The sequence below is a fragment of the Lactuca sativa genome, chromosome 4 (assembly GCF_002870075.4).
Source record: "Lactuca sativa cultivar Salinas chromosome 4, Lsat_Salinas_v11, whole genome shotgun sequence".
Classification (NCBI taxonomy): Eukaryota; Viridiplantae; Streptophyta; class Magnoliopsida; order Asterales; family Asteraceae; genus Lactuca; species Lactuca sativa.
The window spans coordinates 86,744,349-86,816,437 of NC_056626.2; the positions used below are offsets into that span (position 1 = coordinate 86,744,349).

A 72,089-nucleotide genomic window follows, 5' to 3' on the forward strand; every position below is an offset into this window, starting at 1 on the left:
CTGTTTCAGCTATCAACTTTATTCTTGAATTTAAAACAATAGTTGTCCCATGCTCCAAGCATGTACACTATGTTTTCTTAAACACTAGTCATGCCATACACCAAGTATGCATACTATGTTTGTCTATGATCTTTACTTTGTGAATTAGATCAATTGAACGTAACTTCAATGATTCTCTTTTCACACTCCCAAATCCTTACTGCAAATGCAAGAATTTCAAATTCATGCCATTTACTGAAATCTGTTAGATTCTAAACTTATATGCATTTATCCTCTTGTAACGATTATGCACAAACTCACAAAAGACTTGGCAACAATCATTACAACATATTCCAAAGGAGATCAGCTCCTTGGAAACATCCTTCTTGCATTAAGTTTCCTAATCTTAAACAGATTGAAAATTCTAACTTTGAAACATTTCTAGATTCCATTTTGACTATCACTTCTGAACAAGAGTTGCCTCCTTACAGATTATGTCAATATGGTCCTTCCAGAATTATACTTCCAACTGTCCTTGAGCAACCAATCTTTGGTAAACCTTAGATTGTCCTCGACAATTGTTTAATCCTTTTAGTCATATCCAGTTCTAAACCTTTTCCCTTCTTAATGCCCCAGGCATTTGGAAAATTTTAGAACGGATGATTATAGCACATGTAATCGATCCTATATCTGAAGCATATGGGACACGATTCATGATGTCTCACATAAAGACTAAACCAGTCTTTTGCTATAATATGTCCATTTCAATTTGCCAAGTTCTCATAATTCAGATTATGAAAAGGGATGCCGTAATCATAATCGAATTTTAGAACGCAAATAATGGACCCATATACAGAATTTCCTTATGTTGAGCCATTCCAACATGAAATTCATATATATATCCTTGACTAAGTGATTAAAACCTCACGATCTAAGCTTATAGATTTGAGATGAAGTATAATTTCCTCTCCCTTAATTATAGCAAAACAACTTTTCCCAATTGAAACCTTTGTTTTCTATAATTAACATTGCTAACTTGCAATACTTATCATAATTATCATGCTCCCACTAACATGATGATTATTAGCATAACACTTATGCTCCCACTAGCTTTGCCATGTACTCAAAAATCAACTGACTTCCTTACCAAAGTTCATATTTCTGATACTAGATTGTTTTGATAAAACTTTATCAAAATCATACACCTTCCCTTAGATGGCACACTTGTGTGTCTAAACAATTATGAAGAGGTATGCCGTAATCATAATGGTTAGACCTTTTTTCCACTTCTCACAAGTCCAGGTTAGTGTGCCGGTAAACCACACACGCTCCACTAACGACTTTGAGAATGCAAATGTCACAGTTGCTATCTAGCTAAAATCTACTTAGTGAAAGCGTTTCCTCACCATCATTTTCATGAATCGAAGAGAAACCTTATGACACTTAGATTTATATGGTGTATGAGTTCCTACCCATATGAATTTGTCAAAACCAGAATCACAAGACAAAGATAATGACAAATCCAAAACCATATGGATTGAACTCAATCTTAACTTCTTGCCACCTGGCAGCTCAAGGGCCTGCCACTGCTTCCAAGTTGTTGTGCAACAAATTGAGAACTCTAAGAACTCATATGCAAAGCCAACTCTAACTGGAATGGGCACAGAATATGTCAACACGATAGGTTATAAACCTCAAGTCGTGTGCTAGTGAAGAACTTCAGGTTTTATTCTTGATTAGTTCTTGAGACTTTCAAGACCTTTAAGACTCCCACTGTCCTCTTGACATATAAGACTTTCTTGTCTGATATTCAAGAGATAGTGTGGGTTCTAATCAAGACAAACACTTCACACATTTGGCCTAAGTTGATCTTTGTTTTATCCAAAACATCACAACTTACCAATTTCAAATGTACAAGAGTAGAAAACTTTTACTCTTACATTTGACAAGTGTTTTAAACCTTCTTTAAGACATGTCACTCAAATGACAATCTTGGAGTATGACTCTAAGACTTGTATTGGAACGAAGTATGACTCATCTTCTTGATTTAACCATTTCGACAATTCAAGATCCCTCTTCTTAGTCATAAGAATGCACTAAGACTTCCTTAGAGAACTAATTTTGCTATGGTTTCTTAATCATTAAGATGATCACAAAACTGATACTAAAGTACTCTCCCATCTTTTCAGATTTGAGAAACTTTTATCCTTCTGCCTAATTTGATTCTTCTTATTCGCTCTGCCATACATTGGAACCTTTTCCAATGTCTCAGAGTTACACTTAAGCTTGTAAGTATAATCATATTTACCGAGCTTTAGTAAACTATGACGAATAGTCTTATCAAACTTTTGTGGTGGACTTAATCAGTGCACAAGAACGTGTACTCGATCCCTTAGTCCTTTACTTGACTCACACATCCATGTGAACAAGTAATTAGTCTTAATTTTTCCAATACTTGAAAGTTCTCATTCATCATGCTATACAACTTGCATGATTCCAAGTTCCGGTCCAATTGAAACTTGGGTGATGAGAATCTTTCCTTGTTTGGTAAATCTAGACATTACCACAAATGAAAGAATCAATTTCATATTTCCACTCTTGCTCTTAATGGAATCATATAAGCAACAATTTTTCCTCAAATGCCATTGTAAGGATATTTTAAAATAAATAAAATCAAAAAATTTTCTTTTATTTTAAAACTTTGCGGAAAAACTTATCCTTACAATCCATATGAAAACTTGTTGTTACCTATTCCTCAGCAATATCTCATAACTCCTAAGAAGTAGCTCAAGAATCCGATCTTCAAACTATGCGATAGAAATCCATCTACGCCATCAGATTCAGCATATTCTTTCTTTAAGTTTCTTCACTTTTCTTTGATTATTAAAACATCACCATGTGACCCAGTCACATCATGTATCAAGAATCTCAGAATAGAAACTTAACAGAGTTAGATAGTGGACTTTACCTAAAGTAGAGTCAAACTTATTGACTTTAACATCCTTAGGTAAATTTTGGCAGCTTCGCAACCAATGCCCCTTTCTTTGGCAATACAAACATATGGACCCTTTGATAATGGTACACAAGACTATCACAGACTTAGCTTTTCTCTTTACCATTTGGTCAACCGAGTTGACTATGGCCGATCCCTTTCCATCGGGAAGAGAGAGCTTCACTAGATATCCAATGTCATCATTGTCAATGTCCATAAGGTTTTAGGAAGTTGATCTTAGCAAATAGATAAGATCATTAAGGGTCTTGTCATAGTCTGTTTCATAGGTGTCCCAAAGGAACTCACTATGTGACTTAGAAAGTGATTGAACCACCAACTTTCTCAAGACTTTGACACCCAACTCTCCCGGCTTGTCAATATGTGACTACATCTCCAAGATGTGATCACACCTAGACCTTGCCTTGCCAATAGGGCTTGAGTGACCTTCAACTTTTCAAGAACTTGTGGGTTAGGGAGAATGGATGGAGGAGGAGAAAGAAGTATGATATCCATGGGACATCATCTTCATTAGGAAACCTTGTTTCAAGAGATTTGGGAAGATCATAGGTGTCTAAACTAGACATCTTTTGGGAGATATTCAACATAGTTGATTTTAAAGTCCTTAATATGACACCCAATATGAAATATTAAGGCTAGGACCCAACAAACTATTTTATAACTTAGAAGAGGTATGCCGTAATCCAAGCTATAAAGTATTTGAAGGTAGGCGAATGACGATTCACCAATTTCCACCAAGATAAACGAAATATATTATTAGGTTTTAATTGGTTTCGAAACTCCTAGATCTTTGAGATTCATTGAACTGTTCAAAGGCATGTTTCAATCTCGAGTGTGCCCTTCAGGTTTTGTGACTGGGATGCCGAGGATCACAAAACAAGGTGTGAAGTAACCATGCAAATCACTTGGTACCCTTAAGTGTTTACCCCTCAATCGATGTGCCGGTTAACCACACACGCTCCATCGATACTATAATAAACATTAAGTTACCCTTTACCTACCTTGTTAAATACGAGTTAGTGTGCCGGTTAACCACACACGCTCCACTAACGACTTTGACAAAGTGTAAAGTGTAATTTCATGGATTAGCACCTTATTCACATTTTCCTAAGTAACTAAGATTGGGTATTATTAAGAGTTTAGTTACTTAGTATTATCATTAATACTTTTAATGAAGGGAGAATTCTAGTCCTGTCAAACCCGTTCGGCTAACGACCCTCCACCAGTCAAGCAAGCGGTGGGTGAGAGTGGACACCCATTAAGTTGCCATTTTATAGGCAACAACCTTATACCCACCTTATAGACCGGCTTCGTGAATGAGGCGTACTAGCGGTAAGACTGACTTTACTCTTATACATATATATATTATTAACTTATAATATTATAAAGTATAAGGATTGAATTTTAACTTTTAAAATTCTAAGGGCTAACTTGGAATTAAAGTATTCATAAGTGAAAACTTTTTCAAATTCCAAAACTTGAGGGCAAGTTTTGAAACTATTCAAAACTAATTAATTCCATAACTTATGTGTTTAAAGTAGTTTTAATCCAAAAACTCTTCAAGTTCCATAACTTGAGGACAAGTTATGGAAGACTTTAAACTAATAAAAGAAGTAACTTTTCTTTATTTTATAACTTACGGATTTAATTATGGTTACATATTTTTCTTTAATGAAGTGACTCTTGAACTTCCATAACTTGAGGACAAGTTATGGAGTCATAAAAAATTATTCAATGACACAAGACTCTTCATTTTGTAACCATTGCCAACTATTATGAGTTTTATGAGTCTTTAATGTGACTCTTCATGTAACTTGAGGACAAGTTACACAAACACATTTTATACTCAACTCTTAGATTAAAATGGATTGAAAACAACTATTTCACTCAACATTTCTATTAATCTAAGCAACTCATAAGAACAAGATAATTCAAATCAAACTTTTTCATGTAATTAGTCTAAACCTTAAACTAATACAAAACATGAATCTATTGACAATTATCTTTGAAAATGGATTAGCATGAACATTACCACATCAAAACAAGTTTATAAGTTCAAAAACAACTTAGGGTAATGTTCCTAGTCCATTTCTAGCCAAAAACGTCGAATATATGCTGTCTGGGGCTCCTACTCGGCGAGTGCATGAACCTACTCGGCGAGTAGGATGATTTTACTCATGGACTCGGCGAGTTCACTCAGTGGACTCGGCGAGTCCAGTGCCCAGAAAGCCAGAAAATCGAGTTTTTCAGCATTTTTCAGCAATTTGCATCAAGTATAAGAGAAAGTAAGCCTAGGCTCTGATACCACTGTTGGGTTTTGAGCATTCTAACACTCCTAAGTGTACATGCAACCCTAAATACCTTGGATCTATGTTTTCTCTATTATACATGCAAATAAGAACTTCCAAGGTATTATCCTAATCTAGCATACAAATCAATGAATGTAATCAAGATAGAATACATACCTCTTTGGTGTAGAAAGTCTTCATGAAGCTTGAGTGCCTAGTGCCCCAAGTGTGACACCTCAAATGGAATCACAATCATCAAAACACTTAGAATAACTTGAGAGAATTCTACAACTCATGAAATTGGCTAGCCCTCTCTAGAATGATACTAGTCGCCAATTTTGTCAAGAATAAGATCTTTATATAGTGTTACAATTAGGGTAAACCCTAATTGTCATGACTTTCCATTTCCTTGGATCCATGGGTACAAATACACCATGGAGCATCCATGGACCATCCTATGGGTTTTTAGCCCAACTTGATTATCCATGGAGCTTAGCCCACTATACAAGTATGGATGATTTACACAATCAACCCATATATTTCATTAGTCTTCTTTTGATCACTTAATTAATCCTAGATTAATTCTTGATCAATACTAATTAAATAATCTTATTATTCTTATTATTAATATACTAGAACTTATAATATATTAATAACCGTAAGTGTCTTATTTCTCTCATTATAGTCTATCCAAGTGCATGATGGTATGCAACCCAAATGGACCATGCCGGGTCGGGTCAAGTCTTACCAATTATAGTTATGGACTTAGACATTAATGCAACACTAATTGTGTTGCGTCATTGGGCTCGTTCCTTAGCCCAGTTTTGTTATCCGGTTTGGGCCTGTCCAACCGTGATTGTTTTATTAGGGTTTAGTATTTAAGGTGCATGCATGCATCCTTAGTAGACACCGCTTTAATTATTATTCTGATCATTGTACTACAAACCCTAGCCTGCCTCTACAGTGGAAGTTCTTCATCGAGCTCTGCTGAGGCGTGACTACTTTGAATCATTAAGCATTACTTGATTCTATATCGTGTTGATTGTGTTTGTTTGCTTTTGCTGTTTAACCTGTTGAAGATCAAATCGATCTAAGAGTTTTTCAACTCATCAGGGATAAAATCTAAGTAGAGTAATGTTTGTTGTATTTGTTTGATATGTTATAAATTATAATTGAAAAATAGCCAGTGGTATCAAAAAGCATCAGTAAATAGTCATGTCAAGATTGAAAATGAAAGAGAAAATCAATGTTCACGCTACACTTCTCTCTCTCTCTCTCTCTCACATTAACATGGCTAATGCTTGCAAATCTCTAAAAAAGCAACAGTAAAAAGGAAAAGACTTCTAAGTAGGACTCACACAAGTTTCAAACACGTCTAATATCTTCTTTTACATTGACACTTCAATGGCTAGGTTATCAAGAAATGAATTTTGGGATGAAGTTTTTTACTCTCGTTGACACAAGTTCAAGCTACAACTATTCCCATCAACTTCATGAATTTCTCAGCATCTCACCAACAACAATACAAATTTCATCATCGCCATTTCATGTAGTTTCAAGATTTTTTTTACGTTCACATATGTTACTTGCTTCTTCCATCTCTATCCCAGCCACCTGCAACAATCTTGTACACTAGATATTAGTGTCTCCCAGAAATGCATGGATGAACTGTCAAATAAATTCAAAATCGATTCTTTTTGGTGAAAGGTTTCTTCTTAAGAGAATCAAAGGTATAATGATCCGGTTTTCTCTTAAATCATGGAAACAAATGAAGAGACGGTTGTGTTATGTTGGTCCTCTCCTTCATCATCAGCTAAGGAGAAACTTAGTGCAAAGTTCTCATGGTTCAAAAGAATCAGGATCAAGACGAGTCAAAAGAAAGGAGAAAGTCTCATTATCGTCGAAATCATAGAAGGTTGAAGTCCACATTGTGGTTTCCTCTGTCACGTTTCATATTATTCTCGGTACTTCTCTTGATGCACATGGTAGAAACCTTATTTATTCAAGCAATCATATGGGTTCTCAATCCACAACAAAAGGTCATCCATTTAAAGATAAATTAGAGTAACTACATGTAACCTAAAAAAGAAAAAGTTGCAATATAACATAAAAAGCATGGAAGTGGGAATTGTACATGTCTGCAAGAATAAGAAAAGAAAGACAATGTTAAGAAGAGATGTGCACTAGCTAAAAAGTGTTGGATTTTGAGCACTATAACACTCGTATGGTGCACATGCAACCCTAAATGATTTGGATCTATGTTTTCTCTAATTATACATGCATTTTCAATTTTCCAAAGCATACATCCTAACTAGCATACAAATTGACATTTAAGCAATACAAATAGTTAGATGACTTTCCTCTTAGAAGGACTTGTAGTTCTTAACTTTTGAAAGCTTGAGCACCTCAGTGTGTGATGCCTCTAATGGTTCACAAACACCAATATGCAAGAGGAGGCTTGAGAGAATAAGTTATTTAGCACAAAATCAATACACACTCTCCACGAATGTTGTGGCTATGTGTAACCAATTTTGGCCATGAGGGGTTCTTTTTTATAGTGCTAGGGTTACATCTTTGCAAACCCTAATGACCTTTCATATTACTTACGCTCCATGGGTTAAAACCTCCATGGACTATCTCATTGGTTTAGCCCATCCTAAATAACCATGGATCATTAGCCCACACTATAAGAATCATTGGTTTACACAATCAATCCCCATATATTTAATTAGTCTCTTTTTATCATAAAATTAATTCTAAATTAATTCTTGATCAATACTAATTAAATAATATGATTTCATATTAATATATTATGCTTGTAATATGTTATTAAATCATAAATAACCTTATTCTCAAAAGTCCATCCTATCAGATTGCACTGGTGAAGGCAACCCAAAAGGACCATGGTACAATCGGGCCAAGTACATCCCGGTTATAGTTATGGGCTTAGACACCAAATCCAACAGTCTCTCACTTGGATAAGTCTAATAACTATAACTGCCCATACGAATTCAGGATCCGACTTAGCGGTCGTAAGCTCTCAAAAGCCGTTGTCGAACTCTAACCTAGTCAGTGACGCGTCCTTCAGATAAGGGATCATATATTCCTCTGTTCTCAAGATATCTATGCAGACAAATACATGGAACATAGTCATACTTATTGTCCTGCAATTTGTTTCCTGATTTTCGATTTGTCTAACATTGAACATAAATGAACACATCAATGTGGTACTGACCGAGCCCAACACATAGTCAAAACAGAATCATCGAGGGGCCCAAGATATCGCTTTTAATCCTCTTAGGATAAAAGGAATAGATAAACTTCGACATTATATGGTTGTACTAACTACTCATTAAGTCATGCAGAATGATACATTTTATAACATCAAGTTACTGACGCGTTTCCGTATCATCAATGCACAACCAACTCATAGTCAACAACTCATATATCTTAGTTTGAAGATTATATGTTATCATCTCACAATCACTCGTGATAAATTCCATGAAGTGATTCAGGTGAGCGTAGGTTGCATCCAATACTCAAATCTTATTTCAGGAGCACTCATAAATGGCGTAGCAAACTTTTTCTATGTCTAACACCTTAGACAATCTACAAGCCAACTCATGACAGTCTAGCCTCATTACCTACTTCCAAAGTATGATTGACTATGGATGGTTTGAATAATCTTATTATTCTGGAAGTCAAAACAAGAAAAGTGAAACACAAGAATAATACTAATCCTATATGGCCCCAAAACTTTTATGTGTAAATAAAACACCTTTTATTTAATCACCATATTGATTACACATTATTCATTGTATATTGTTTCGATTTATCAACTAATACTTAAATTAAAACAATAGATATCCCATGCTCCAAGCATGCACACTATGTTTACCTACGGTACTTACTTTGTGACATAGATCAATTGTAATCAATTCTAAGGATACTCATTTCACAATTCCAAATCCTTATCGTAAGTGTAAGTATACCAAGTTCTTGCCACTTACTGTAATTTGTTAGATTCTAAACTTATATGCAGTGATCCTTTTGTAATGACTATGTACACAAGTCATGGAGACTTTGTTAATTACAACACTTTCCATTGGAGATTGTTACAAGACAATTCCATAGATCCTAAGTCTCATATACAAAGCACATTCCCTTGAGCATCCTTATTGCATAAAAGTTTCTAACTTTCTCATAGATTATTGATGTCTAACTCCAATTATGGAAACATTTCCATATTTGCCATATGAAAACTCATTGTTAATAGAATCTTGTCTATCCATAATAATGTCAATATGGTCCATCCATTAATATACTTCCAACTATTCATAAACAGCCAATCTTTGGCGAACCTTGGATTGTTATTAGCAGTTGTTTAATAACTTTAGTCATATCCAGTTCTAGTCCTTTTTCCCTCTTAATGTCCTAGGCACTTGGAAAATTTAGAACACGTGAATATTATAGCATACACAATTGATCCTATACCTGAAGTATATGGGATACGGTTCATAATGTCTTACATAAAGACATGATACTTGACCAGTCTTTTGCTAAATATTTCCATATATAGAATTTCCAATGTTGAAGCATTTTAACATGGTATTCATATAAATCATTGACTAAATTTGATTAAAATCTCAATCTAAACTTTTAGAATTGAAATGAAGTACAAGTTCCTCTCCCTTAATTATAGCAAAACAACTTTTCAACCCTGCAACTTTGCAAATTGAAAGCTTTGTTTTCTATAATTAACATTGCTAACTTGCAACACCTACCATAATAATTATGCTCCCACTATCATAGCAATTATTTTGTTGCTTGCATAACTTTTATGCTCCCACTAGCTATGACATAAATCCAGAAATCAGTTGGACTTCTAGAAATAAATACTTTATTGACTTTTTTTACCAAAGTTCAGGTTTCTGACACGAGATGCTTCGATAATCCATTATCTAAGCTCACACACCTTTTATTAGAAAGCTCATATGTGTGTCTAAACAATTTTAGAACTTACAACAACAAGTCTAAAATGTTTAGACCTTTTGTCATTTCTCACAACTCGAACTATGAAGAGGGATGTCGTAGTCATAATCGACTTTTTGAGAATGAAAATATCACAATTGCTAACTCTTTAACATCTACTTAGTGAAAGTGTTTCCTGACAATCATTTTCATGAATTGGAGAGAAACCTTATAACACTTAGATTTTTATGGTGTATGTGTTCCTATCCATGTGAATTTGTCCAAACAAAATCATAAGTCAAGGTTAGTGACAAATCCAAACTCATATGTACTAAACTTGTTCAATCTTAATTCCTTGCCACCTGGCAGCACAAGGGCCTACCATTGCTTCCAGGTTGTAATGCAAGCAATTGAGAACTCATAGAACTCACATGCATAGTCGACCACCTGGAATGGGCACAAAAATAAGAATATGTCAACACGATAGGTTACAAACCTCAAGTCGTGTCTTAGTGATTAACAATAGGTTGGCTCTTGATTAGTTCTTAAAACTTTCAAGATCTTTAAGACTCCCACTGACCTCTTGACATATAAGTTTCTCTCTGTCAAGAAACATTACTTGACAAACAGATATTCAAGAGTTAGTGTGATTTCTTATCAAGACAAACACTTTTGAAAATCGGTCTTAGTTGATCTTTGTTTTACCCAAAACATTACAACTTACCGATTTCAAATGTATAAGAGTAGAAAACATTTTACTCTACATTTGTTGATATGTCACTCAATGTACAATCTTGGAGTATGACTCTAAGATATGATTTTGGAACGAAGTATGGTTCATCTTAATTGATTTAACCATTTCAACAATTCCTGATTCCTCTTCTTAGCCAAGCAAATGCACTAAGTCGTCCTTGGCAGATCAAATTGTGATATGGTTTTCATGATCATTAAGATGATCATAAAACACAATACTCAAGTACTTTCCCACCTTTTCATATTGGGGAAGCTTTTATCTTTCTACCGACTTTGATTCTTCTTATTCGTTCTGCTATACATTGAGACTTTTCAATGACTCAGAATTATACTTATTCTTGTAAGCATAACCATATTTACTAACTTTAGTAAACCATAACAAATAGTCTTATCGTTCTTTGTGGTGGACCTGACCAACGTACAACCAAGTGTACCCGATCCTCTAGTCCTTCACTAAACTCACCTCTGTATGTGAACAAGGAACTAGTCCTAATTTCCCAAAGATGAAGGCTATCATTCATCATACAATACAAGTTGCATGATCCCAAGTTTCTGTCCAATTGAAACCTTGGTGATGAGAATCTTTCCTTATTTGGTAAATTTAGACACTACCATAAACGAAAGAATCAAATCCATATTGCTAAAAATACAAACATCAATTTTCATATATGCCATTGCAAGGAAATAAGATAAAAAAATTTCTATATTTATATAATTGCAGAAAAACTTTTCCTTACAATGCAATTACAAATGAAAACTATGTTATTACAAATTTCTAAGCAATCTATCATAACTCTTAAGCAGCAACTCAAAACTCCGATCATTGAACCATGCGATCGAAATCCATCTCTTCGTGATCCGACTCTGCATGCCTTTCCTTTAAGCTTCCTTTGATACTACAAAACATCAAAATGTAATCTTATCACATCATGTATTAAGAATCTACAAATAGGAACTAAATAGAGTTACATAGTTGACTTACCTGAAGTAGAACCATGCAATTTGATTCTACCATCTCTTACATCTCTCAGGTAGTCAGGGCAGCTTCGCAACCAATGCCCCTTCTCTTGGCAATAGAAACATATGGACTCTTTGGGAATAGTACACGGGACAATCTCAGACTTAGCCTTTCCATTTCCCTTGGAAAGAGAAATCTTTTCTGGACTTACAATGTTTCCATTATCAATGTCCATGGAAGTTTGGGAAGTAGATCTTTTAATCAGATTTTCTTTACCAGTACGCCAAATCATTGCAGACTCAACAACAACAACAAGCAAATAGGTAAGACCAATAAGGGTCACGTCGCGGTCTATCATATAGTAGTCTTTAATAAAATGACTATACGACTCGGGAAGTGACCGAAGTACCAAGTCAACAACCAACTTCCTTGAGACATCAACTCCTAACATTCCCATCCTGTCAATGTGTGACTTCATCTCCAAGACATGTGCTCACACAGATCTTCCATCTTCATGTTTGCTTGCCAATAGGGTCTGAGTGACCTTGAACTTTTCAAGTCTTTGAAGATGTGGGTCAGGGAGAATAATTGGAGGAGGTGGAGGAAGTGAATTATGATATTGTGGAATATCATCTTCATGTGGAAAGCCTTTTCCAACAGATTCGGGAAGACCATAGTTGTCTGGCCTAGAAATCTATAAAGGGAGAAATTCAAGTTAGTTTATTTAAGTCCTTAATATAACACCCAAAACGAAATATTAAGGCTAGGACCCAACACAATATTTTACAATTGCGAAAATGGATGCCGTAATCCAATTGTAAAATATTTGAAGGTAGGTAAATGACGATTTACCAATTTCCACCATGAAAAACGAAATGGGTTATTATGTTTTAATTGGATTGAAATTCCTAGATTCTTTGGGATTCATTAAGCTTTTCAATGGCATGTTTAAATCTCGATTGTGCCCTTCAAGTTTGTGACTGGGATGCCGAGGATCACAAACAAAGTGTGAATAACCATGCAAACTAGGTTGGTACACTCAACGTTACAAATAACCTAATCAATGTGCCGGTTAGCCACACACGCTCCATCGATCTATGATTAACATCAAGCTATCCTTTTCCACACATTTTCAGTCCCAGATTAGTGTGCCGGTTAACCACACACGCTCCACTAACGACTTAACAAGGGTGCAAAGTGTAATTTCATGGATTAGCACCATTTTCACATTTTCCTAAAGTAACTAAGATTGGGAATTTAATAAATGTTTAGTTACTTTATATTTACCATTATACTTTTAATGAGGGAGAATTAATGTCCTATCCTACCCGTTCGGCTAACGACCCTCCACCAGCCAAGGAAGCGATGGGTGAGAGTGGACACACATTAAACCACCATTTAAAGGCAGTAACCTTATACCCCCTATAGATCGACTTCATGAATGAGGTCTACTAACGGTAAGACTGACTTGTCCTATACATACATACACACACACACACACACACACACACACACACATATATATATATATATATATATATATATATATATATATATATATATATATATATATATATATATAGGGAAAAGTGAATATACCCTTAAGGGTATATAAGCTTAGGTACCCAAACTCACCATACTACGTCGTTTTGTATCATATAATACATTCTAATTGTCCAATGTTCTTATAATTTAACTTCTAACTTGATTTACTTCCAAGATTTTTATAAATTACACATTTATCTTCCTCTTATATAATTTTTACTTTCAACTACAATATATATAACCTAGTAGGTGTTCGGCAAAAAGATGTGATGTAAGAGAAATGTAATAGTGAAATTTCGAAAATCTAGAAATTAAATCAAGTTAGGGGTTTGAGTTTAAGAACATTATAATGATTATATCAAACAAAACGACGTATTATGGTATGTTTGGGTACCTAAGCTTATATACCCTTAAGGGTATATTCACTTTTCCCATATATATATATATATATATATATATATATATATATATATATATATATATATATATATATATATATATATATATATATATTAACTTTTAATATAGTAAAAGTATAAGGGTTAAATTTTAACTTTTAAAACTCTAGGGTTCGGAATTAAAGTTTCATTATTGAGACTTTACAAATTCCAAAACTTGAGGGCAAGTTTAAAACTTGTCAAAACTCTTCATTTCTATAACTTATGAGCTTAATGTTGGTTTTATGAAAAGACTCTTGATATTTCATAACTTGAGGACAAGTTATGAAGTTCATTAAAACATTTATGATAAGACTTTTCATGTTGCATAAGTTGAGCACAAGTTATGAAACTCATTAAAGAACATTTAGATCAATTCTAACAAGGAAAATTATCATATAATTTTTAATCATGATCCAAACTAACTCATAAGGCAAAATAGATTCAAGTCAAATGATAAAAGTAATTTTCTTAACATATAAACTAACAACTATCATAAGAATTTTGACGACTATCTTTTGATGACTCTTGGAATTCATAACTTATGAGTTTAATGCAATTTTAAAGATGAGACTTTTCATTTTCCATAACTTGAGGATAAGTTATGGAGGTCATTAAAATCTTTAAGATCAAATTTTCAACAACTAAATATATCATATAATTCAAGACTGATCTAGCTAAACTCATAAACAAGATAATATCAAGTCAACAATATGCAAACAACTTTTTTTTATCGTATGAATCAATAATTATCGTAAAACTTTGACAATTATCTTGCGATTGGATGAGCATAGTCACTACCATAGCATAAAAAATAAATTTAATGATGTAAAATAGCTTGTAGTAGTGATTCCAATCCAATCTAGGCCAAGAAAACTCAAAATTTTGCAACCATATCCATGGACTCGACGGGTGCTTGAACTGACTCATCAAGTTACCCTTGTTACTGAGTGGACTCGCCGAGTCAGCCAGTGGATTCGACGAGTTCATCAATCAGAGGCCAGAAAATCAATTTTTTCAACTTTGAAAATTAGCAAGCATCAAGTATAATAGAAAACAACCCTAGGCTCTGATACCACTGTTGGGTTTTGAGGACTATAACACTCTTATGGTGCACATGCAACCCTAAATGATTTGGATCTATGTTTTCTCTAATTATACATGCATTTTCAATTTTCTAAAGCATACATCCTAACTAGTATACAAATTGACATTTAGGCAATACAACTAGTTAGATGACTTACCTCTTAGAAGGACTTGTAGTTCTTGACCTTTGAAAGCTTGAGCACCTTAAGTGTGATGCCTCCAATGGTTCACAGACACCAATATGCAAGAAGAGGCTTAAGAGAATAAGTTATTTAGCACAAAATCATTACACACTCTCCAAGAATATTGTGGCTATGTGTAACCAATTTTGGCCATGAGGGGTTCCTTTTTATAGTGCTAGGGTTACATCTTTGCAAACCCTAATGACTTTTCATATTACTTAAGCTCCATGGGTTAAAACCTCCATGGACTATCTTATTGGTTTAGCCTATCCTAAATAACCATGGTTCATTAGCCCAAATTATAAAAATCATTGATTTACACAATCAATCCCCATATATTTAATTAGTCTCTTTTGATCACAAAATTAATTCTAAATTAATTCTTGATCAATACTAAATAAATAATATGATTTCATATTAATATATTAATAAATCATAAATAACCTTATTCTCAAAAGTCCATCCTATCAAATTGCACTGGTGAAGGCAACCCAAAAGGACCATGCTACAATCAGGTCAAGTACATCCCGGTTATAGTTATGGGCTTAGACACCAAATCCAACAAAAAGAATTTCTTTACAAGAGCATTTCTATCATTTTTCGATTAAGATGGATGTATATCACGTATCAAAGCATAGTTATATGTGTAGACTTAGCCGAAAAAAGTTGTTGAAAAATGTACAACAACTAATCTGATGTGTTGTCATTATTCAAACATTAAACATAATCTTAAAAGATGTCAATTACCAAGAAATTCAAGCCTATGGTCCATATGGTTGTTGTGTAATCTCATGGGCTTTGTAGCAAGTTTGTTTAAAGCTATAACAAGAAAGGATAGCAATGTAAAGCTAAAATTAAAAGGCACATTGGTGGTCAAATAAAGTAAAAGGTCATGATAGCAAGGCTCTACAATAGCTGCTCAACATGTTCCTTCATGTTGGACAAAAGATTTGGTTAAAAACTGCATTCCTTGTCTTATTGGAAAAAGAAGGAAGTAACATGTGTCTTTTTTTATGGCATGGTTGTTTAAAGAAAGCGAAAAGTCAATTAAGATGGACGTATATCACGTATCAAAGCATAGTTATATGTGTAGACTTAGCTGAAAAAAGTTGTTGAAAAATGTACAGCAGCTAATCTGATGTGTTGTCATTATTCAAACATTCAACATAATCTTAAAAGATGTCAAGTACCAAGAAAGTCAAGCCTATGGTCTGAACGGTTATTGTGTAATCTCATGGGCTTTGCAGCAAGTTTGTTTAAAGCTTTAACAAGAAAGGATGTCAATGTAAAGCTAAACTTAAAATGCACATTGGTGGTCAAATAAAGTAAAAGGTGATGATAGCAAGGCTCTACAACAGCTGATCAACATGTTCCTTCATGTTGGACAAAAGATTTGGTCAAAAACTGCATTCCTTGTCTCATTGGAAAAAGAAGGAAGTAACATGTGTCCTTTTTGATGGCATGGTTGTTTAAAGAAAGAAAAAGGTCAATGAAGAAAGTTGATTTTGTTTCTCTTACGTGAGAAAGGATTTAGGGGCATTTTAGTCTGGTTGCCAAAAGAAAAAGGAGGAATGGTTAGAAGCATTGATTGCATTCGTCGGGTAGCCACAAGTCCTGTTGGTTTTCTCGAGAAAAGTTTAAGTCTATATTTTCTATCTGCTTAATAGAAATATAGGGGGAATGGCACAAATGCGGATCATCATCGAAGGGGGAGCAATAAAGGCTTAACATTATTATCTTTTTATTGATTTCAGGGACATATATGTAGCTCTAATTCTCTAATTCTCATGGTGAATCCTAAGACAAACTGACATTTAGTAATGATTTTTGAAGTTGAAACATATGCTTCACCTAGTATGGTCACTCATTTTAAAATCATTGTACCTTTCATGATTTGATGATGGCATTTTGTAAGCCTAGTATGTAACTTTTGAAAAATATTGTCCCTAGAAGCATGATGTTGTATATGCCCAAATCTCTCTAAGTATCTCATCAACGAGACCACCTTTTGAGATGACATTGATTCACCCACTCATGCTGATTCTCTAGCTTCGTCTAAACTTTCAAAGTGAGATTACCTAGTCCAAATAAGAAAATTATAGAAAGGCTTGTGTGTTTATTTTCTTATTTAATTGTCTCTTACTTGATTCTCATCCCTGGAAACATGATTGACGTATGCATCAAGTCTCATGTTTTGCTGAAACATCGAGCATAACCCAATGGCTTACCTTGATTACATAATCATAAGCGTAAGAGATAATTGTCTGGTCCTTAAATGAAAAAGGTTTATTCATGTCCCTGACCTCCAAGATTGAAGTATGACATGGTAACACTATGAATTGACAATGAATCTTTGATTCTAGTCTGCAATTAACTATATGACGCAAGGATTAAACCACTTCTTGCTGATGGGTTATCACTGTCAATGACTCACGCTAATTTCACCTCGGCGTGATTGAGACATCCTACTTCTTTCCCACAAGTCTTCTTTATAAGAACTTAATGATTCACTGCGTAATACCACATATTGATAAACTTTCAAAAATCTATGCAAATGGGTACATCATGTACTATGATGTATTACACGCACTTACCCATTCTCGCCTTTTTTCTTCTAGTAGAAGTAGTTAATGATTCAATATATAAAACCATGCACTGATGAGACTACACAAAACTATGTAAATGATCTACTATTGCAACAACGTAATAATGTGATACACCAAATCCTCTCCTACCATTTAACTTTATTTGATGTTTATTTTCATTTCAGGTTTCTTGTTGTCTTCTTAAAAAAAAAGAAGGCACTACCTATTGATGTTGTAAAAAAGGGGAGAAATATTTAGTTCTGCTACATTGTTACTTAATCATTCCTTGAATAGAAGACACTCTTGAAAGAAGAAAGTTATAAATATAAGGGGGATCTAAATCTAGGGGGGAAAATGAGCATATCACTTTCATTGTACTTATCTATTATTTAATTCTTAATTATTTTGGTTTTGACATCATCAAATTGGAGATTTTTTTTGCGTCACTCAATTGTATAGATTTGGTGATGCAAAATATATACATCATAGTTATAGTCAGTTAATATGAAGATATGCTGATGGAAGTTCATATGTCAAAGACTAAACAACATCCCCTGATGACTGAAAGACCCTGAAGACTCTATCAACACCAAAGGCATGAAGACACCATCTACCGAAGATAGATCAATGTATCCAGGCACTAATGATTATACACCGATGACACACCGATCAGGTGATACGCTGATAACACTTGATGATGGTACTATCTGTCGAAGCTGATGTTGAGGCTAAAGTTGAAGTTGATCTCCCAGATGTTGACGTTGATGCCCTAATCAGCAAGACTTGCTAAAGCTGATGCTTTAATCATCATCTGATGTGTTGGTGCTGATATCCAAATCTGGAGAAGATCTGATCATATCCATTCCTTATATACCAGATTAGTTAATATGTAGATTATATAAAAACCCTTAATTGAAGGGATTCATTAGAATAGTTTTGTATCTATTAAACGTTAGGGGTGAAACTGTGACATCCCGATTTTCGCGGCCAGAAAAGACCGATTTGTTTATGCTTTGTTTTTATAAAATCAGAGTAATCCTTTGATTAAAAGAGTTGCGGAATTTGTTCCCAAAACAAAATATAATAAGAATTTATCAATGCATTTCTCTAAAGAAATGTATTTTCATTAAATAACAAAATCTCGGGATGTCATGTTTCGATACAGACCAAAAGCATAAACAATATAAAATAGACCTTACAACAGTTAGTTGTAACTGCTGATCTATAATCCAAAATCTCTCGTCAAGTCCACCAATTTATACTCTTCTGTCATTACCTGTAATGCAAAGAAAACTGAGTGGGTCAGGCTTGGGAGCCTGTTGAGCATATAGGGTTTTCAACCCACAATAATATAATTATTATATTCGATCATCAAACAATCAACCCAATTACCCATCCCCATTATCTTCTTTATTTCTTAAGGTTTTACCCTAAGAATCGACTATCCTTCCTTCATTCTTTCCTAAGGATTGACCTAAGGAATTGGCACAAAGTCCATTGCTGCCCGAGGTTCCTATAACAAACACTAAATCCATAGCTGCCAAGGTTCATCTATACAGTACTAAATCCATAACTACCACGGTTCATCTACACTATACTAAATCCATAGCTACCATTGTATTGTTATAAGGAACTAAATCTATAGCCGCCAGGGTCAATACGTGTCCAATAAGGGTTAGGGTATCATCACATGAATACGTAGTTACAACATCGCCTGAGCTCATAATTCATAGTAAGGGGTTAGAGTATCATCGCATGAATACGTAGTTATAACATCGCCTGAACTCGTAATTCATAGTAAGGGGTTAGAGTATCATCACATGAATACGTAGATACAACATCGTCTGAACTCTTAATTCATAGTAAGGGGTTAGAGTATCATTGCATGAATACGTAGTTGCAACATCGCCTGAAATCGTAATGCATCACCTACAGGTTATGAGCCCGCTGGTGTTTCCACATGATTGTCTAGAATAGTCAGTGGTCGCCATCTATACTCTGGTAGATGACTACATCGCCACATCATCGGTTAAAGATATGGTACCTCCTCTCATCTCACATCACCAATTTCTTATCACCTACATATCATCACCTTTCTATCATCACGTATCTCTCATCACCTAACTCATCTTTCATCACACACCGACTATTTCATCTACCCATGTTCTACCCAACATATTTGTAGATATAAATTACATATATATAATTTAAATCATTTAAAAACCTGTATAAAACATTCATTCAAAAACCATCTCAAGTAAACAAACAACGTATAAACACATAGCATGTATTTCATAGCAAATACTTCATATCTATGCGGTAGAAGAAAGTAACTAAAGACTCACTCAAAACATATACTTAATACATTCAAAAATACTTGTATTAAGATCGTGTTTATGAAAGGGAATATGCACTCACTTGATAAGACGACGATCGGACAGCACCTCGTCTATTAAAATAATATTCTTTGCTGAAACCGGGATGTTTTCTCCAAAACCGGGCTTCACGCGGACGGAGTTTCAGCTCGAAAACTATGTTTCTTGGGATCTTCGGGGCTTCGGGACTTGTTTCGGGTGACAGGATTGATACCGGGGCTTCGGGAGTATAAATTGCCAAGAAGAAGAAAGAAAAAGGGGAGAGAAGTGAAAATTTGCAAACAAGATCGGCAGCCCACGTCTTCTATTTATAGGGTGCTGGGCGTAACTTCCATGTACGCGGGGCGTAACGCCTCTTTCACGCGTAGGCTGGGCGAACAAAGATCTACGCGGGGCGTAGTTCGGATGGGGCTGCCAGGTGGCGAAGTCTCGGTGGGGCTACGTGGCCATTTCTCAGACCACACAAGACCGGAGTACGTTGAACGTACTCCTGGTACACTGGGCGTACCAGGTGGATAGGATCGGACGTGTCACGGCTACTGATATTATCCAAATTTATAATTTTTATAAATATATTTTAATTTTTTAAAAACTTCAGAAATTCATATCTTCCTCATATGAGATCCGTTTTTACGTTATTTATATCCACTTATAGGTGAGACTATGCTCTACAACTTTCGTTTAGACTCCGTCGTCTAATTTTGACTTTATTTTTATTATATTATTTTAGTAGGTTAGGACAGGAAAACTCCGTTATAAATTCATAACTTCATCATCTGACGTCCGTTTTCATTTGTCTTTTTATCGTTGCACTACTAATAACGAGATCTTCGATTCCCGTTTAGATTGTTTCGGCTAAAAATCACTCGATCTAAAATTCGAGTTTCGGGCTGCATACAACTAAGATGAAATTTAGAAAAATCATAACTTCCTCATACGAAGTCAGATTTGGACGTTCTTTTTATGCACACTCTCGGTTTAACAAACTATACTACTTTCATTTAGATCACTAAGGCTAAATATCGCTCTAACGTAAATTCACCTTTTACGTCGCGCTGTGTCGTGCCGGTTCTGTCGCGAAACTTCGACATGTCATAACTTCTTTGTTATAACTCGGATTTCAGCGATCTTTATATGTACGGAATCCTTGTAACATATACTACAACTTAGTTAAGATTAATCCTTCTAAATAATCTTCCATCAAAAAGTCATTTTTGAGGCTTATCGTCTCTAAATTGACTAGCCCTGGTCTACGGGCGTTACATTTATCTCCCCCTTAGGATGATTACATCCCGGAATCATCAACGAAATAGGGCTTGGATAATGATTCCTTACGTTATGTCTTCATCCTAAGTACTAATCGTAACTTCTATGTTTCCTCGAAAGAGTATTTAACTCTAGGGCTTCTTGACCGTAGACGATGCTCAATCTTGCATATACTTTTTGTACTATGTTGGAATTTCAATCATAACCCTCATGTTACAAAATAAGTCCTTAATGTGGACTCCTTCTTCTTCTTAGGATAAATACTTTCCTTTATCTATTGTAACAGACTGATGGGTCGTGTCTTAATGACCTCTCATCATATGATGCAACACTTAGACTCAAGTCTCTTAGAGTCAAATTCCAGAATGTAGCATCTCTAGCTACAAACTTCTTTATTAATGAGCGCGATGTTATCGGCCGCATTGATTTCAATCTTCTAACCTAAGTCAGATGCTACATCGAACTTGGTTCTCCGAACCACGTAAAAAACTCATCGTAGTCGGACTCAATTTGATATGACCACTAGGGTCGGAATAACAACCATCTTACTAGTCATTACCTAAACAATGGTAATGACATACTTGAATAAAACGAAATCAATTACTAGCTTCTTGGTAACCTTGTGACTTTCCTTGATCCAAGTGCGAGTCTTGTGCTTCTGGTAGTATAGGCCTCTACTACCATTCACACCTACTCATACTCGTCCCAAGTAGTGTCTCGTAGTCGACCAAGTCACCATACATAAATCATACAACCATTCAACACATCAAATAACAAAACCAGGGTTAATATTATTTCTTGAAATGATTACATAGACATTCAAGTTCACCTTATACTATGCCTCTATCTGGCTACACTACATGACACTATGGCTACTTCTTATCTTGATCTTTAGATATCAAGTCTTCACTCCTCATTCCTTGTGTTGTTATCTGCTTCGTCAAGGACCATCTAGAATGCTCTTGCCTTTGACTTTGGTGGCGCATTTTACCTTGCAGCCTCGTTCTTATTTGGGCAGTTTTCGAAATATGCCCACCATCTCCACATTCGTAACACTTCCTGTTGTCGAATGTACAGTCTCTGGAATAGTGACCGGTTCTACCACACTTATAGCAGGTCACTTTTCCATCGCATCTTTCGGAGTGCTTCTTCTTGCACTTCTCACACCACTTGGTTCCACCACTATTCCCATTCTTTTGGTCGTCCAGGTTGGGCTTCATGAATCTTCCTTTCTTATCAGATTTTGAGGATACCTCAATCTTCCTCTTTTCTCCTGCCTTATATTTCTCTAGACCTTTTTCTCTTATTTGGGTCTCTACATTCGTAGCTACCCAGATGACGGCTTTCAAGGTGGTTGCTTGCTTGACCATCGGACCAAAGTCTGCTAGTAATCCACGATCAAACTTGTTAACCTTGGAGAGTTCAGTTGGAACCAGGTAAGGAACAAGCTTCATTTTCTCCATAAAACTAATAGCATACTCGGTGACGCTCAATCTTCCCTTCTTCAGATTCTGGAACTCATTGTTGATTTCCAGAAGATCCTGCTCAGAGCAGTATTGCATTTTCAGTTGCACTACAAAATCTTCCCAAGGCATCTTGCTAGTTTCTCCCTTGGGCATCGAACCAGCTAGTAGCTTCCACCAGCTCAGCACTCCAGACTTTAACAGAGGAATCGCGAGAGCGGTCTTCTGTCTGTTGCTACACTCGCAACTCTCGAACATCATCTCCATCTCAGATATCCAGTCCATAACTTCCACTGGTGTCAGGCTTCCAGATACACACAGTGGTTTGGATGCCATGAAGTCCATGTACTTGCATCCGTGTCCATCATTTCCTCCATCCTGGTTGTTTTTTTCTAACAATTGGTAGGTTGGCTTGACCAACTATCCCACTGAAGTTTCCTCCTTCCGACTGCCCTTCATTCAATTTGGGCTGTTCATTCGGCATTGAGACTCCTTCACTATTCTGTTGAAGCAGACGTTTAGTTTCCTCCATTTGACAATCCAACATCATTTCAATCATCTCTTGTACCCCAGCCATTGTCATTGGCTCAGGTATTGCTGCTACCACAACTACTTGCTCAAGTATAGGTCGTCGATTCCTGTTTTCGTTCACGTTTCCAGCTCCACTTCTGGTTCATGCCATTATTGATCTATGCACCGAATAAGGTGAATTTAGATCTTTATTTTGATAGACATTCAAATCATCCTTATCACTCCGAAACTTTTACATGCTAGTTCTAATATTGTAGTCGTATGCTTAGAATTCCTAAACACGTAAGGTTTCCAGATCCAGTCGACAACATACCATAGATCCGAACAAACAATTCCATTTATGACAAACATATAGCATTTAGCACATAAAAGCATTTTAGGCATCTTTCCTAAAATATCCTAGTGCTCGTGTCTAAAATATGGTAGACACTCATCTCACAATCATCGCTTAGCATTCTAAGTTTAAGTTTAGAATTTATACAATTTCCTAGTTCGCTTAAACTAATGCTTTGATACCAACTGTGACATCCCAATTTTCACAGCCAGAAAAGACTTATTTGTTTATGCTTTGTTTTTATAAAATCAGAGTAATCCTTTGATTAAAAGAGTTGCGGAATTTGTTCCCAAAACAAAATATGATAAGAATTTATCAAAGCATTTCTTTAAAGAAATGTATTTTCATTAAATAAAAAAATCTCGGGATGTCATGTTCCGATACAGACCAAAAGCATAAACAATATAAAATAGACCTTACAACAGTTATTTATAACTACTGATCTATAATCCAAAATCTCTCGTCAAGTCCACCAACTTATATTCTTGTGTCATCACCTGTAATGCAAAGAAAACTGAGTGGGTCAGGCTTGGGAGCCTAGTGAGCATATAGGGTTTTCAACCCACAATAATATAATTATTATATTCAATCATCAAACAATCAACCCAATTACCCATCCCCATTATCTTCTTTATTTCTTAAGGTTTTACCCTAAGAATCGACTATCCTTCCTTCATTCTTTCCTAAGGATTGACCTAAGGAATTGGCACAAAGTCCATTGCTGCCCGAGGTTCCTATAACAAACACTAAATCCATAGCTGCCAAGGTTCATCTATACAGTACTAAATCCATAGCTACCAAGGTTCATCTACACTGTACTAAATCCATAGCTACCATCGTATTATTATAAGGAACTAAATCTATAGCTTCCAGGGTCAATACGTGTCCAACAAGGGTTAGGGTATCATCGCATGAATACATAGTTACAACATCGCCTGAACTCGTAATTCATAGTAAGGGTTTAGAGTATAATCGCATGAATACGTAGTTACAACATCGCCTGAACTTACAATTCATAGTAAGGGGTTAGAGTATCATCGCATGAATGCATAGTTATAACATCACCTGAACTCATAATTCATAGTAAGGGGTTAGAGTATCATCGCATGAATACGTTGTTACAACATCGCCTGAACTCGTAATTCATAGTAAGGGGTTAGAGTATCATCGCATGAATACGTAGTTACAACATCGCCTGAACTCGTAATTCATCACCTACAGGTTATGAGCCCGCTGGTGTTTCCACATGATTGTCTAGAACAGTCAGAGGTCGCCATCTATACTCTGGTAGATGACTACATCGCCACATTGTCGGTCGGGGATATGGTACCTCCTCTCATCTCACATCACCTATTTCTCATCACCTACATATCATCACCTTTCTATCATCACGTATCTCTCATCACCTAACTCATCTTTCATCACACACCTACTATTTCATCTTCCCATGTTCTACCCAACATATTTGTAGATATAAATTACATATATAGTTTAAATCATTTAAAAACCTGTATAAAACATTCATTCAACAACCATCTTAAGCAAAAAAAACAACGTATAAACACATAGCACGTATTTCATAGCAAATACTTCATATCTATGCGGTAGAAGACAGTAACTACACACTCAATCAAAACATATACTTAATACATTCAAAAATACTTGTATTAAAATCGTGTTTATGAAAGGGACTATGCACTCACTTGATAAGACGATGATCGGACAACACCTCGTCTATTAAAATAATATTCTTTACTGAAACTGGGATGTTTTCTCCAAAACCGGGCTTCATGTGGGCTGAGTTTCAGCTCGAAAACTATGTTTCTTGGGATCTTCGGGGCTTCGGGACTTGCTTCAGGTGTCGGGATTGAAACCGAGGCTTCGGGAGTATAAATTTCGAAGAAGAAGAAAGAAAAAGGGGAGAGAAATGAAAATTTGCAAACAAGATCGGCAACCCTCGTCTTCTATTTATAGGGGGTTGGTCATCGGGTTACAGTGGGCGTAACTTCCATGTACGCGGAGTGTAACGCCTCTTTCATGCGTACGTTGGGCGTATGAAGATCTACGCAGGGCGTAGTCGGATGGGGCTGCCAGGTGGCGAAGTCTCGGTGGGGCTACGTGGCCGTCTCTCGGACCACACAAGACCGGTGTACGCTGGACGTACTCCTGGTATGCTAGGAGTACCGGATGGATAGGATCGGACGTGTCATGGTTTCGGAAATTATCCGAATTTATAATTTTTATAAATATATTTTAATTATTTAAAAACTTCATAATTTCATATCTTCCTCATACAAGCTCTTTTTTTGAAGTTATTTATATCCACGCGTAGGTGAGACTATGCTCTACAACTTTCGTTTAGACTCCGTCGTCTAATTTTGAATTTATTTTTATTATATTATTTTTAGTAGGCCAAGACAGGAAAACTCCGTTATAAATTCATAACTTCTTCATCCGACGTCCGTTTTCATCTGTCTTTTTATTGTTGCACTACTAATAACGAGATCTTCGATTCCCGTTTAGATTGTTTCGGCTAAAAATCACTCGATCTAAAATTCGAGTTTCAGGTTGCATACAGCTAAGCTGAAATTTAGAAAAATCATAACTTCCTCATACGAAGTCAGATTTGGACGTTCTTTTTTATGCACGCTCTCGGTATAACAAGATCTACGACTTTCGTTTAGATCACTAAGGTTAAATATCACTCTAACGTAAATTCACTTTTTACGTCGCGCTGTGTCGTGCTGGTTCTATCGTGAAACTTCGACAGGTCATAACTTCTTCGTTATAACTCGGATTTCGGCGTTCTTTATATGTACAGAATCCTTATAACATATAATACAACTTAGTTAAGATTAATCCTTCTAAATAATCTTCCATCAAAAAGTCATTTTTGATGCTTATCGTCTCTAAATTGACTAACCTGATCTACGGGCGTTACAGAAACCCTAATGTGTGTTTTTGTGATGGATTTGTTCCATTCGTCTTTGTGACCTCATTCTCTTGGTTAGAGCACCCATTTTGTTAGTGGAAGATATATTTGTGATACTTTTGTGTTCTTCGTTGTGCTTTCCTTTTTGTATTTCATCTAAGGAACTACAAAGGGTTTGGGACCAATAGATAATGTATATAATATGTAATGAGATGCAATTTGTTATAATAATCCCTAATTATAGTTACAATGTTGATTTTTGAAACCCTAGTTTTCATATTCTTGTCGATTTGAGCTTCAATGTATATTGAATATTGAGATTAATTCTTTTAAGTTTTTGAGTTTTGAAAATAGTTATGGATGAAGAATTTATCTAAAATCATAAAAGTGAAGCTTAATAGAATGATGCTCACAAGGTGTTTTATCTAATGTCTCAAAATAACCATATGCTAAAAAATTGAATTCTTGAACATTTTCTTGTTGTTTTCATTTATCTATATGTGATAATTACTGATGTAGTTGTTTATAACAATGATCGATGTTTTTTCTTGAAATTAAATTGTTAGACATTTTTAGCCATTGAATATTCTCTCTGTTTTTGTTATTATAAGTTCTTTGTTTTGATGTCATTTGGTTTTAAATGAATGTTTCTATATATTAACTAAATATATGGTATAATGATGTTGGAAAAATGGTGTGTTACATATTGTCTCTTCCAAAACAACAAAAATAACCTTCATAAGGTTGAAACTTTGTTACACTCCCATAAAAAACAATCATGTTGCCTATGGGTTGTTTCATATGAAGTGTATCATGATAATGGAGCCGATAATGTTGAGGTTGATTTAGAACCTGAATCTGGTGACTAAGCTCTATAATTGGAAGAGAAAGGAACAAATATGTTCCAATGATGTTATCTAGTTTTCATATGTGAAAATGTAGCTTTCTGACAACTTAGGAAGATTTTGGTCATTATAAAAGTTACAAGAAGAAGAAAAAGAAGATTTACAACGCATCATATTTCAAAAAGTTCAAGTTACGATTACAGGAATTCGAATTTTATGATTGTTGGTTCGGTTGTATTTCAAGATAGATTGTTCGTTTGGTTGTTGTTAAAGAATCTCATATATGTTTGTTTTTAATTTATATTTGCATTTTCTTAATGGATTTCATGGCAAGTGCTTTACGGAAAAGAATCTCATATATGTTTGTTTTTAATTTATATTTGCATTTTCTTAATGTATTTCATGGCAAGTGCTTTAAGAAAACAATGTTACTTTTGTAACATCCCGTTTAAAATAAGATAATTAAATAATAAACTCGGAACCTTGAGAAGTAATTTTTGTTATTATTTTATATTATTATAATCCAAAACCAAATAATAATTGGCTGGGAGTTGGTTTCGGGAAGCCAAATGACAAGATTTGAATCTCCAGGGGTTAAAGTGTAATTTTAAGACTTAATTTGCAAATATTTTCATAAGTCAAGGGGTGTTTGGTATTATTTGGACTCAATATGTAAGGATTCATGGAAGCAGGGACTAAAGAGTAAATTTTGGACCTATGTTGAAGAGGATTTGTAGAGGGAGGGGTTGTTGTGTAAATTACGGATTGGACTTGAAAGGGATTTTTGAAGCTAGGGTAGAAATGGTAAAATTTGGATCGAAATTGAAAGAAATGGGAGAAAGGGGGGGGGGGGGGGGACCAAAAGCGTTGTTATGGAATGAAGTTTATGGGATCGGGGTATATAAACCTGTCACCCACTAAACCCTAACCCTAAGTTAGGTGTAGTCATCACCTTCAACATGTGGCCTCCCTTTGGACGCAACCACCACCCTTTCACTCCTGTTTCCGATCATTTGGCAAAGACGGCGTCCACCGGACGTCTGTCATTCTTCTCCTTCTCCTTCTTCAGCCGACAATAATGAAAAGTCTCTCGTGGAGGTTGAATCGGTGGGCCACTACCTTACCACTGAACGCCGCCGCCATAATGTTGCTACGAAGACAATGTGTGTAGCGAACGACTGTTGAGACTGATGAGCAAAGTCACAGCAGTAAGAAGTCATAGGGATATACCTCATAGCCTTCATCCGTCGTTGCCGCCTCTGTAATTTTCTACTCCGATCAACATCCGCCACCCCAAAGATGGTTGTTGTGTGAGTGTTTCAACCCGTGTATCACAATCATGGGGGTGTTTTTGGGTTGCAGATTTTGATATGGACGTTTGATGGACAGAAAAAAGCCCAAAGACAAACCGCCATGGTTGCCGGCTATGGTGGCTGTCGCCGCTAACGAAGCTGTTACCGTTGCTGCCGCCTCCTTGTGTCACATTCGCTGTCGTACGCCTCCAGGTGGGTGGCTAGACTCATTTGCAAACAGACAAGCATGTGTGTGTGGTTATCTTGGCCAGATTTCATGAGAAAAGCCACCACCACCATCGTAAGGTGGTGGCTGCCACCATCTACCACCACCTACCGCCACAGTGCGGCTGTGTGTGTGTGTGTTTTTATTAGATTAGTATGTGAGTGTGTTATTTGGATTGGTCTGTAAATTGTAATCGGTATAAGAATAATAATAGAAAAATCCATAACCACCACCGTGAGGTGGTACCAACCGTCGCGTTGGGTGGCGGTGTGCCTCGTTTGCGTGTCGACTCGTTTGGGGATGTTTGGACAAAGTGGACCCAATGAAAACCTAATTGACCTAAAAGCCCAACCATGTGACTAATGGGCTAGTATTGGGTTGGAAAGCCTAATTAGGGTTTGGAAAACCCTAATTTTGGGAAATATCGAGACCCACACTTGAATTAATTAACAAACTTAAAATATTAATTGATAATCATTTGCAAATTAACCTAAGGAAAATTGGACTTAACGGAGTAAGTCCTTAATGGATTAAAAAGGAACACTTATCTCTAATCGTCATTTCATGTGAAAACCCTAATTTCACTTGGGCCTCGAGTTGGGCCTTTCTTTTGGGATTTGGTGATTGGGCTATTGATGGGCTATCCAAGAACAAGTAAATGGACCAAAATAATTATATGGGCTTTAAGATAAGGCGCGTGTGAAGGACTTGGGCCCAATTTGGAAATTTGGGCCATAGATGGGCCATATTTGGGCCTTTATGATTATGAGATATTGGGCCATGAGAATAGCAAGAGTTTGGACTAGAATAATTGGATGGGCCTTAAGGAAAAGACCATGTAGAGGTTTGGGCCCAATTTGGAAAATTGGGCCATATGTTGGGCTTTGGCCCATTACTTGACTTTTGGGCCTTTGGAGGGTGAGTTGTACCTTGGGCTTGGAACCCAATTATTAATTAGGTGTTGTTTTGATGTTGACAGTTTGGGAATCTGTCAACCAACAGCTGGAGTTTTATTTGTCGGACTTCAGCAGTGCCAGGTGAGCTATCCTCACTATATCAGTTGGGTCTAAGGCACAACCCTTATCGAATTTGTATACGGGTTTATTGCATGATATGCTTATTGATTTACATCCTAGCAGTTAGGATGGTGATATGCTTAATGACCTGGTTAGGTCGATGTCCTGATATATAGGAAGATTCTATGTTAGTGACCGGTTACATCTGTATCATGGTAATAGGATGTTGCTATGATTAGTGATATGTTATATCAGTTTGGCTGTTATATATGCTAGTGTATGATATATATATATATATATATATATATATATATATATATATACATATATATATATATATATATATATATGTGCACATGTTTGATGATTGGGGGTTGGGTTTAGGCAGTCTTGCTTTGTGCTGAAGGCCAACATACCCACGACGGTCCGGATAAACTAAAGGCACTGCAAGGGGATTTAGTCAGGCCGAAGGCCTGACGAGCGGTCCAGATAGGCTGTAGGCCCTGCGAGGCGGTCCAGACGTGTCGAAGGCTCGGAGAGCGGTCCAGATGGGTTGAAGGCCTGCGAGGTGGTCCAGTTAGGCTGAAGGCTCATTATGCATCTTGTTTGCTTATATGTTATATGATATGATTATGATTGTATGGCGTTGGTATTTTGGGGGTAACTCACTAAGCCTTCAAGCTTACATTTATCGATTATTGTTTCATGTATTATGATGATCGCAAGAAGGCGAAGGCGTGATGCACCTCCTTACATTTTTCATGATTAATTATGGGGATACTCTGATGTTTAAATTATTTTAAAATTAAACTGTAATAACTTAATTGTTTTAAATGTTTTAAAAAGTTTTAAACCGGCTAGAATTTTATGGATGTTACAACTTTGATATGTGTTTCGGTTATGAACATTTTTAAGATACACTCTTAATTTCTTGTATTACATGGTTCTAGTTATAAAATACGGTTTGGATATTAAATTATGTTCATAGCTTTTGGATATTCAAATTGAATTATTAATTTTAAACTTATATTAACTATTTTATGGAAATTCTTCATCATAATAAAAAATGTTTTAGATCAAGTTAAGTTACGGATCATATTAGCTAGATCATTATTTTGTGAATCATAATCATGATACAAATTTATTAAGATTAAAATATTAATTTTTATAATTCTAACATTGATGATCTATCTTATATAAATGTGTGCATCTTAATCAATAGTAATGATTCAAAGTTTATTATATATCTTTTACAAACCATCTATGATAAATAATCAGAAAATGTATATATCATATTATTATGGATCAGTTTATTTATGGATCATAATCATCATCCAAATGTTTTTTACTCCTATTATATTTTGGGTCATATAAATTGTGTCATATATTTTTTTGGATCAAGGACATTTTGAATGATAAACTTTTTTTTATCCATGCATTACAATATCCAAAATATATATCACATATCATTATAATTCCAATGTTTTGATGCAAATAATCATATATGATCCAAACATGTAAAAACTATATAATGTATTTTTCTCTAGTTATTAAATGTAAAAATTATATACATTCCATGTCATATTATTCAGCTTTCATATATCATTATTATGAACCAAAAAAAAAATTTGATCCAAAACTTTTTATGATTCAAAACTTATTATGATCCAAACATGTTACGAACCGATACTAATGTGAAAAAACTGACATAATCTAAATTATATTATTCAAATTTGATATCATTTTAAATGGTATGATTTAGAGCATATAACCATTTGATGTGTATTCAAGTGTGTTTCATAACATATTAAAAACATGATACCAACAAAAAAAAAAGTTATGTAACATATGATAAATCAGAGTATAAAAGTATTTGCATCATAACATATTAATAAGTGATGATCCAAAATTTGTTAAAAAATAAAAACTTGTTTATGAACAATAACTTATGTGAAGATTTTAACTTCATTAAAGTTATATTATTCAAAACATATGATTCAAAATCGGATGATTTAAAACTGATATGATTAAAAATGATAGATATAATTTAAAATTGTATGATTAAAATTTATGATCCAAAATGATATGACTTCAATAATATGATTAAAGTTATAAAAATTTGTTTTCAGAGTTATGGTGTATGATTCAAAATGATATAATCTAAAGTGTTATGATACAAAATGTTATGATTCGAAATATTATGATCCAAATTATATGATTCAAAATGTTAGGATCTAAAATAGTATGATTTTAAATATATAATTCAAGTTATAAAGATTTGTTTTCCAAAAATCTGTTATATTGTTGAAAAACATTATGATACAAAAACTTTATGACACAAAAACTACATGTCAACACTTTGTGTGGACAACTGGAACCACTCGTGTGTTGATTAATATTACAACTAGATTGTTTCCATAATATTACAACATATAACGAGTTGGAGAAATACAAGTAAGAAAAAATTAAAAAAATATTTAAACATCACAAAACTAGCAAAATTACATAATATCACAAGCTAGACATGTAAAGATCATGAGAAGCTTGACCAAGGCGAAACATAACTTGAGCATAATTGAAAAAACCAATGAGAAGGGAACTCAACCACCAAGATTAATCATAAATGAAGCTGCAGAAAAAAAAAACATTTTAAAAGGAACCACTTATATGAAGCCACAACTAATTTGTATAATTTATGTGAAATAAATCTAGAAGCTACATCAATATACCCCATTAAGAATAAAAGAAGCTGCAACACCCTTTTTTAAGAATGAAATCAAGCAGAACCAATACTCAAAACTCTAACTAGATAAAAAAAATACCAATAACTTGAGGGGTTAGTCAAAGTCTCCACACAAGTTGTGCTGATGAAACAGTAAAACACAGTCAACGTCATCCATAAAATAGGTCTTTATTCAACAAATTCGAGAAAAAGCAAGCACAATAATGTTTCTTTAGGTTAACTCAAGGTCACCACCTGGTGGTTAAGAAAAAAAATACAGTTGTTTCTAGTACAGAGTGTGAAAATATAACATAGAGATCGATACACCAAAAATATATTTGGAATATTATAACTAGTAGTCAAAGGGGGTGAAAAGAAGAAAGGGTAGAGACGATTGATTAAACCTCTTGAAAATGAGTGCATTCACCTATAATCTAACTTTTTTCCAAAAAAAATCTTCACATTCCTTAACCCAAAACTATTTAAAGTCTATCAAACTATTTCATATAACTACTTTAATTTTCTAATAGATAATCCCCAACTTCCTTTGTTTTCATGAGATCATGAACTCTTTCAGGCATTTCATCGAGCACCTATTAGACACCAATAAACGTATTTTAACAATCTATTTTATTGTTAAATTCATTTCCACTAAATCTTCTTATATACACATAGGATTAAAATATTAATGAATCTAATTTTAAATCATCGTTTTCAACAGAAAATTGAGATAAACCTTTTAATTTCATAAACAAATTCATTATGATCGAAGCAAATTTTGTGTGATTCTAAACAAAAGATTATGATTAACAGTAAAACACATTTTTAGTGTCCGAATCTAACATGATTTGCCTGATTTGAATCAAATATTGAAGATTTAAGTAGAAAGGTATCAACATTTTAAGATTTTCAAGATTTTCTTTGTGTTTCCTTGATGAACATACAAAAATGTCGACGCAATGTTAGTCTATCATTCTTAGCTCATAATCCTTTTTGGTTTGACTAATCCTAACCTATTTCATTTGTTTTTCAGCCCGATATAACTTTTGTTTGACAAAATTTCCCTTAATGAACATGATTGGAAGAGAAATGTCTTCGCAGTCCTCGTCGTTTTTTGTATATATATATATATATATATATATATATATATATATATATATATATATATATATATATATATATATATATATATATATATATATATATATATATAGAAATTGTCCCAGCCTTTAGAAGTGTCAATAAAACAAAAATTAATCAAATTTGAGATAAATCTATCACAAATAATCACCCCAAAAATCATTCTTGGCTCGGATACCATAATTCGAAACGAGGTTATAACAATAAGTTTGCTATAAAATCTTTAACAAAAAAAGGAGAAATAAATTTAAGAAAATAAAAACATAACTAATATATATATATATATATATATATATATATATATATATATATATATATATATATATATATATATATATATATATATATATATATATATATATATATATATATATATATATATATATATATATATATATATATATATATATATGACAAAATTTCATAATTAATCCATGTGGTTTGCAAAATATTACATTTTGAGGCCTTCTATGAAAAATATCACGTCACAGGTCCCTATGGTTTTGAAAATTCCGTGAATGGTCCTTCTCATGTTAAATTTAACTTTTGACTAGTTAGTTTTTTTCTAAATGACCAATATACCATTGGACTAAATATGAAAATTACGTGTACCTCAAAGATCAATTTTGAAAATTTGAATATATATATATATATATATATATATATATATATATATATATATATATATATATATATATATATATATATATATATATATATATATATATATATCTCAACAATTCGATAACATTTTTTTACCATTTGTTTTCTATTTTTTTTAAAATTTTAGTTATTTATGGTTTTTCTAATGTTTTTATTTATTTTGATTCAAGTAAATGAACTTAAATTCAATAAACCATGTCAGAACCATTTTTTGTTAACATTTCTTATTTTTTAAATTGAATCGGTAATGTTTTTTTAAAATTTTATATTGTTAAGGTTCATATTTTTTTACTTGGTTCTCGGTCCAATTTGGTTTGGGCTCTTATCATTTCTTTTATACTTTTTTTTGTTTTCATTTTCCTGCTATTGAAAAATATAATTAGACTAATCTTAGAGTCCAACTCTTATCATCTCTTTTATTCTTTATTTGGATAAATTAAAAATTTTCTTTATTTTAGTTTATTATCAAATTGAAAAATATTAGGTTGAATTTGAACTATTGATATCACATATAAAAATAGGATTTAATTTGCAGGTAACATTTTAAATTTTTTTTAGCTAGTTTTCGTATTTTAATGATTATAAATCGCATATATCAAACATTGAAACATTAATTCTCAATAAATAAATTGTTTGAGTTTTTAATTTTAATTTGTCGTAATATAAATATAATAACCACTAAATAACAAAAAAAAGTATCAATCTCACTTCCTACCGAGAAAGATTTCAAATCTAGCATAACATCCATTTCCTCTTAGGCTACAAGGCTTGACATATCAGCCCAATCCATCCACCAAACATTTCCGCAAATGAGAGACGTGAAACACGTTATGGATCTATGTAAACAACTCGGGAAGATCCAAGCGATAAGCAATCCGGACCACCATGCCAAAACATAAAAAGACTGATGCACCTGGAACAACCACCACACTACTCCCCACCATGAGTTCCATAAGGAACTCCCCCTAACATCCGCTAACTAGTTCACGAAAACAATTACATATCACCAATACCAGATAATTCTTTGAATGAAATGTGTCAAACTACAATGGTTGGACTCAGACAAGAGCTGCGCAATAGAGTTAAAACCTAACATTCTAAAATTATCTAGTCTCAACAATATGTAACCTAATATACTTGCTTAATAGTTAGTTGAGGTTAATGGAAAGTCTTAAAAGCACAAAGCAAGCAGCATTCGAGCATTAAGTAATCGGAACAAGCATAACCTAAACAAGTCATCCTATCATTGACTAATCAGTACTAGCATGCTAGTCTACAAGCTCATACAGTAGGAATATCAAGTCATCTATCCTAGCATTCTATCATGAAAAATCCTGAGCAGATCCTTAGCCCTAACTAGCATGTGATTTCACAAATCAAATCATATCACAAAACATGTATGGGTATTTTGGGAAAACTTAATTGAGCTCGGTCAATTGCATGCACCACACACTTTTTCTTGTATTAAAAACCCCTTATATAAAACATTTCTTTTTGAAAAAATCTACCAAACCCTTAATTTGAGTTTAGACACACCCGAGAGTGTGCTCGAATCCCTCAAACTAAGGCTTTGATACCAACTTGAAACGTCCCAAAAATTAAGACCAAAAATTTTGATTTTTAAATTAATAAAACCATTATCCAAAACAATATCATGAAAACCATAGTGAACTCAGAGTACGTCAATAAACATCCAAATACATCAGAATTATATAAAATGCAGAACAATGTGGTGTGTGCAATGTAGTCATCCGAAGCTCTTCTCTTTTTAAATCGAGGTACCTGAAATATAAACTGAAAACCGTAAGCACAAAGCTTAGTGTGTTCCCCAAGATACCACATACCATACATATCAAACATATAATGGGCCCCGCCCCGCCCGGCATCGAGCCCCGCTCGGTAAACAGATCTGTCAGTCATCAGGCCCAGCCGGTTTACATATAAACATATAAACACATAATCATATGAACACATGCAATAATCACAAATATAAATATTATACATGATAGTCATCAGGCCTCGTCCGGCATCGGGCCCTGCCTGGTAAACATATCAACACATAACATATGCAAGAGTCATGCAGAAATCTAGCGTCCTAAACATAAAAAACCATGGGCCAACATTGGTGCTTTCGACCTGCTAAAAACACAGTGAGGAAACTCACCTCAAGCTACAGTATCTCTCTAATACATCTCAGACTGCTGGTCCGGAAAAATCCCTACGTTAACACTATCAAATAAATATCCAATTAATAATTGGATCTCGACCCATAATTAAGAATCTAAACTACTTGACCAATATCTAGGGTAAAAGACCATTTTACCTTTTTCCTTACTTGGCCCAAAACCAATGCCCAACCCATCTACTCAGAAGGCCTAAATTCCTAAATAGCAAACCGAAGCCCAATATGGCCCAATCTTCTAAATAGGGCCCAAAACCCAACATGGGCCTAAATCAAAGAGAGCCCAATATATTAGCAAAAGCCCAAAATCAAAAATCTAATGGCCCAACAAGGCCCAACCTTAAAAGTCCAAAGCATGGCCCAATTCCGAGAACGTCAAGCCCAAGAGTCCATCTGCTGAGTACGCCCTTGTACACTTAGCATACTCCTTCTGGGGCCAGTACGCACAACGTACCAGCTGGGTATGCCCAACGTACTCCCGTGATCACCAATCCACTCTATTAAGCACTTAATCAGTTAAGACAACATGCCAAACTCTCAGTTCTGATTCTAGTAGGTAACTTATCACATAGAGTTGGCAAATTTACACCCATGCATGGCTTAATGGGACTCAAAGCTTAAAAAGGAGCTTAATAAATATCTTAATACTTTCTTAGACCAATATTCTCCATAAATTTTGCATTTTTATGAACAAAGGACCTCATTTGAGCTAAGATCTAACATCCATGGCTTTTGGAGCATATCAAAAGCTCAACTTTAACTCAAAAGACTAAGAAATGCACAAATAACACCATAAAATGGATCTAGCACAAAGGACCAACAAGGTGAGAGCTTTTTACCTCAAAAGGCTTGCGAATGTGAAGATAACTCTAGATCTACAAGCACAAGCTATTCCCAAACACCCTCCAAATGTTCCTCTTCTTCTTCTTCACCACAAAACACCAACAAACTCACTTTCAAAGCTCAAATCTGACCAAATACACTTAGAGTTTCGATATTAGGGCATAAGGTTATGGAGGCTAATCAATAAATGTCCAAGAGGTACTATAAGTTTTTTAAATAGGATGCAAACCCTAAAAATTAGGGTTTACGCAATCCTTGCATACGCCTATCGAAATCCCACGTACGCCCAGCGTATGTGGGTGAACCTGCGATCATTCAGAGAGCTACTAGGCTCAGCGTACTCCCTGTACGCCCAGCGTACTCGGCTTTGCCCCAATTCTTTGTTAACTTCAAATGGCCATAACTTCTTCGTTTTAATTCCGATTCCGACGATCATTATATCCACGGAAAGGTAATGAGAAGATCTACACTTTTATTAGCTCCCCTTTCCATAAAACTTTTCGAACTAAAATCCAAAATTCATAAAAGGCTCGAACTCTCACTTTACCGATATGCTCTTGGACTCCAAAACACAAACTGAACTCCCTGATCATCTAATCTACATTAACCACACTCGAAAGGGACTAAGTTTCTTTCCCAAAGGCCTAAGCTTTATGATAACTGGTCTTCTGGTCACGACCCCAAATTATGAAATGGGTTGAAACAGGGTGTTACACGTTTTAAGGTATGGAAAATTTTCCATGAACTGAATAATAAGAAAAAATTGTTATTCTAGGAAAACAAATCTCCCAATAGCCCCATATGCTTTCTTTAGGGCTTTGAAAGGGTGACTTTTTCGATGTCCAAATATGTTTTGTAATATCAGTGGAATATCTTTGCTAGAAAGAACATAATGAAAAAAAAATTGGCCAATCAAAGTTCATATGAAGGCCAAACTTCGATTTTTAAGGTTATTTGCATCATTTCTTAATTTTTTACTTTTTGTTATAAGAGATTTAAGATTTTGGCTAAATTCGTCTTTTTTTGTTCCTTTTATTATTATTATTATTATTATTATTATTATTATTATTATTATTATTATTAGAGTAAATTATAGTCTTGGTCCCTATGGTTTGCATGAAATAACGGTTTTGGTCTAGTATTGTGATTTGATCATGGAAGGCCCCCATTACAATGTTTGGTAACAACTTTGGTCCCTGTGTAACGTCCTGATTTTTAACCCAAAAATTTTCATTTTTATTTATTCAGAATATTCATTTACATCAGAGTAGTTATTACATTATGCGGAAACATGATTGTGAATGTGCGTATGTACAGTCAGACCTTGCCCTTCTTATGAATCAATGAAGCTCCTGAAAAACATTTATAAACAACTGGGTAAGCGCTAGGCTTAGTTAGTTCCCCCAATATACCATATACCACAATACTTATACATGCATACAAATAATGGCACCCGTACTTTAGTCATTCTGACATAAGATCTATGCAGGTCTATAGGCTCTCGTACTTATTTTGTTCCACCATCGACGCTAACTACACAAATACGGGTCTATAGGCTCTTGTACTTTATTCATTCCACCATCAACCTTCACTAACTTTTAAGCATATCAACAATTATGTACATAAATACTACACATTCGACTTTATAGGCACATAGAAACTACACTATGGGTTCTACTCCATTAGCTTCTATATCCTAACATACATGGATATATACTGGAATACATAATATAGTGAGATGAACCCACATGGATAGTTATTTCAAAGATTAACAATTATCCGAACGATCCTACTGACGAGCGACGAGCCTAACGAGTATTAACCTATAATACTATAGCTTATTAGATCCTAAGGGAATCCGGTAATGTAGGATAGACCTATCACTAGTTCTAATGAATACCGATAGTTCTATCAAGTAAGGATCAGCTAGACAGTACAGTTGGGAGGCAAGATCATTTCGGCATATAGGTTTTCTGAAATCCAACAACCAAGCCAATGTGACCATTCTAGACACATCTCCCGTAAGTAGATCAATTAGTATTTTGACTTGGAATTATTGATAAATATTATTTATAGGTTCATAATAATAACTTATGACTATAAATATAAGTTACACTAAAAACAATAGAGTGTAGCTTAACTTACAGAGATTTCCCAGACAAAGTCTAGAAATTGCACTGACAGAACTCCGGCCTGATGGCTACTAGTTGTCGGGCTCTCCGGGGCCTCAAAACTTCTCCAAACTATCCTAAATAATAAGGAGATTTCAGAACTATAACTCAGAATTTTGAGAGTGGGAGAGAGACGGATATATATATATATATATATATATATATATATATATATATATATATATATATATATATATATATATATATATATATATATATATATATATATATATATATATATATAGAGAGAGAGAGAGAGAGAGAGAGTTGGAGGGTGTGAGGGTGAGAATGAGGGTTGCTGCCCTTTTATAGGCCATTTTTGGGGTGTGCGGCGTGCAAAAGGGGTGCACGTCACGCATTTTAAGGTAACGTCTCCCCATCCACTTTGTAGCTCATGTCAAGCTCTCCGTGGTCTGCGTTTTCACCTTCTAGAAGCGCGCGTCGCACACTGTGCGCGACGTAAAACACAGATTTTGTAAATTCCATAACTTCTTCATACAGACTCCGTTTTTTATGTTCTTTTTTTTCACGCATAGCTCTCAATGAGTACTACAACTTTTCTTTAGGCTCCATCGGCTAATGCTGAATTTATTCTTAGCCTTTATTTTTATATGATTTAATGAGTTTCCAAAAATCATAACTCTCTTGTACGGACTTCGATTTTGGTGTTCGTTTTACCAAAATTTCTTTCTTAAAAAATACTACGATTTTCCTTTTAGTTACTTTACCCAAAAGTTAATCATTCTCTTTTTCATAGCTTTTTACGTCACACATTCCTTATGTGCGACTGACTTTTATATCTTATAAAAATCATATCTAATTCATACGGAGTCGAATTTATATGAAATTTATATTTTTGGTATCGGGAAGACGTGTACTTTCTAAATATATCATAATACATATATGTTTTGTCGCACTCATTTTTACGATTTACGGACGATTTGGTTTATTGAATTTTATTGGAATGCGAAAATGGGGTGTTACACCTTAGGACTTAACCATATATGTTATTCTATTAATACAAGTGAAAAGACAATAATGCCCTTATTATGTAATTTACTCTTAGATATTTCATCTTTCATAAGGAGCACACAAGCCTTGCGATTTGCAACCAGGAACCCATGAATAATCAAAACAAGGAAAACATCTTACTAATAAATATGAAGGTCTGAACATTTAGCATTTTGAAAGTATACTTTTTAAATAAATATGACCAAAATGATGAATAAATGTAATTTAATGTATACTAATAAAAAAAACTATTAACATATTTTACAGAATTGTTCTGAATCACAAATTTCTAAAGTTTTCTTTGAATATAACGTTAGATGTAAGCAACATTGATGTTTAGTTAATTTTTAAATTAATTTTGTAATATCTTTTGAAGATAAAAGCAACATTATTTATGTCTATTATTACGGATAAAATGATTATGTTTTATAATGAGATATATAATTATAAAAATTAAAAATAGAAATAGAAAATCAACAATGAAGATAATAATAATAATAATAATAATAATAATAATAGTAATATAATACATTAACACAAAACAATTAAAATAGTTATAAACTAAATGATGAATAAAAATATATCATCAATAAAAAAAGATCTTATAAAAAAATAATTTAAGTATATTTTCATATATTTTTGAACACGTTTTTATACATAACATTAGAAGTGGTATTTATAAGTCTATGATCATTATCCAAAATTAATAGTTTTAATCATTCTCTACTGTGATAGGTTTGGTTATAAATAAAAATGTGTAGGACTTGAAAATCTTTATCCTAAAATTGTATTAGAGACAATTCATATCGCACAGGATATATTTTTAATTTTTTTTAAAACAACATTCTAGATGATAAAAAAAACTTATAACATTGAAATGTTTATTGTTCTCCCTCCAACGATAGGTAGTAGATTAAGTAATTACATATGTGGTCAAAAGAGTATTTTTGTATTGGATGGTTAAAAAGGTATTTACTTTATTGTAATGTTAGAAGATAAAAGTAATAAACCATTTTTTATAAGATAAAAGATCAAACAAATTTGATAAATATGATAACAATTAATGTTTACATAAATATTTAAAAAGTTTATTTAGTTATTTAAATTAAGAAAATTTCATAGACATATTCAAGAATATTCTGTTAATAAAAATAAGGGAAGTGATTCATACACAACAATGCATTATAGAGTTATATAAATACAACACTTTAAAGCACAAATTGTTGTGTATGGAATAAATAATTGAATTTCAAAATGAATTTGAAATTATAAGGTATGTCACAGCGTTTATACAACGAATTATGGAAACTTTCTTTGTAATGAGGCTAAAATTTAGGATGTTTAAATTGGAAAGAACATTTACAATAAAGTTAAACTTAAATATAAATATTAGATGGTATTTAATAAAAAAAAGAAAAACCCCCTAAAATAACATTATGTAAATATAATTTAATTTAAAATTAGCAATGACATACGGCGTAACCCATAAAAATATGACAAATAACAAAAGGGTTTTTATTTATTAGAATGGAATTACAATCTTTAACAAAACAACAAAAAACAAATCTTTTTACAATTTAAAAATTTATTTATCTTTCTTGTACTATATGTGCATAGTGCATACAAGAGGCAAGAGCTATCTAACCATATATTAACATAACGACTGTAATCAAAATCCATGATCATATAAATCACAATCTTCCCACAACAAAAAGATCACATTCAGACATGAACTTAAGACATCATTTATCAATTCTCACCTCTCACCCCGCTAACAATTCAGTCACAACTTAAGACATAATAAATAAATAAAACGACAATTAAACAACAAAAATGAATTTAATAACCACATCCTCAACTTCAAGTACAACAATAACAAAATCTACGATCTACAACAACTTATCAAACTCCTCACAAAAGTTCAGTTGAATGCTCCCATTCTTATGCCATTTTCTCTCGTAGGGATGACACCTTCATCAGATTTGGAATAAAAAACATAATAAAACTCAGACACAATCCCAGTAAACACCACAAACGCAGCCCCAGCACCAAACACGCCTTTTCTCAAAGTCTCACAGGAAGGAGGATTAGCCGAAAGCACACTTCTATACTTTGTGTGATACGCATTTCTAACCGAACCCGCAAGCAAACATGCCTCAGCGATAATAAAAGTCACCCTAAAAAAACCGACACATAAAAAAATTGTCAGAAGTTGTTACTGCAAAAAAGTTATTCTTACAGTAACCCCTGGCCCACACTGTTCTGTCACAAGAGCATCATGTGATATGTAAATTAGGGATATAGCGGCCCCCTAGGTGTGGCTGAGTTTACATTTTTGTTTCTTGTGAATATAAATGGTTTGCTATGAAAAGTAAAAATGTAGGTTGGAAGGGCAAGAAAGTAATTTTACCAGCAGGTAATGAACAAGAAGACGGCTAATGCTCTGGAACGACCCGGGCTCAAGGCTCGTCCGCAACACATGCAACGGGTTGCAAACATTACAAGGAATTGGCTCAAAAGGAGGAATAAAAGTGCTCCTACACCCAAACCGGTGGCTATATCTGACTCATAAACACAATATCTTGAATTTGTATCTTGAGCAATCCGAGCCTATCATACAATAAAACATTGGAATCCAAGTTAGATTTACCTATATCTTTATGAAATGACTTGTAGCATTGATTCAAAGAGATTCGTTTGTTTGTCAAGGGTATTTTAGGTGTTTGAGAAAATGTCAAATATTTACTTATTTCTACCGTGGTTTTTAAATCATTTGGTCAACTAGGTCCATGACCATGGCCTAAGTTAGTGTTTAGGATGATGGAATTGGGGAGGGAATGGAATGGTTCATTCCATTGGAATAAAAAAACTATAAGTGTTTGTTTTGCTTGTTGGAATGGAATGGACCATTCTTGAGGTGATGGAATTGAGGTGTTTTTCTTTTGTTCTGCCATGGGGAATGGAATGAAAAACTGCAATATAACCCATATTTAGTTATGTTGATTTTGAATTTTCATTATTATTTGTGGAACACTATTACTTAGTATAAAAAGAAGAAATTTAGTAAATGTGGAAGCAAGTACTATTCCAAGAAAACAATTAAGCACAAAATCATGAGATATCAAGAAGCTACAATAATTTATAATATATCCTTCAAATAGAAAATATTCTGACTTTGAAAAACATAAAGGGTAAATGCAGATTTTGAATTTGAAAAGTTTCACTTTTGAATTTTCAAAACTAATTGTGGCCTACCATATTTTTAATAAATTAAGCAAAAGCAAAAGCAACGGAAACAATTATTTCAAAAGATTCATTTAAGCATTCATATGTCAAAACATGGAAGGATTTAGTGATTTACTAATCCAATTGTGAGACAAGAAGTATTTTACACCTTCCAAAATTAGGGTCCACGTTTGACTTCTACAAGTCAAATGAACTGGTATTTAACTTCTAATTGAAAAGGATTCTTCACAATTCATCTAGAAAAGCTTAATAGTTTAAAATAAAGAAGATTTTGAGCTAAAAAAACCCAAAGAACTACTGCAGATGTGGAAATTGGAAGTTTTACTTTTGTTAATTAAAAATTTGAAGTGGCCTACTACAATACATATAGTGAACAAGAAATTGAGTAAAAACAATTACTAAATGTTCGTCAAAATCAACAAATAGAGTACCATATTGTAGAAATTGGAATACCCCTGTAAAGCATCTACATTCCTCCTCCCTGTGCTATAAAAATCAGTTTTAGCTTCGAAATTGACAAGGATTGTTTTGAACATTTAGGAGGAACAGATTACTAAGTTGATCTGTTGGAAACAATATCTTAAAATAGAAAAGATTTCTCAAAAAACTCAAAGGGCGTAATGCAGATTTTGAATTTACTAATAGTGACTGGAACTAGGAATGAAAACAAAAATCACACTAAATTATCTTTAAATACACATTAAACTAATCACTAACATGAGCGCTACCCATATCAAGTAAAACAGAAGATGAAGATGAAGTTGGGGAAATTTTAAAGAAGGAAAGAACTCACAGAGGCCCTCCTTTGTTCGGCGGCAACAGCAAGTGCAAAAGCTACGAGATCGAACACGAATACGACAACAAGCAACAATGTCGACGCCATTTGAACCAACGCGAAGCGATTGTGAATTGTGAAATCACTTTCGGGTATCAGAGGGTTTCTTAGCAAGTAATCAAAGCTTTACAAAAATGGAGGTGGGTTTGTTAAAAGGAACTTCTTTATGAGAAAGTAGCGTGAATGCTTCGTCTCTTTTCTTGCTTTTTCACACGCATCATGTTGCCTTAAAAAAAAAAAAAAAAAAAAAAAAAAAAAAAAAAAAAAAAAATCTATTTTCTTAAAGAAGTTTGCCTTAAAATATGGGTTTTACCGTGTGACAAATTTTTGGTTGGTTTATGAATTTTTTTTTTTTTTTTTTTTTTTTTAGTTTTTACTAGGCGAAGCGGGTTTTGACCCTGATCCGATTGAAACCCTTAACAATTATATGAGTTTGGAGCATAGTTTTTGATCTATTTATCTGTTAACGACCCGTACCCGCTAACCCTTTTATTAAAATGGTCGAGTATGGATCATCACCGATCCGCTCCATTTATAACCCGCCCCATATAAATTTTAGAATTATACATTTATATTTTATATTTCCTAAGTTTTACTTTATATTCCAATCGAAAGTCCAAAGACTAAACTGGTTTTACATAGGACTCGAGGACTCAACTTCTAGACTTCCAGTCTTCTCCCAATAATCATGATGTCATTTCATTTATATTTCATCGTATAATCACCAATTTCATTTATAAATCAATAAAATCATTTAACAATTAGAAGAAAGTTTGTAATTGTTATTCTCTGTCAATGCAATCGAGGGTCAAAAACCAATCGGAAGTAACTACAATAATGATTTTAATTGCAATCGAAACTCTTCGAATACATAATGTGTTTTCTAAATCAACTTTTGTTCTATTTAACAAATGTGATTTTATGATTTAAGTAAAATGAGTTTGATTATTCAAAAACCTACAGATTACGGGACGAGTTTGGATATCTGCTGATTCGGTGGATAAGGGTATGGGTTTGATTATTCAAAACCCTGCGAGTTACGGAGCAGGTTTGGATCGGGTTTTAGAATTTGTTAAAAGGGTTTGGATTAAGGTCGATTCGCTCCAAACCCGCCTCATTGTCAGGTCTACTTTTTACATGTAAGAGTAGGTTTTTAAGTTACATGAAATGTTATTTGTAAAAAAAGCTCTTAAGTTTATAAATATTTTACAAAAAAAAATTTAAAATTATAAACATAATATATATATATATATATATATATATATATATATATATATATATATATATATATATATATATATATATATATTTGTTAAAACTAAATATTTTTTTAAAATTTAAATATCAAAAGTTTATATCGAACCAATATAAATTATACCGTACCTATATTATAAAATTAAAAAGGAAACATATTTTTACATTTAAGTATGGTAAATGTTATATTGATTCGATATAAACATTTGATATTTAAATTTAAAAAAATTATTTAATTCAATAAATTTTGAATATATTCCTTAATTATATTTTTCAAAGCAAAATTAAAAAACATTTGTTAGCTAATAATTAACTATGCTGCTACATATACTAAATTTGTTAAACATGTGAATAATATGACATTAATTACATTCAATTCATTTTCTTTAAAAAGAAAAATAAAAATATTTTATATGTTTAAAAGGTTTGTATTTCAGAAATAATAATATATATCATATTTTTTTTATAAAAACAAATATATTTCTATAATAACCTAGATAAATATATTTAAATTTTATATGTTTAAAAAGCTTATATTTATGTTTCATAAATAATAACTTATATAACCATATTTATTTTTATAAAAAAAATGTGATATATTATTATTTCTGAAACACAAACATTTAAAACATAAAAAATATTTTTACCTTTTCCTTTAAAAAAATAATTGCATGGAAATAATGTCACCACGTAGTTACTATGATCACCTTCAAAACTGCTTTACGAGTCATTGATGTATACAACGAATCCAAAAAACCATGTAAATCACGGATAAAAATAAGATTAGATAAGTCTATATCACGACAATGAATTATCTGGAGAAAAAATTGGGACATCACTTCACACTTGATGAGCACATGTCAGATATATTTTTGTAGATTTGTTACAGCTCGGGCATACGAAACAAAGAATGTAAATACCACAGCTAGACAAGTTTGTTTGGTAGGAAAACAGTTCAAAGCAGCTCTCTATTGAAATATATTAAGCTTACTAAGAAGGATTTTATTCCATTCGATCTTTATAGGAATTGATGTCACTTTGTGTTCATCAAAAGAATTCGAGAATCTGTAACAACATATTCCAGACCATTATAAAGATATATAATCTTAAGGGATTTTTCGCAAATGATATTTCATGGTAACCTGAAAACCTATTATTACAGATAAAAAAAGGGCAAAACCGACAAAAATGAAAAGTTTCCAGCATAAATGAACCAAAAATCCGTCAGAGGGTAAAACCAACATTCTCGGCCAAACTTGAGGCTTTTATGGTATTATCCCTTACTTTTACAAAATTACAAAAATATTCTTTTTGGTTGTAAAACATATATGGTTTTGATCAAAAAAATGTTCGATGGTGATCCATTTTTAATATTTTTAGTAATTTGGTCCCTATACCTTTAAATTACTTTTATGCCCTTATAGTTTACTTTTTTCATTTTTCAGTTGTTGTAATACTTTAATTAATTTAGTTTACATTTTTTTAATGTGAATAAATAAATAATTAACCTACCACCTTTCATCTTTAGCATAATATCAAGGAGGAAAGAATCCCTTTCATCACCAGTTCCACCTCTATTACTGGTGCAACCCTTTTCTATCTATCATCATCATTGACGGCTTTAAAATGCATTGAGATAAGGAAGGCATCCATACCACTTATAAGGAATGTTTAGTTCTCCTTCTCAACTGATGTGGGATAAGGTGCCATCCACTTTCACCCCATTTATATGGTTTGACGTGTACCTGTCGAACACTTTGACTCATACCCTAGCTCTATTACCACTTATAAGGAATGTTTAGTTCTCCTTCTCAACTGATGTGGGATAAGGTGCCATCCACTTTCACCCCATTTATATGGTTTGACGTGTACCTGTCGAACACTTTGACTCATACCCTAGCTCTATTACCATTTTGTGGCCTCCCATTCTGGTACGTATCATAATATTGTCCATTTTGGACCCCCAACGCAAAAAAATTATGATGGTTGTCGAGGCCAAAAAAAAAAATACTTTAAATATTACACACTAAAATAGTGTATAGTGGTAAAGGGATCTTATCCACGAAGATTGTTTCAATTAATAACTCTATGAAAATCTTGTTGTACAAATACTTGTAAAGTGAAAATAAAACTAAAAATAGGGGTTTTAATCTTTTAGGTTGTTTAAAGAAACTAAAATTAAGCTAAGACTTGGAAATTACATTTCAACAGAGATAAAAGTTTGATGTAAATCAATAAGAGAAATATGGTTGACTTTGGCTTTCATCACATGGACATTTAGTTGATTATCATTAGATATTTTGGTGCAAGGCTAATGGTTCAATTTAATTTTTCTATAGCAATCCAAGAAGTTTGAGATCACCTAGACTTTTCTTAATTAATAAAATAGTTAGAGGAACTCATACCATATTTCCTTAGTTAAAGTCACAATTCCTATTAAGCATGTAATTAGTGAAAGTTAACTAGCATTAAGAATTAAAAAGTCAACAAATTCAAGACGAGTCAAATGCTTTCACTACCATGTTGGAGAAAATATTTTTTGATTGTGTAAAGTGTAGATCAACACAAGAACCATTTGTTGCTTACTAGTTTAAGGATACATTACATAATCAATAAATTAGTCAACTAATCACCAAACATACATCCAACTCATGAATAAAGATATATAGATGTCAAGATGTTCAAATGCAAAGTACTTTCATAAAAATAACCACAAGTTCATAATAGTCTTCAAACAACTAAGTATATATGGGTTTCACCAAAATCAATCAAAGAAGGTTTAGCCTAGCATGGCTAAACTCAAGAAACTAAAATAAAAGTTAGAAGTATCAAACATGTATCAAGATTCAAAGATGAAAGAATGAAGTTCTTCCAGGTTTTCCTTCTCCAAAAGCTTCAAAATCTCCAAAGAAAACTTTAATTTTCGAATGTGCAAATGTGTAGAAAAGAACCACACCAAACTTCCTCAAGTACCAATCATCTTCTGGAAATGCCCCTACAGGGTCTTGCGCGGGCCGCACATGACTGCGCAGGTGGTGCTGCTGATTGGGCTTTCAATGCTTTAGCCCACTAGCCTAATTTACTTACCATCAACTAGTGGCCCATAGTTCTTCAAGTTTCTTCAATTTAGACCCAATTCGTATTCTCTAAATCCTCTATTAACTCATGCACTAGCTCAATCATCTAACTCTGCATGCTCAAATAATTCTCTATCTTCTTAACACACGCCCAAAATTTCTTCAATCTTCCATGTATCAGTAAGTACACAATTTTCATCAACTCTATAGCCTAGTTTACTCCCCATCAACTAGTCGCGCATAGTTCTTCAAGTTTTCTTCAATTTATGCCCAATTCATATTCTCTAAATCATCTGTTAGCTCATGCACTCGCTCGATCACCTAACTCTACATGATCAAATAATTCTCCATCTTCTTAACACAAGTCCAAATTTTCTTCAATCTTCAATTTATCAATAAGTACACAATTTGCATCAACTCTATAAATTATCAAGCATAAAATTCCTTCTTGTCTTCCAAGTCCAATCGTTACCCACAAGTCCTGAACATCCCCGCTCTGCTAGTCTTCTCAAATCTACAATTATGCTAAAAAACTAGAAAGTACCTGATATAAATGAGAATTAACAAAAAAGGAAAATATGTGTGATGATTAACTAAACTATGAATAGAAAATACTAAAATAAACTATAAAAAAGAAGTAAATAAAATGAAACTATCACTTGCTAAGGGGGTGATCAAGGGATAGTTTATTATTACCGACTTTCAAAACTTCAAGTTGGCGGAAATTGGATACTTGAGATGGGATACCTAAAACAAAGTAATTGTTAGGGAAAACAATTATTTGAGCTCCAATAACCACCCAATTGCTAGCGCGATAAACCCTATTATCTTTTGAGCTTTGAACACAATCCCAATCACCTAAAGGACGTAAGACTCTTTTAAAATCCTTCGTTTACAAAATATTCTATTGCAAATATTTTATGGTTGACAAACATCATATGAGACACCTAAATCTTACAGAATTATGATGAGAGCATGGTTGTTAATGACGTAAAGATTCAGTTTGACGTGACTGCGTTGGTTTATGGAATGATTCTCGTTAGCGTTTGTATTGCATGCCCAACCATAAATAATATAAAGGTTTACATATAGGCCCATATGCTATGTATAATATAAAAGATAAAATAAACTATGAAATATGCTTTAACACTTCCGCTCAGTTTATGTGACTGTGTTGGTTTATGGAACGATTCTCGTTAGGAGGTTCTAAATGTGCCTATGGCCCTATGTTGATTTTGAATTTTCATTATTATTTATGGAACACTACTACTTAGTATAAAAAGAAGAAATTTAGTAAATATGGAAGCAAGTACTCTCCCAAGAAAAAAATTAAGCACAAAATCATGAGATATCAAGAAGCTATAATAATATATAATATATCCTTCAAACAGAAAATATTCTGACTTTGAAAAACAAAAAGGATAAATGCAAATTTTGAATTTGAAAAGTTTCGCTTTTGAATTTTCAAAACTAAGTGTGTGCTACCAAATATTTAATAAATTAATCAAAAGCAAAAGTAACAATTCTTCCAAAAGTAACATTTTAACATTCATATGACAAAACATGGAATATCCACAACCACAAGGAAGTACTAATCTAATTGTGAGACAAGCATTTACACCTTGCAAAATTAGGGTTCATGTTTGACTTCTACAAGTCAAATGAACTGGTTTTTTAACTTCTAATTGAACAGATTCTTCTTAATTCATCTAGAAAATGTTAATAGTTTAAAATAGAGAAGATTTTGAGCTAAAATACCCAAAGGACTACTCCAGAAACTTGTAATACCCTTATAAAGCTTCTACATTCCTCCTTCCATCGCTATATTCTACCTTTGGGTTTTAGAAGTCAAATAAATCAGTTTTAGCTTCGAAATTGACAAGGGTTAATTTGAACATTGAGGAGGAATAGATAACTAAGTTGATCTGTTGGAAAGAATATCTTAAAGCATAAGATTTCTCAAAAACTCAAAGGGCTTAATGTAGATTTTGAATTTACTAATAGTGGCTTGAACTGGATTGAAAGTAAAATCACACTAAATTATGTTTGAGTACACATTAAACTAATCACTAACATGATGAAACAAAAAATACCCATAACAAATCAAACACAACATACACAAAGAGATGAAGATGAAGTTGGGAAAATTTTAAAGAATGAAAGAACTCACATAAACTCTCCTTTGCTTGGCAGCAACAACAAGTGCAAAAGCAACGAGATAGAACATGAATACGACAACAAGCAACAATGTCGACGCCATTTGAACCAAAGGGAAGTGATTCTGAAATCACTTTCCGGTCTGAGAGGTTTTTTTAGCAAGTAATCAAAGCTTTTACAAAATGGAGCCTCTTTGTGAAAAGTAGCGTGAATGATTCATCTCTTTTCTTTCTTTTTCACATGCATCATGTTGCCTTGAAGCTCCAATAAAAAAAAACTATATATTTTTACAAAATTGCAAAAAAAAATTGTTTTATTTTGTCGTAAAAAAATATGGTTTTCGTCCAAAAAAGTTTGATAGTGAGTCAGTGATCTATTTTTAGATGATTTTAATAATTTAGGTCCCTATACATTTAAAATTACATTCATCCCCTTATAATTTACTTTTTTTTTATTATACATTTAAAATTACTTTTATCCCCTTTATGATTTACATTTTTTAATTAATGTAATACTTTAATTAATTTAATTTATATTTTTTGAACTTAATAAAATAAATAAGTAAATAACCCATCACCTTCCATCTTTATTATAACATTAAAGATGAGAGAAGCCCATTTATCACCAGCTCCGCCTTTATCATCGGTGCAACCCTCTTCTGGCATCGTGGCTGACGACCACTATTCTCGTCGGAAAAAGGTGCTCAACAGATTTCATCCGGTTCACCACCACCTCTACTATATATATATATATATATATATATATATATATATATATATATATATATATATATATATATATATATATATATATATATATATATATGTTTTAAGCTGCTCTAGACTCAACTCCTCATCACTAATGGAAACCTCTTCTATCAAAAATAACTGCTGACGTTCAGGGGAGACTTTGTTATGGTGCCCGTAGTGGCACCGAAAATGTCTGATATTTCCGTACACAGTGCAAAACATTTAGAGTTTTTTTTCCTACTATTGTGCATTACTCAAATTTCCCGTACCACCCCTACTATGAAATCTTGCGTCTGCCCCTGCTAACATCTACAATTATTGGTAGAAAGCAATGCCAACAACACAACCATCTGATCTGTCACATTCAGTTTGCCACCATCACTACCTCTGCCACAAATCTGGTACTCCACAACCGCCACCAAAAATCCCTAATCTACCCTTAACCCTACTGTAACATCCCATTAGTACTAAGTAAAAAAAATATTTTTCAAGCAACCAAAACCATTTGGTCAAAAGATAGTCAGAGTATAAAGTATTCTCAAACTTCATAGTAAAATCATAAAATGAATAATGTGGAATAAAACTCTGTAACACCTGGTTTCTAAATTGGACCGATTTAGGGCTTCAAGGAGTCAAATGCATTATTTTTCGGTAAAACCAAGGCTCGCAACGTGAACCATAGAAGGGTCACGACGTGAGGAGTAATTAAATAAAGAAGTTGAATTATGTTGAGTTCACGACGTGAGCAATAAAGAGCTCATGACTTGAGGTGCGCTGCAGCTCAAGCCCATGATCTTTTAGGGCTTACTTCGTATTTAAACCCCGTAAACTTCATTTTAGGGTTCCTAAACAGCCTCCTTCGTCCTAAATTCAGTAAAACCCTAACCCTAGCCTCTTATTGTGATTCTTGATCTTTGTGGAGTTTTGGTGGCTTGGAGAAGAAGAGATCACCATTGAAGTATAGTTTCAGCTTGGAAGTTCTATTTGCAACCGCTAGCTACACTTCTGGACCATTGTGAGTAACCAAAATCCAAAATTTATGTTTCCTTGTTGCTAGATATAAGGTTTTATGCATGTTTAGCCATAGTTTAAGAGTTAGAGTGTTGGGACTCCATAAAGTTGGAAACTTTATGGGTCTAAGGGGTCCCTTGGTGCTTATATCTTATGGATCTGAAGTGTGGAGGATGTTTGAGTCCATGCTTGAGAACTTAATTCCTTTTTCTTCATAAATGACCTAGTTTGAGCTCAAGTCTTGTATTGGAACATACAAAACCTTAAAGCATCGATTTTATGATACTAGGAGTGTTAGGAAGCCTCTTGAAAAAGATGGATTGGTGGCTTAACGGATTAAGATGTTTTTGGATCAAAATGGCGTACATACGAATCTCACGACGTGAGGAGAATGCATGTCATGTCGTGAGGGTTGTAAGACCCGACTATTTTGTTCTGTAGTTGCTCACGACGTGAGCCATAGATGGAAACATCGTAAGCATCTGTTGAATGTTGGCTTATGTTAATCGTTAACCATTTAATTTTGACCAAGTTTGACTTTGGATCAAACTTGAGGATTTTGGGCTATTGATTAAAATTATATATGGTTCTAATGGTAGTGAATTCACAGAGACAAGCATGTTGGATTAGTGTCTAAGTCCATAGCTATTTTGGTATGTACTTGACCCGATGGTGCATGGTCCTTTTGGGTTGCCTTCACCAAAGCAACTTGATAGGATGAATTATGGAGAGAAAGGATTAAATATGATTTATTAATATATTATGGGAATAATATATTAAAGGAGAAATCATATTGTTTAATTAATATTAGTCAATAATTAATTGGTAATTAGTTTTGTGACTAAAAGAGATTAATTAAACTTAGGGGACTGGAATTGTAATTATAAGATAATTGCAATGTGGGCCATGGATTGCCTTGTATTAAGGAGTGGACGAATCCTATGGGGAAACCCATAAGGAAATCGTCCAAGGCCTTAAGGAAAGGGATCCATGGGTTGCTTAGGGCTTAAGCACCTAAATTAGGGTTTCCTTGTTAGATAACCCTAATAGCCTCCTATATGTATAGATCCCTTATGACCTAAAAACGTGGCTAAGCATCCTTCTAGGATTTCACACGTTTTAGGGCAGCCTCCATCTTCTCTCCTTTTCATCCTCTTGCTCTTGGTGTTTGTGAACCATTAGAGGAGTGACATTTGTGACTCTAAGCTTTCTAAAGTCAATACAAGGAGGAATTGGGATTGTTATTGCTACATAACAATCAAGGTATGATCTAAACCCTAATTATATGTTATATTGATTGTCATATGCTAGATCTAGGGTTTATAGTCTTGGATAACATGCATGTACAATAGAGAAACCTAGATCCAAGCATTATGGTTTGTATGAGCACATAGGATGTTCTTAGGACCAAAACCCATCAGTGGTATCAGAGCCTAGATTGGTTTCTATTGTATTGATGCTTTGTATGTTGAAAAAAATTCAATTTTTGTGTTTCTGGGAGCTAAACTCGCCGAGTTTTTTAGATGAACTCGCCGAGTTCATGCTAACTCGACGAGTCCATGCCTGACTCGACGAGTCGGCTGGTCAGAAAGAGGGAAAACCGGGATTTCTTGCTGTTTTTGCTTGAGGATACTTGCCTTATCATATTAGATCAATATAAATCCGATTTTTTGATATATATGACTATATTCTTGATCTAATTGAAGATATTTATCAATTAATAAAATATTTGTTTCCTTATGTGATAATTGATTAATTATGTTGATTAAATTGATAAATTGTTTTGCAAGAAATCATTAAATAAATCAAATATGGATAATTATGTGATTAATTGTTAATTTAGATTATTTGTTATTTGATCCTTGTGTTATGAAAAGTTTCACATTTTCCCCTTTAGGTTTTATAGTTTAAATTTGACCTCAAAAGTTTTGTTGTTTTGAAATTTAAATAGTTGAAACCCTAATGTTTTGAAAAAGGTTTCAAAACTTGCCCTCAAGTTTTGGAATTTAAATTTTGATGTATATTTAAATTCTAAACCCTAATGTTTTGGAAAAGGTTTCAAAACTTGCCCTCAAGTTTTGGAATTTAAAAGTTGATTAAAAGTTTAATTAGGAATGTTAAATTCTAAAACCCTAGTATTGTTTTCAAAAAATTCAAATCACACCCTTATGGTTTTATTAATTAATTAAGGTGTATAATTAAAAGAGGTTTAATAAGTCCATAAAGTTTTTGGTTTAAAATTTAATTGAATTAAAAGTATAATTGTTAAATTTGACCACCTAATATTTTAAAACTGTAAAATACACCCTATACTATATATAACATTAAAAGTCTAACATTATATATATGTATGAGTAAAAGTCAGTCTTACCGTTAGTAGGTCTCATTCACGAAGCTGGTCTATAAGGAGTGTTTAAGGAAATTGCCTATAAAATGGCGATTGAATGGGTATCCACTCTTACCCACCGCACTCTTGACTAGTAGAGGGTCGTTAGCCGAACGGGTAGGATGGGACAAAACCTTCCATTATAAGTATAATGAAGTATAAAAGTAACTAAATGTTTTCATAAAATTCCCAATCTTAGTTACTTAGGCAAAAGTGAATTGATGCAATTCCATGAAATTACACTTTGTGCCCTTGCAAAGACGTTAGGAGCGTGTATGGTTTACCGACACACTAAATGGTTCTAAGCAAAGGTATCAAAGGGTGACTCAATGTTTGTCATAGTTCGGTGGAGCGTGTGTGGTTTACCGGCACATCGAACAGGTGACTGTAACATGTGGGGGCACCATGTAGTTTGCATGGTTATTCACACCCGCTTTGTGATCCTCGGCATCCCAGTCACAAACAAGAGGGGCATATCGAGATTTAAACATGCCATTGAAATGTTCAATGAATCTCAAAGAATCTAGGAGTTTTCATAGAATTAAAACTTAAATTTATTTTTCGTTTTTCATGGTGGAAATTAGTGAATCGTCATTCATTTACCTTCAAATGTTCTGCAATTTGGGTTACGGCATCCCTCTCCCGAGTTGTAGAATGTTGTGTTGGGTCCTAGCCTTAGTGTCTCATTTGGGTGATTTACTAAGGACTCAATCAATCAACTAACTTGAATTCGTTTTTTCCCGTTTTGTAGATGTCAAAGTTCGACAACTATGATCTTCCCAAATCCCGTGGAACAAGCATTCCACACGAAGATGGTATTCCACGATTCGATCGAGGAAAAAGAAATCATGCTTCATTTCTCCACCTCCTCCAATTATTCTCCCTAACCCACAAGTTCAAAGGCTTGAAAAGTTCAAGATCACTCAAGCCCTTTTGGCAAGTAAACAAAAGAAGGAAAGTCGGTGTGTGCACACGTCCTAGGGATGAAGTCACACATTGATAGGTTAAGAATGTTGGGATTCGTTGTCTGTGAGGAAATGGCTGTTGATTGGGTTCTTCAGACACTTCCTAACTCATATAGTGAGTTCGTAAGAGAGTACTATATGATGAACCGCGACGTGACCCTTATAGATCTCACCTATATGCTTATTGCTGCTGAATCAGAAATTTTTTGGCGCAATGGAAAAGCAAAGTTGATTGGTGAATCTGCCTTCATGACCTCTATGGATATAGAAAATGGCAACAAAAGACATGCTATGATCGAAAAGTTTGATCATAAGAGAAAGGCAATGTCTGAAGTAGTTTCATGTCATATTCCAAAAGAGTCAATTTGCTATTATTGCCAAGAGAAAGGGCATTGGAGACGAAGCTGCCCCATTTACCTAAGAGATCTAAGAGATGGGTGAGTCGAAACGTATGGCTCTAATATAGGTAAAATCCATTAACTAACTCTTTTAAGCTTCTATTCTAGATTCCTAATACATAATGTGATAAGATTACAATTGATGTTTTGTAGGATCGAAGAAAAGAAAGGAAGCTTAAGGGAAGAAGTGAGCAGAATCTAATCGTGAAGGAATGGATTTCGATCGCATTTCTCGAAGATTAGATTCTTGAGCTACTACTTAGAGTTAGAATTAGATTGCTAAGAAAGATGTATTAGCATAGTTTTTCAATGAATTGCATTGTAAGGACAAATTTTTCCGCAATAAAATAAATTTTGATTTTATATTATTTATTTATCCTTGCAATGGCGTATATAAAAAAAAATTGATTTTTGTATGTTTCTGTTATTAGCAATAATGGATTTGGTTCTTATTATGTTATTTGTGGAAATGTCGAAGAATTTACCGAATAAGGAGAGTTTCTCATCGCCCAAGTTTCAATTGGACAGAAACTTGGAATCATGCAACTTGGTTGCACGATGAATGAGAAATTTCATATTTGGAAATTAGACTAATTCATTAACAAAGTGTCAAGTGAAGGACTAGGAGATCAAGTACAAAAAGTTGTGTGTTGGTCAAAGTCCACCATAAGAGTAACAAAAATATTCGTCATGTTTTTCTAAAGGTTTAGTAAATATGATTATACTTATAAGATTAAGTATAATTCGGAATTGATTAAAAAAGTTTAAATCAATAGCAAAACGAATAAGAAGAATCAAGTAGGCAGAAAGATAAAAGTTTCTCCATTCTAAGAAGAAGGGATAGTAACTTTTATGCTTTATGATAGGTCTTAATGATTAAGAACCATATCTCAATTGATCCTCTAAGTGAGTCTTAATACAATTGTATGTCTAAGAAGAGGAATCAAGGATTGAAGAAATGGTTAAATCAAGAAGTCAATCATACTTCGTTCCAAAACAAGTCTTAAAGTTAAGATTTTGACATTAAGTGATAAGTATTAAGAAGGTTTATAACATTCATCAAATGGTGAAAGTTGTGATGTCTTGGATAAGACAAAGACCAACTAGGACCAATTTATGAAGTTTTTGATAAAAACTACACTAACTCTTGAATATTTGTTTGTCAAGAAATGTTTATTGACAAGAGAATCTTATATGTCAAGGAGTCAGTGGGAGTCTTAATGGTCTTGAAAGGTTTCAAGAACAAATCAAATAAACCTTATCGATCATCACTAGCACACGAGTTGAGGTTTACAACCTATCGTGTTGACATTATTTTGTTTCTGTGCCAATCCAATCGAGTTAATTATGCATGTGAGTCCCATGAGTTCTCATTTGAATGCATAAAAGGCAAGGAACTTGATCAATGGAAAGTACATTGGTAAGAAAAGGTGAGCTGCTTAACTACTTGGAAGACATGGTGGGAAGCTGTGCTACCATAAGGCAAGAAATCGAGATTAAGAAAGTTCGATCCATATGAGTTTGAATTTTTCGTAAACTTTGGTTTTAACAAATTCAAATGGATAGGAACAAATACACCGTTAAAATCTAAGTGTCATAAGATTTCCTCCTTCATGAAAGTGATTGTGAGGAAATACTTTCACTAAGAAAGATTTTAAGAAGATAGTGATTGTAAAATTGCATTCTCGAATTCGATTATGGTTACGGTATCCCTTTCCATAATTTGAATTGTGAGGTTTGGCAATTAGTCTTAATTGTTTAGACACACATATGAACTATCTAAGGCAAAGGTGTATAAGTTCAAAAAGCCTTGATAAAAGGTTATCAAAGCACCAAGTATTAGAAACATGAACCTAAGAAATTCAATAAGCATTGTTTTTTCTGAAAGTTAAGCTGTTTCTGAATACATGTCAAAGCTAGTGGGAGCATAAGTGTTATGTTTATAATAATCATCATGATAGTGGGAGCATAAATGTTATGATTGTATGATTATTGCAAGTTGGCAATATTAATTATAGAAAACAAGAGTTATACCTTGCAAAGTCGTAAGGGTTGTAAAGTTGTTTTGCTATAATTAAGGGAGAGAATATTATGCTTCGTTTCAAATCTAAAGGCTTAGGTTGTGGAATGTTAGTAACTTAGTCAAAGATATATAGTGTGTTCTTAAAATTTCGATTATGATTACGGCATTCCTCTTCACAATTCGAATTTTGAGAACATAGCAAATAAAATATTATGGCAGAAGATTGATAAAGTATCAAATCTTTATGTAAGACATTATGCATCGTGTCCCATACGCTTTGGGTATAGGATCGATTGCAAATGCTTTAATATTTGACCATTCTAAAATTTTCCAAATGTCTAGCGCATTTAGAGGGAAAAGGGACTAGAATCCGTTTTGACCAAAATAATTAAACAACTATCAAAGGACAATCCAAAGTTCGACGAGGATTGGTTGCTTGTGAGTAGTTGGAAGCATGGTATTGGATGGACCATATCGACATTATTATGAATAGAAAAGATTCTATTAAGAATGAGTTGTCATATGGAAAATATGGAAATGTTTCCATATTGGATGGACCATATTGACATTATTACGAATAGATAAGATTCTATTAAGAATGAGTTGTCATATGGAAAATATGGAAACGTGTCCATATTGGGAATTGAATATTGAAAATCTATGTCTAGATTAGAAACTTTTATGCAAGGGATGTTCAAAGGAATGTACTTTGAGTGAGAGACATCATATCTAAGGAATTGTATTGTAACAATCTCCAATAGAGGACTTTGTAATTTCATTGGCAATAATCATTGTGATTTTTGTGCTATGACATTACGAAAGGGTCGTTGCATAAAATGTTAGAATCTAGCATATTCTATAAGTGGCAAGAATTTGATATTCTTACACTTATGAAAAAGGATTAGGAGTTGTGAAATGAGAATGATTGGAAATGTGTTCAATTTGATCTATTTCACAAAGTAAGAACCATAGGTAAACATTGTGTGCATGCTAAGAGCATGGGACAAGTGTAATAATTCAGGTAAGAAGTTGATTAACCGAAACGACAAATAATGAGTAATCAATATGGTGATAAATAAAAAGTGTTTTATTTATGCTCAAAGGTTTGAGGCCATATGGGATTAGTATTATTCTTGTGTTTCACTTTGCATGTTTTGACTTCCAGAATAATTTAATTGGTTAAGAACAGTCAAATTATTCAAACAGGCCACAGTCGTTCATATGTTGGAAGTAGATATGAAAGAAGACTATCGTGAATTGGTGTGTGGATTGACTAAAGTGTATTAGACATAAGCAAATGTTTGCTGCAACATTCATGAGTGCTTATGAATATGATTTGAGCATTGGATTAAACCCACGCTCATTTGGATCACTCCATGAATTGTATCACGAGTGATTGGTGAGACAATAACATCTTATATTCTTGAAACCGAGATGTGTGAGTTGTATCTTGCGAATCGGTTGCACATTGATAATATGTAAACGCACTAGTAACTTGGTGTTATAAAACATATTGTTGTGTGTGATTCGTTGAGTGAGTGCAAGCAAGCATTGAATCAAAGTTTATCCGTTCCTTTTATCCAAAGAAGGATAAAAGCGATATCTTTCCTCGATGATTTAGTGATGACAAACGTAAATGCTCGGCCGGGCTAGGGCTAATTTGATTTGTTCAATTGGTCAGTCGTCATAAATCGGAATCGAGAAATAGTACAAAGAGAATGATTAGAAATCATGTCTTACGATATCTAGAATGGAGGAATATATGATCCCTTATCTAAAGGACACGCGTATCTGATAGGATCAGAGTTGACAGCGGCTTTGGAAAGAAACGATTGCAGATCAGGATCTGAAGTCATACGCATAATAGTTATTAGACTTATCCAAGTGGGAGACTGTTGGATTAGTGTCTAAGTCCATAACTATTTTAGTATGTACTTGACCCGATGGTGCATGGTCCTTTTGGGTTGCCTTCACCAAAGCAACTTGATAGGATGAATTATGGAGAGAAAGGATTAAATATGATTTATTAATATATTATGGGAATAATATATTAAAGGAGAAATCATATTGTTTAATTAATATTAGTCAATAATTAATTGGTAATTAGTTTTGTGACTAAAAGAGATTAATTAAACTTAGGGGACTGGAATTGTAATTATAAGATAATTGCAATTTGGGCCATGGATTGCCTTGTATTAAGGAGTGGACGAATTCTATGGGGAAACCCATAAGGAAATCGTCCAAGGCCTTAAGGAAAGGGATCCATGGGTTGCTTAGGGCTTAAACATCCAAATTAGGGTTTCCTTGTTAGATAACCCTAATAGCTTCCTATATGTATATATATATATATATATATATATATATGTATATATATATATATATATATATATGTATATATATATATATATATATATATATATATATATATATATATCCCTTATGACCTAAAAACGTGGCTAAGCATCCTTCTAGGGGTTTCACACGTTTTAGGGCAACCTCCATCTTCTCTCCTTTTCATCCTCTTGCTCTTGGTGTTTGTGAACCATTAGAGGAGTGACATTTGTGACTCTAAGCTTTCTAAAGTCAATACAAGGAGGAATTAGGATTGTTATTGCTACATAACAATCAAGGTATGATCTAAACCCTAATTATATGTTATATTGATTGTCACATGCTAGATCTAGGGTTTATAGTCTTGGATAACATGCATTTACAATAGAGAAACCTAGATCCAAGCATTAGGGTTTGTATGAGCAAATAGGATGTTCTTAGGACCAAAACCCATCAAAGCAGTGCTGAAAAGGGATCATATCATAGTGTTTAGAGTTCCTCGATTCAAGTGAGTTTCACCTCATGGTACCATGGGTCGAAGGCACCAATGAAGGCCCACTACTTTTGGTTATCTTTAGTGGAGGGATGCCATAGGGACTGTATATAGTCATGTATGATAGACTGAGGACTCTTGATCTATGCTTTCTTAACTGCTCTTCATTTGGTTGTGGCTCTAGAGTAGGATCACATATCTGGGTGTCTATCTCAACTCTAAGTATGTTGTTATGCTTTAGTCGTCTGTTAGATATGTATCCTAGTGTATAGTATGTTGTTATGTTGTAGTGATCTGTTAAATCTATATCCTGGTATATAGGATGTTGTTATGCTGTAGTGATTTGTTAGATCTGTTTGTCTATCTGTACTTGTTAGTTATCATCTAATGGAGTGCCCTAGGGACTATATGTAGTCATGTAGGATATCCTGAGAACTCTTGATCTAGGATTTCTTGCATGTTCCTTGTTTGGTTGTCGCTCTAGAGTAGGATCATCTTTTCGGGTAGCTATCTCACTTCTGGGTACTTATGTTTACGCATTTCATGGAGGTTAGTTGGTAGCAGGATTGTTTTGTATGAGAGGACTAGTAGGCGGTAGCGAGCTGTATGATTGTTGTTTGCGTGTATTATGTGCCTACTTGATCCTGATTGTTTATATGTCGACATATGGTAGTAGTGGGTTGAGGTGGTCCTGCTTTGTGATGTAGGCCAAGATACGTGGTGCAGGGTGACTGTAAGATGTAGTCACAAAGGCTCGGGAAAAGCAACTGGGTTGAGGCAATAGGCCAACAAACCCTGGGTATTCCAGCCCGATGGCTGATTGGACCCGTTACATGTTGGCATTCCAGTCCAAGGACTAATTGGGCATCGGCATTCAAATCGGGAGGTTGTGGGCCGTTATGCATGATTGTATGTTTATCATATAGGGTATTTTGGGTAAAACTCCTATGCTTTATGCTTACATAGTTGTTTATTGTTTCAGGTATCATCGATGGCTATGGGAAGGCAAATGCATGACTGTACACACTCATCAACAACATTGAGGATTTTGCATTCATTATAATACTCTGATTTTTAATAATTGTAATTCATAATAGATAGTTTTCTTAAAATGGTTTTATAATTGAGAAGTTTTACTTCAAATAAAATGAAAAAATTTTGGTCCTAAAAATAGGACGTTACAATTTGGTATCAGAGCCCCAGTTTGAGCGAATTAGAGGAACACTTGTGTGAATCCAATCTCAAACTAGGATCCGAGAATTTTCACAAACTAGGGCTGGGTTAAGGACATGGACTCAGTCTTTTGTCATGTTCTTGTTTGATTTTTGGCTTGGGAGCGGGAACGTGAAACTTGACTTAACTTTGGTTTTACAGGAAGATACGGTGTGTACATTCAGGCAGAGCCAAACATGAGATTGTTTCCCAAAATACCCATACTTGTTATATGTACGAGTTTTGATGTTGCTTATATGTGAACTGTTAGGAAAGCATGCTAGTGGATAATCTAAGGATCTTTTAGGAACTGTTGGTTAGAAATGCTTGATTTCATGATGCATTATTATGTAGGGAGTTGCTTTCCTGGTATATATATATATATATATATATATATATATATATATATATATATATATTACTTGATTTGTGATTGCTGCATGTATGTTGATTAGTTGTATATGGTTGGGATTGAATAGCCTTAGAATGGTCGAATTAGCCTTACTTCTCGTTCCTTGTTTGATTGTGGACTTAGGGTAGAGGCTATTATTCGACTGTCTATATGATCATGTATTATGTACAACAAGCATGCACAAAAGCATCCGGTGATGCAGAAGCAAGGATAATCCTAAGAAGAGTGCCTAGGCTGTTAGTTGTAGCTCGCAGTAGAAGTGGATGTTAGCACATGTAGGAGTGGTCTAGTACAGTGACGTAAGACCTTGGGATGAATTTTGAATCGACTACGGATAGGTGTGGAGGGTAGTATGGGCCTGTACTACTAAAAGCACAGGATCCTTATGAAATTCAGGAGGAACCTCGAGGTTATTAAGAAACTAATAGGAGTGTGGCCTGGTGTGTTGAGCACTATGTTTGATGTATGATATTTCCTTGGTATATTCTGAGTATGATGACCTTTAGAGGTTTAGGATCAGGTATTGGTGGCACCAGGAGAGCAGGTATGAGTGAGGAGGAGATTCACAGGATCATTGTTGCTGAGGTGTTAAAGGCGATTAAGGAGGCGATTCTGAAGCTGTTTGGGTCGGTTAAGACCGTGTTGATCAAGGAGTTTGATTGGCGCTATGTTGCCATTTTGCAGATAGTTGCTGCCGCAACCACAACAACCGTCACCATTGTAGGATCCATTAAGCTGGGATAACCATTTTTCATAATATGACACCCTTATCATCACGATGTGATTACCGGGGTTTCCCTAATTTACATGGACTGATTCCGTCATGACGTGACGAATTGTGCATCACGACATGATGATAGTTTGCATTGAGACTGAGTTGAGCTGAGATTTAGTTGAATCATGACTGAGTTGGTACTGGATTGTAACACCTGTGTTTATGGGCTTGTCATTAATAGCAATGTATTAGTCTAGGTTAACCTTTGTAACCCATTTTGAAATAATAAGAATGTATTATTTGAATATTATGTGTTTTATGCTTAATTGCTTAATTATGTGGCTTAAATGAATTAAGAATAAAATAAGCGTCAAAATTTAAGTGTGAGATAAGCTCGATATCTTTACATAAAGTTGTAGTGGCCGAAACGAGGTTTCCGAATATATATAGAACGCCCAAATCTGACTTCGTATGAGGAAGTTATGATTTTCTGAAGTTTCGACTTAGCAGTATGCAGCCCGAATACTCGATTTGAGAGCGAGCGGTTTTTAGCCGAAACAATCTAAACGAGAATTGAAGATCTCATTAGTGGTAGCGAAGCGATAAAAAGATAGGCGAAAATGGACGTCGGATGAAGAAGTTATGAATTTATAACGGAGTTTTCTTGTCCCGGCCTACTAAAAATAAATAATAAAAATAAATTCAAAATTAGCCGACGGAGTCTAAACGAAAGTTGTAGAGCGTAGTCTCACCTACGCGTGGATATAAAGAACGTCGAAAATGGAGTTCGTATGAAGAAGATATGAATTTTTGAAGTTTATTAAATAATTAAAATATAAATTTAATAAATAAATCTGATATTATCCGAAGGGGAGTCATCGATCCGATCTGAACTACGCCCAACGTAGTTGAGTACGCCCAGCGTACCCCGATGCATGCACCGCCTCAGACTCAAGTGCTCCGATGACGCATGCAGTGACGATCCGAGGCATTACGCCCCGCGTAAAGCATTACGCCCAGCGTAATGCGAGGCCTCAGCCTCCTATAAAAGGCTTGCGAGGGCAGCCGATTTTTTTGCTCTTTTTCTCTTCTCTCTCTCCCGTTTTGCATCGTTTTTCGTGCCCGAATTATCTCGAAGCCCTGATATTATCCCCGAGCCCCGAAGCAAGTCCCGAAGCCCCGAAGATCCCGAGAAGTGCGATTCCCGAGCCGAAGATCTGCCTGCGAGGAGCCCGGTTTTTGTGAAGATCTTCTAGATCTACCGAAGAATACTAATTCTACAAGTCGTAGTGTTGTCTGATCATCTTCTGATCAAGTGAGTGTGTAGTTACTTTCTTCTAATGCATAATTATGAAGTATTTTATACGAAATACGTGTTATGTGTATATTTTGTTGTTATATGTGTGAATGTATATTCATTTTCTTCTATCTCATAGATCTGATTTATTCTCTATGAAATACGTGTTATGTGGGTGTGCCTCATCTGTTATGTGGAATATGTATTGAATGAGAATGCTATACAGGTTTTAAACTATGTATAAAAATATATATTTTTATCTACTAATATGTTGGGTAGATAGTTGATGTGTGATAAACAGATGAGAGGCCTCGATGTTGTTGTTGTTGTTGATCTAGTTATTCAGCGGAGTATGGATAACGACCACAGACTCTTTCTAGACAGCCCTGTGGAACGCTAGCAGGTTCATAACCTGTAGGTGTTGTGAACGATGTGTTCACCGGTGTACTCTATCCCCCTTATGGTTGCCTTTAGGATATCTATTGTTGAGGAAACCCCTTAGCAGTAATGTCCGTCCCGATGAAAATCCTAGATTAGGTCCCTTGAGATAAATGCTGTCTTAGGGACATAAAGTGAGGATAACGGGAATGAGTAATCGGGTTATTGTTGGTTGGTGAAATTAAATATAATTATTTTTTGTGGGTTGAAAACCCTATATGCTCACCAGGCTCCCAAGCCTGACTCACTCAGTTTATTCGTATTACAGGTAGTGGCGCGAGGGCATAAGATGGATGAATCATCAAGTTGTTTTGTTTACAAGTCTGTATATGTATATATTTGTTGAATGACTTGTAATGTTATCATTTATGCTTTATGGTTTGTATCGAAACATGACATCCCGAGTTTTGTTTATATAATGAAAATGCATCTCTTGATGAAATGATTTGATAAATATTATTTTATCATGTTTTGTTTTTGGGAACAAATTCTGCAACTCATTTAAATCAAAAGGATTTACTCTGAAATTATTTTAAAAAGCATAAATGAAATCGGTTTTTTCTGGCCGAGATTTGGGGATGTCACATGGATTGAGTCTGTTCCCTACAACATAACCATGAGTTGGTCATAGCGTGAGGTTAAACTAATGGAAGAGCAAATCGTTGACTTTGACCATGACTGTTGACTTCTTGATCTGGTTTGACTTTTGGTCATAATGGCTAGTTTTAGAGATTAGACTAAGGTGGAACCTTGTTTGATTCAATAGGTGGTTCGTAGCATCGTTCGTGTGGTAGTGAGCTTTGTTCTTAGCTGATTTCGTGAGATAGGTGAGTATTCTCACTATACTATGTATGATGCTAGTTGTCTATGTGATACTTGCATGGAAGACCTCGGGGTAGCCTGTGGCCTTCGTATGAGAGACCATACGGGTAGCCCATAACACAACTATATAAGACCTTGGGGGTAGCCAAGGAAATGTGTGGAATGACCATGGGGTAGCTAATGGTAAGGGTATGAAAGACCATGGGGGTAGCCCATAACACTTGTATGCAAGACCATAGAGTAGCCCATGGCAATGTATGTATGGTATGTGGTATTTTGGGGAACTCACTAAGCTTTATGCCTACGGTTTTATGGTTTGTATATTTTTAGGTACTTCTAGTTCTAAAGGGAAGGGCCCAGCTTGACTGCACAACATTATCCCCTTGATGATTCTCCTGCATTGATGACTATTATTGTACTTTGATGATTATGATACATTTGATATTATGATAGGTTTTTGTACAAATACTATATGATTTGATGTATGGAAAATGATTTTTTTTATCTATTTTGGGATGTTACAAGTTTGTATCAGAGCCTTGGTTTGAGGGATTCATGTAAACTCTCAGGTGTATCTAAACTCAAACTGAGGAATTGATAATCTTTTCAAAAGAAAATAAATTTTCTAAAAAGATTTTTACAAAGAAAATGGGTAAGATGCGTGTAATCAGCTGAGCTCAAGTAAGTGATTCCCAAAATACCCATACATAAGTGTTATAATTAGTATGCTATTATGTGAAATGCATGCAAGATTAAGGCTAAGGAAATCTTCAGGAATTGCATGAAAGAATTGCTTGATTTGCGTGATACCTTGTAGCCTAGGGAGATTGGATGCTATGTATTACTTGGGATCATTATCAAAAAAGTTACTTGCTAAATGTATGCTTTAAATTTGTATATGATGAGGATCATATAGCCCTAGAATGACTAATTTAGCCTTATTTCTTGTTCCTTTCTTTAGTTGTGGGGTTAAGGTAGAATCATTTATTCGACAGCCTATGTGATCCCGCTTTGTGTATAATTTGGATGTATAAGGCAACCAGCGGTGTTGATAGAACTTCCTTGTAATGTGGGAGCGAGTGAGTCGACTGGGAGTTGACCTTGACTTTGACTTTGACTAGGACGTTGACTTTGACCAGGGGTAAAATGGTCATTTTACCTTAAGAAGGATTATCATATTTTGATTAAGTGTTATTGTGAAATTGATAGCCGGGGAGTCGTTGGAGCAACCGTCGAAGATTCCTCACACAAGATTTCACAACTAGCATACGAGGTGAGTTTTCGCCAGTAAGAATAGGTCTAAGCCACCAAGGCCGACCCGTTTAGTTAGTAATACTTCCAGACTATGGTCTGATGCCGGGTGGGGCCCAATGTAGGTTTATATGCTTTTCTGGAATTTGATCCGATGTCAGGGCAGTCCCGAGGAATTTTTGTATGCTTGATGTCTTTGTGATCCTTGCATGTGTTTGTACTTATATGTTTTCGAACTTTGGTCCGATGCCGGGGCGGTCCTGAGGAATGTTAGTATGTTTCCGGACTACAGTTCGATGACGGGAGGGGGCCGAGGAATGTTAAAATGTTAATGATATATGCTTAGGTTATGTGTATTATTTTATTGCGTTCACATGTATTCTAAGATGTGCTCGATGCCGGACGAGGCTCGATGTCGGGCGGGGCCCGATGCCGAATAGGGTTCGATGTCGGGTGGAGCTCGATGTCGAGCCTGACTCGATGTAGCAGGGGCGGGGCCCAAGACATGTTTATGTGATATGTGTATGGTATGTGGTAGCTTGGAGAGACTCACTAATCTTCTTGCTTATAGTTTTCAGATTTGGTTTCAGGTACTTCAGCTAGCAAAGGGAAGAGCTCTGGATGACTGCATGACAGACACCACAATTTTAGCCTGGGATGAGTCACTCTGATATTTGATATGATTTTGATACATTGACATATATTATGTTATTTTGAGTTACACAATTTATGGTTTTTATACAATGATTAGCATTTATGTTTCTTTTATTAATGATTTTAAAACGAAATTTTAGGATGTTTCAAATATGCCAGAAAGGATTCACAATATGATTTCCTTATATCGACTCAGATTAAAAGAATCGAGTCTGGTGATCTGTCCCCAAAAATACCCATCGGGGTTGCGCAGAAAATCAAGATAGCTGTCAAAATGGGAGCAGATGCAATATGTGTAACTGGTACCCATGATTCTACTAAGATCTTCGTAGGTAAGTCTATGACTTAGCCCTTGCAACCGGAAGGTAAGGATTTGTGTTTCATCATCCCTAGCTAATGTTCTAAGGAACTCCAGTTTTGGTTCTTTGAAATTTCTATTACAGAGGTTAAGAATGCCATCCCACTCCATTTTTGGAACAAATGCACCAAACCGTCATCGATCCAAAGCTTTGCCATTGAGTCCTCATGGTATAACTTTGTTGGTCAGATTTCTATATCGTTAAGATTGGAGCAATATTTTTTTTCCGCGTTTGTGAGGGAAGGATCGCCTCCATCGTCTCCAACTTTCTTTCGTTTTCCGGCTGCTTTGCATGATGTTCCAATAGCATTCATTTTCGGGTTAGGATCAACGGTTGATCAATGGGTGTGTGTCTGTGTATGAGTTCTAGCCATATATAAAGACCTGCAAAAGCAAACCCACTCCACACAGTAATCCCTCTTCTCACCATTCTGAAAAATAATATGACAATATTTAGACCGAACACAAACTATTCCAACAAATAATTACACCCAACTTTTGACAATTCAAAAATATTTTAAACAATACCGATCGATTCCATTTGACAATTCCAACTAAAAGTATGCAGCAATTCTAGTCAATTTCAACGAGTTCCAACCAAAGTTTAAACAATTTTTCTATTAAATTTCCAACCAATATCAACCAAATTTACTAACTTTCAAATCACGCTTTTTAAACAACTCGAGTACTAACTAACAATACTAGGCAATTTTCAAAGCATATTTGTTTGTAATTTTCATGTTAATGCATTCAATTAAAATAAAACCAAGGAAAGAGTATACCCGTTTTGACTATTGTCCCCAAAATTTGAAGCTTGTACCCAAAATCCGCTCACTTACACCCCAAGCTTAATGGTTGTTCACCGGTGCCAAAATGCAAGACTCTTTCAATAATACAAAGTTACTTACTTAATTCTTGCTAAAACCCGGAAGCGAATCGTGGTGCGGTTCAAAAATTCCGACGAATTTTTCAGTGAGATTTTTCAATTTTCTTCAGTTGGATGTTTAAAGCTCGAAAAAAGAAACACTTCGGTGGTGTCAGAATCGCGAGAAGTGGCTAGTGTTAGCTGGAAAGCCACGAAATGGTGGTGGTAGTGCCCTTAATTTGGCAACAGATCGGAACTTTTTTTGGGTGAGCTTTGTAGAGCTTGGAAAAACTAAGAGAATGGGAAAAGTTTCATCGAATTTCAACAGATCAATGGGAAACTCGATTTTTCCGGCGAGGTGGGTGTTTGGTGGCTTGTGTTTTTGAGAGAAATGGAGGTTTATGGAGGAAAAAAAATGCAGGTGAAAATTGAAGAAGAAGCTGATTCCCTCTTAACCCACTTGGTCAACAAAGTCAACAAGTCAACTCATTAACGCTCCGGTCAACGTAGGTCAAAAAGACCATCAAAATGGTCTAGGGGCTTGCGTGGGTCACATAGACCATACAGTTAAAATTGTTGATTTCGAGCATTTCCATTCGATCAGGTCCACTCGCTCAGACCAGCCACGCAAGGGCACGCAGGTCATGCAGTCCCTATCCTCCAATTCTTCGTTTTTGGTTCATTTTGCTCCCGTTTCCACACATTCTTTCATTAGAAGGTTCCAATAAATTAGAAACACTTGACTTCTTTAAAAACAATTCCTTAAGGATCCTAAAAACATCTTCAAATTTATTTATTTGAATTTAAAAACACGAAAGCACAATACTTTCCAAAAATGCCCTTCTTTAACGTCTTTGGCGATATGTTCTCCATGTTTTGAGTTAACACCTCGGGACATCCAAATGGATGATGCTAAAGGCATTTTCATTGAAACCTTCATAGAATGGATTCAAACAGTGCCCATTGACCTTGAAAATTTGTCTCATTTCTTCACTTTGAATCTCCACCGCTCCATGGTCAAAGGTCTTGATCACAACAAAAGGGCCAATCCATCTTGATTTTAACTTGCCCAGAAATAACTTCAATCGTGAATTGTAAAGTAAGACCTTGTGTCCAAGTTCAAAATGTTTTCGAGTGATGGATTTGTCATGGAAAAGCTTCATTTTCTCTTTGTAAATTCTTGATTTTTCATAGGAATCATTTCTTAATTCTTATAACTCTTGATGTTGAAGCTTCCTATGTCTTCCTGCTTCGTCAATGTTGAAGTTGCATTGTTTGACTGCTCAAAATTCATGGTGCTCTAAGTCCATGGGAAGATGACATGCTTTTCCAAAGACCAATCTAAAAAGAGACATGCCTATTGGGGTCTTGTAAGCGGTTTGGTAAGCCCATAAATCATCAAGCCTTAAACTTCAACCCTTTCTCATTGGATTCACCGTTTCCTCAAGGATAGACTTGACTTCCCGATTTGTAACCTCCGCTTGACCGTTCGTTTGGAGTTTATAGGCGGTGGATACACAATGATTCATATTATACTTCTTCAATAAAGTCTCCATCATCTTATTGCAAAAATTCATCCCTCTATCACTAATCAGGGCCCTAGGCACACCAAATCTCACAAAGACATTAGAATTTAAAATTCAGATAACTGTTTTGGCATTATCCGATCTTGTGGCTTTGGCTTCAACCTATTTAGAAACATAGTAAACCGTGAGCAAGATGTAAACGTTGCCAAATGAGACGGGAATGGGCCCATAAAATCAATCCCCCACACATCACAAATTTAATAAACAAAGATCGGATTTTGTGGCATTTGATTCTTTTGGGAAATGCTCCCTATCCTTTGGCACCATTCATAACTTTTACAAAACAAATAACAATCGCATGTCACGGTTGGCCAAAAAAACTACATTCAAGAACTTTTCTCAAAGTTCGATTACGTCCAAAGTTTCCCCTACAAGCAAGTTCATGACAAATTGCAAAATGGATTGATGCTCTTTTTGAGGTACACATCTCCTAATGATTTGATCAGGACAATGTTTCCATAAATAAGGTTCACCCCACACATAGTATTTTGCATCACTTTTCAATTTATCTTTTTGAGCATGTGTGAATGTTTCGGGATACCTTTTTGTGACCAAAAATTTAGCAATACCTGCATACCAAGGAATAAATTAACTAAGGGAAAAGAGATTTTTATCCGGAAACTCATCCTGCAACGGGAGAGGGGTTGCATTTGAAATCATCCGGCTTAGATGGTCGGAAACAAGCTTTTCACATCCGCTCTTGTCCCGAATCTCCAAACAAATTGTTGCAATAGTAAGATCCACTGGA

General features: G+C 34.3%; 2 protein-coding genes across 2 annotated transcripts; both read right to left on the minus strand.

The window, feature by feature from the left end:
* Positions 1-22,307: 22,307 nt before the first annotated feature.
* On the minus strand, positions 22,308-22,805 carry LOC111895582 (uncharacterized). The gene has a single exon (XM_023891667.1). The coding sequence runs from the start codon at positions 22,803-22,805 to the stop codon at positions 22,308-22,310; it is 498 nt and encodes a 165-aa protein (XP_023747435.1).
* Positions 22,806-42,470: 19,665 nt separating this feature from the next.
* On the minus strand, positions 42,471-45,107 carry LOC111895579 (uncharacterized). The gene is made up of 3 exons (XM_023891663.3): positions 44,846-45,107; positions 43,217-43,416; positions 42,471-42,983 (listed from the first exon to the last, which is right to left on the minus strand). Exons 1-3 carry the CDS (start codon positions 44,933-44,935, stop codon positions 42,728-42,730), a joined length of 546 nt encoding a protein of 181 aa, XP_023747431.1. The 5' UTR covers positions 44,936-45,107; the 3' UTR covers positions 42,471-42,727.
* Positions 45,108-72,089: the final 26,982 nt, after the last annotated feature.

Excerpts from the sequence above, each read along its gene's own strand:
- LOC111895582 (XM_023891667.1), bottom strand. The coding sequence starts at position 22,805 with ATGGTCAAGCAAGCAACCACCTTGAAAGCCGTCATCTGGGTAGCTACG.
- LOC111895579 (XM_023891663.3), bottom strand. The coding sequence starts at position 44,935 with ATGGCGTCGACATTGTTGCTTGTTGTCGTATTCGTGTTCGATCTCGTA. Across the intron at positions 43,417-44,845 it reads CCGAACAAAGGAGGGCCTCT|GCTCGGATTGCTCAAGATAC; the intron begins GTGAGTTCTTTC and ends ATTGTATGATAG. Across the intron at positions 42,984-43,216 it reads TTCTTGTTCATTACCTGCTG|GGTGACTTTTATTATCGCTG; the intron begins GTAAAATTACTT and ends CGGTTTTTTTAG.